The sequence below is a fragment of the Kryptolebias marmoratus genome, linkage group LG15 (genome assembly GCF_001649575.2).
Source record: "Kryptolebias marmoratus isolate JLee-2015 linkage group LG15, ASM164957v2, whole genome shotgun sequence".
NCBI classification, from domain to species: domain Eukaryota; kingdom Metazoa; phylum Chordata; class Actinopteri; order Cyprinodontiformes; family Rivulidae; genus Kryptolebias; species Kryptolebias marmoratus.
Window position 1 is genome coordinate 17113922 of NC_051444.1, and position 72089 is coordinate 17186010.

At 39.9% G+C, this 72089-nt stretch overlaps 3 protein-coding genes and 1 pseudogene across 4 annotated transcripts in view; 3 read left to right on the forward strand and 1 right to left on the reverse strand.

The window, feature by feature from the left end:
* Positions 1 to 6147: 6147 nt before the first annotated feature.
* On the forward strand, positions 6148 to 32401 carry pepd (peptidase D). The gene is made up of 15 exons (XM_017428694.3): positions 6148 to 6218; positions 8921 to 9104; positions 9286 to 9413; positions 22346 to 22409; positions 25603 to 25650; positions 25822 to 25883; positions 26361 to 26405; positions 26925 to 27000; positions 27108 to 27154; positions 27626 to 27694; positions 27962 to 28039; positions 28273 to 28421; positions 29859 to 30043; positions 30563 to 30754; positions 31000 to 32401. The coding sequence occupies exons 1-15, from the start codon at positions 6202 to 6204 to the stop codon at positions 31135 to 31137; spliced, it is 1482 nt and encodes a 493-aa protein (XP_017284183.1). The 5' UTR covers positions 6148 to 6201; the 3' UTR covers positions 31138 to 32401.
* Positions 32402 to 38668: 6267 nt separating this feature from the next.
* On the forward strand, positions 38669 to 51078 carry LOC108243322 (annotated as a pseudogene).
* Positions 51079 to 53682: 2604 nt separating this feature from the next.
* On the forward strand, positions 53683 to 57628 carry ddx10 (DEAD (Asp-Glu-Ala-Asp) box polypeptide 10). Its single transcript, XM_017428660.3, has 2 exons — positions 53683 to 55134; positions 56118 to 57628. Exons 1-2 carry the CDS (start codon positions 53800 to 53802, stop codon positions 57255 to 57257), a joined length of 2475 nt encoding a protein of 824 aa, XP_017284149.1. The 5' UTR covers positions 53683 to 53799; the 3' UTR covers positions 57258 to 57628.
* A 4382-nt stretch (positions 57629 to 62010) lies between these two features.
* The window catches only part of LOC108243347 (thrombospondin type-1 domain-containing protein 4), a 35460-nt gene continuing 25381 nt past the window's right edge, over positions 62011 to 72089 (reverse strand). Inside the window, exons 7-17 of one of the 2 annotated variants that reach the window (XM_037979843.1) lie at positions 70165 to 70369; positions 67428 to 67603; positions 67179 to 67275; positions 66809 to 67006; positions 66457 to 66586; positions 65614 to 65818; positions 65247 to 65420; positions 64820 to 64993; positions 64523 to 64702; positions 63804 to 63948; positions 62011 to 63620 (exon numbers count right to left, since the gene is read on the reverse strand). In XM_037979843.1, the coding sequence (XP_037835771.1) occupies positions 63478 to 63620; positions 63804 to 63948; positions 64523 to 64702; positions 64820 to 64993; positions 65247 to 65420; positions 65614 to 65818; positions 66457 to 66586; positions 66809 to 67006; positions 67179 to 67275; positions 67428 to 67603; positions 70165 to 70369 (1827 nt within the window). In that variant the 3' untranslated portion in view covers positions 62011 to 63477. The remainder of the gene's footprint in view (positions 63621 to 63803; positions 63949 to 64522; positions 64703 to 64819; positions 64994 to 65246; positions 65421 to 65613; positions 65819 to 66456; positions 66587 to 66808; positions 67007 to 67178; positions 67276 to 67427; positions 67604 to 70164; positions 70370 to 72089) is intronic. The other variant, XM_017428714.3, reaches the window with a different exon arrangement.

Below are 72089 nucleotides of genomic sequence, written 5' to 3' on the forward strand. Positions count from 1 at the left end.
CTCTCATAGGAGTTTTGTCATTTTGAATGATTTTTAGTTTAATCTGAGTTGTTATTCCCTGAAAATCTGGTAGCTGTTGGCAGTGTAGGAGTGTTTATACTCCTTCGACTCAGGATCAAATTTGTTTTGGTGCAGCTTACCTCCGAGTTCCTCTGTGTTGATTTTGATTGACTGTGGGCCCAGGACGAGCACTGGTGTCATTTAGAGATGAAAACAGATGGCCTTCATACTCTCCTCCCTGCACTGTTAAACCTGAAGGACATCCGAGGATAATAATGACTGATCTGCCGAAAGCCTGGCGTGCTGGTCAAAATGACCTCCACCGGACAGAAGTTGCATAATAATTGAAATTATTTAGCAGCTAAAGTGAGCGGCTTTAGAGCAATCCAGTTTTACAGTTTGACTGGTACAAATCCTGATGAAATATGTGTGCTGTCCCTAATCTTCTTCTGTCAGAAGCAGCTGTGCCAGGTTACGGATGTGACTGTTGCTTAACCTGCCGAGAGAGCGGCCTTTGATCTGGATTTGGCTCTGCTTACCCTAACCTGATCCCCTTTTCCCACCATCTGTCATACTTTTATTACTCATATTTCTAAAGTACATTTCAAAACCTAAATAGCATCACCAGCCTCAATTCCTTTTTCAGACTTTCATATTCATGTTAACCATGGGTTTATAAACTCTTCACTAGTCACGTGGATTTAGCTGTAGGAAAAGACATTGATGAGGGCAGATTGGTTTAATGTCTTTTAATGAATTAATCCTGCAGGAATATAGCTTTGCTCTTTGAGCTAATTATTTTGTTCTGACAAGCTGTTTACGTGTATCAAGGTCAAAACTAAAATTTACCCTACAGTGTGAATTTACCAATCAAGGATAATATTGTCCTGCTGTATTTATTCCTCACTTCTGCAGCAACAAAATGCCTTATAATACAGCCTGCATTCGGGTTTGGGTGTTTTGTATTCAGCTCAAATAGTCCTAAAATTAAACTAAAAAGCTCTCACTGGGATTGCAGCCTGTAATTTCTCACTCTGTAAGAACTGCCTTTTAGATTCTCACGTTGTTTACATGTTGACAGCTCTCATCAATGCAAGACTCTGTAATTGGGTGAAGGGATCGGTTCCCTGATATATTAAGAAGAAAAATTCAAGCTGTAAACAATCAGCATCTGCTTTAGTAGTAGTAAAATAAAAGGTTGCAGCCATTGTTTTACCTCAGGTGTCTAACTGTAACTGTAGAGAGGCCTCAAATGTTAGACTATGATGTTGAAATGTGTGGAATAAACTGTGACAAACTGAGAAGGATCTACACAATTCCCATCTATGACTAAAAAACAATCAGACTAAAATACTTCTGCAAATCCATGCAGTTCAATCAATGAGAGTGATGTTTATTTTTGAAAGTTTAAATGTGAAAGCTGCAGCCAGTCTGTGGTAAATATGTGACATTCAATTCAATTCATAAAAAAAAAAAAAGAAGTTGTCTCCAGACACTGTACAAAAACATTCACATGGATTATAAAAGCCAATTAGCAAAAGTTGTCCATCTAAGGAAGCCAGCAGATTGCTTTGAATCTTGACTTTGCTGCAGTCTGAGCAGCACATTGGCAACAATGGAATGAAAAAAACTCCCTTTTAACAGGCAGAAACTTCCAGCAGAAGTAGAACCAGCCTCAGGACGAATGGCCATCTGCTTCGACCGGCTGGGGTTAGATGACAGGAAAGAGACAGACACAAAATGACTGGTCCAGGTGTAGTTAATAGTTAATAGAAATAATTACAAGTACAAGTATGAAGACTAAAGCAAGACAAAACAGCAGCAGAGTGAGGAAATGTGGTCAATTTGTCCCCCAGCTCAGAGGCATATTAACAGGATGGAAACAAGTGGAGCTAATTCTGCTGGACCATTCATCTCTCTGTCTGGCATCTCAGCAGATGGAAACATATCAGCTCATAATACTTGTGCCACCAACAGTGCACCCATGGGTGTACAAATGAAGTAGAAGTCAAACTCTCAAGGACAGAAAATTCATAGTTAAGATTAAACTATCCAAGTGTCATTATTTTTGCCTGCTTGCTGCCAGTCTTTACTGTAACTATATTATGAATCATCATTAATGTTTATAAAGCTTACACAGGTTTGTAAATTTTTGGAAAAAAAGGTCTCAAACACATGAAATCACATTTTCTTTCTTTTATTTATCCACGCAAAAGTTTCAGTGAGATTAAAAATCTCTTTCTGAAGAGAGACCTGAACGTGTGATAATGAGAAATAAAAAAGACACAATGGAAATAGGATTGTTTGTGTTGGAGCTTTAACATGAAAATACACTGGACTTAGAGTAGTCTTTTTATAGCTTCAGTGGATCAATTCCTCCTGCCAAAACAGGATTAACCCAGAATGTCAAACAAGCAACCACAGATGTTTTGTCACATCAAGCACGCAGCTTTTATTCAGGTGAAAAAAGCACTTTGAGGGGACAGCTCAGATCTTTTGAAGCTGGGTTTTGTGGAGAGGTTATGAGCAGTCAGTGTCTTACAGTTTGAAGAAACAGAGAAACGGGGAGTAGTTCTAAGCTGACCATCAACCTAATGACCGTTTCCAGTGGAGCCAATGCCAAAGTGAATTTCTGCCATCTTAAAACAACTCCAGAAATTTCATAGGATATCATGCAAACGTTTCTTTAATCTTCACATCATGTCATTTCTGCATTAGATAGTATTAGATTTATATTTAGATGGAAATCAACATTCAAAATGGAACGCATTAAGAAAGAAATTGTCAAATAAATTATCCCAGTGTTTCCTAAAGTTAGGTTTTGGTCCCCACTGTGAGTTGTGAAACAGCAACAGAGAGGACTGTAGATGATCTTGAAATTAGATTAAATATAAAAATGACTGCTAACAGCATATGTTTATCATGACTGTCATAAGACATGGAAGCAGAGGTCATCAGTTGATTAAAACAAAACAATAAAATAGTTGTTTTGATTGTTTATATCTTAGATTTCATTGGCTTTTTAGGGATGTGTGTATCCTTCAATCAGCAAAATGTGAAGTCAGAAGTCTTTGTTGCTGTTATTTTGTGGGTTGGATGCTAAAACAAAGTCTGGGAATCACTGAACTATCTGATGCAGAAGCAATGCAGTGTAAAATGGAAAGGTTTCATTGTGTTTTTAGCAAATCTTATTTCATTAATTTATATGCCTCCTTACTTCTTCTTCAGATCTCTGTCTGGTTCCATTGTACAACAATTTGTTTAACATTTATTTTTATTAGTAACAGACCACAGACTGACTCCGTTTTCAACAAAAATACTTACAAACATCTATGTAAATAATCACTAAATGCAAAAGTGATGCAGTGTAAAAGTTTATAAAACAGTTTTTTGCTGTTGTTCAGAAAAAAAAGATAAAATATTAACAGCTCAAAAAGCTTCCACAGAATCTCACTTCTAAAGGTTTGAACTGTACCTTTAGGATTCTGCATGTTTTGCAAAACATCACATTACCCTTTGCACCTTTTCAAATTGAAATAAAAGCTATTTTCATTTATCAGTAAATCATTACTTCTAAAATGCTGAGATTCGTTACCCAAAAATATCAAGAAAAGACTTTTTCTGCTCTGTAGATGTTGCCTGTCTACAGCCAACCTGACCTTGAATGCAGTTTACCTGGGTACTCAGAGAAAAAAATAACTTTGTAAAAATCTGTCTTTACAGTTGGCATCTGAGGGGTCCCTTTTATAGTAAAGTTTCCTTTTTTAACAGAGGTCCATACAAAATTATAGTTGGAGTCTTCCCTTTTTCCGAATACTGAATAATGCCACAAATTCAAATTAAAGCTTCTGTTCTTTTGTTCTGTTTTTTCTTCTTCTTCCCTTCCTCTGCATAAAATGAATGTATGTCCCAAAATTATTTTCTTGTAGTGCTATACATGTATGTCATTAACTATGCAGCGATCTGCGAAGTTTTAAATTAAGCCCACCTCACCCTTCAGCTGCTTGCCCTCACACATCACTTCTGCTTGTAATTAGAAGTTCAGCCACAGTCACTCCGTCGTTCTTGTCTTAAAGCAATCAGGAGGAGGATACAAACATAATCAACAGAGGCTGTATTTTATAAAGCAGGAGAAGAAAACTCCAAAGTTGGGTGAAAGGACAAAGTAAACAATGCATGTAAAAAAGATGAAGCAGTCTCCTGAAAATTAACATTTGTAGCAATTTTAAATTTCAGGAAACCACTATTTTATCTCATATGTCCTTTTTTCACCAACACTGAAAAAAGGACCATTGTGACTTAATGCTAATTTGTTTTTCTGCAGGTTTTCTAACTGCTTTTATCTTTTTTTTTCCTTTAGCAGGTTTTCCACCTTTTAGAGCAATTAAAGCTTTGTATATTTATCAAAAGACAGATCCAGACAGGGAAAAAATGTTTGATTTAATCCAAAGTAAAACAGGTAAATCTATGGTAACAAAATTCTTTTGGTTTTCTGTCATTTTGATTTATCATATATGTCCATGTAAAGCCCAATTATCAAATCCACAGAGCAGATTATTGTTCTGAAATCAGAAAACAGTGCAGTACAAGCAGGTATGTCTGAATAATTTTTCCAAATAAACAGGCTTGATCTAAATTTTGGTATGCTCTTTGCTTTAAACCCACATTCATATCTTTAATCACTGGTGGACATGCACTTTTAATGGTTGCTAAAATAAAATACCTTTCTTCAAACAGCGTTATATAAAGGCTTTTGTCCAAAACTCTTGGACCTAAACGGAGACATTCTAACATTATAACACAGAGACTCAAAAGTGGTATGCAAATGGACGGTGCACCCCACTTTCATGTACATGTTGTAGAAGAGATATGCTAATTTTGAAAGGTCAAAGAAGCAGAGGTGTTTGATGTGGCTGGTTGTGAGATGATCAGAGAATACAACATATTAAAGCTGCTGCAGGAAATGAGGGCTGAGGAAGGCAGACAGTGCTTCATATGATGTGAAGGTTAAAAAAAGAGTTTTGCGGTGATTAGCATTTTCTCAAGTCTAATTTATTCTATCATAAATAGAAAGGTTAACTGAGGTAGGGACTGCTTCTTTTACCTGTACCATAATTCACTGGACAAATGGTTCACCTTGAATAAGTTTAAATAAATATATAAATAATGTAATGTTCATTTAAACTGCAATTTAATTATTAAACAACTTCAGCTTGTGTATTTAGCAGTTGGAAACAGTATTTTTTATCAGTAATATTATTACTGAGAACATTTAAATTGATTTATGTAAGGCTTTATGTGTAAAAAATGTCATTGTGTTTTGTTAAAGACACAGTTTAAGGAAATAATAAATATATATTTTAAAAGACAAACAGGCATGCTGATACAACCTGTTATAAGAGATCCGACTTCATCACAGAGAAGCTATTTATGTTTCATGGTGGGTGCTCCGACCTTCTTGACGTTCTGTCATTTAGGGCTGGATGTTTCTTTCATACTAGTCAGAGCTCTCTGCATCGTATATCTGCAGTCACCGGTAAAAAAATAATTATTTGTCAACTCCTCCAGCATTGTTTCAAAAGGGAGTTGGATCTCCCCCTACTGTTTTTGACCTGTAAAATAAATTCACCGTGGCAGAGTTAAATAAAAACTGAGTGCACTGTTGAGTGTACAGTCCCAGGAATTTCTGTGCTTCTAAATATCTCATTATGTTTTAAAATTAGGATTTTAAGATGTAATGTGATGTAATGTTGTTACATTTATTTTCCTCTTTCTTTATTTGTGTTTGGAACCAAAAGTAATTACACTAATTATGCTACCAAATAATTATACCAGTGGAAATTGAAATGTTTCCGTTTCCAAGCACATTTGTGAATAAAGATGGAGGTCACTGAAGGTAACACTGGAAGCATAGGGTATGTGAAAAACCAAGAAATCGTTTTTTTTACGTATGAATGTAGTTGCGCTCACCTTTTTGTTGTTTGTTAGATTGTTTTTAGTGATCAAAATGTAGATCACTGAACTAAACGCAGTGCCCGAAAAAGAGAATCTACTGTAGTAACTGCAGTTTCCCAGCGGAAGCTAGAATGTCCTGAAGACTTGAATGCAGCACAACGCCACGTCAGCTGATTCGTTGCCATAGAGCGCTCACGTGACACACGTCAACACGTGACAGTCTGGACCCAGTTTGTTTCCACCGCCATGGCTGCAGCAGCTCAGTGAGTTAATTTCTCTCTTTTTTTGTAACACAGACTAATGGAATATGCATAATCACTTAAAGTCGTATAATAAGTAGAACTGTTTGTGTTTCGACTGTCTGTTTTATCGCCATTTTCCATGTTAGTTAGCCGAGCGCGCGAGCTGTTGCTAAAACATAACTTAACTACGGTGTGAGAATTTAATGTCCTAAACACCTGTTATCTTTACAAATAATGGTTACAATCTTATTCCCAGGGATCAAATTTCAAACGCTTTAATTTTTTATGCCACTCTTATCAATTAAAACAAAAAACAAGTGAGCTGGGTCAGTTAGTAGATTTGTTTGTTTTAATTTTCTTATTAATTAAAGTTGTTTCTTAAAGGCAGCCAGAGGTTTGCTTTAACATTTCGCAAGATGCTCAACCCAGTGGACTAAAGTGCAGTTTATGGACTTGGAGGACTTTGACTTCCTGCTGCTGTGTCTTGCATTCTTGATACCACTGCAGGCTTTATTTGTACTTATTGTAATGACACGAGTAGCTGTTGTTTTCATGGGTTTAAAGTGTACAAAAGTGCGCACTATCCAGTTTTTCAGAGATCTAGAGGTAAATTAAATGTTTCAGTCTGTAACAAGAAGTGCAGAAACAATCAGACAGCGCCCAGCCTTTATCACATGATGGCACAAGAGACACTCAGTCAGCATAAAAATAAAAGAGGCGAGATTATCTTCAAAGTTGTACCTATGAGGTGCTGAGTTCACATTTTTAAAATGTCCCCCCTTTTCTTTAGTACCTGAAACTTTATTATATTTGTTTATTTAAAAAGTTCAACAGCTTGAGAAATCAGAAATAAGATTGTGTTTTGTCATGAGCATGAAATAAACTTATATTGTTTTAATTCTGTCATAAAGTTGTGTGAGTTCATGAATCAAACTTTGTCACTCTCCAGGTGAAGCTCAATGTTGTTTTGTTATCTTATCAGCTGAGCCCTGGCAGAGACAAAGATTTAGATCTGAACCTATCATTTAGAAAGTTAGTTGCTTGTCAGTATCTTATGTCTTAACTGTTTGTGTGAATATGGGCTGTGGTTCATCTGCTTCTAAAAAAAGTTAGCAATTTTTTTTTAGAATATATATTTTTTAAATGAAAAGAGTGTCAAAATTGTCATATTTAAAGCTGTATTTCTTATGATTGCTAGGAGAATCTGAAACAAAGTTTTGAAATGCTGCTTTTTGAAGCATAATACTCTTCTTCCATGAACTGATTTGGAGTAAATTAATTCTGCTGAAAAGTCCAATCAGCAAGTGCCGTAGAAGCTCCAGCAATGACAACGATCCTCAGTTCAACTTCAAAAAGTACATCTAATTGAGTTGATGGAAACATGGCTGTCGAAGCAGAAATTTTAAAGAAAGAGTATGTCACTGTCAAATTCATACCTTTTTGTTTCAGTCTAGTTGAGAAGGGAATTTAAAGCAAACTTTCATCTTGGAAAAATGTATATGGGACTCTTTTAAATGAACTGGTTTGGGACAGATTAATGTTGGCTGAAATGTCCAATCATGTTGACCTGTCAACTTATGGAGGTGTTTGTCACACATGGTTTACATTAACCTGTTTTGCAATTTGAAACTTTAAAATGAATTTTAAAAACTGTAGTTGAAAACAACACGTTTCAAAGCAAATGGCATCATGTACATGCATATCTGTTATGTTGTTGCTGTTCTTTTTTGCAATATAACATAAACCTATTATGAAATAAAAGACAGCTTATTTTATCTATCTCACTGTACAGATGTTCTACAGATGTTTTTTTCTTCTTGAGTTGTTTTCACTAGAAAACCTTTTTCTTGTCTACACCAGCCAACATTTTTACAGCATTTAGACGCCCTGTGGATCGATGAAGTTCAAGTACTTCTCAGCCTTAGTTAGCAAAAAGAAGCGTGGAATAAAATCTGTGCAGAATGCAAAGAAAAGATCAATTTCTTGGGATGAGGGTGAATCGGTTATTCTGTGGCCTTTTATTTTAACAGGAGTCCACTGTGATTTGTTACATTGAAGGAAAGCGTTGATTGTATTTCTGGTAGAAAATGTCCCAAGTCTTTTGAAGTGCGGCTGAAAATAAAAGGAAGAATCTCTCAGTATGATAAAACAGGCACAGGCACATGCTGACGTTTATACCACGGTGTCTGTCGTTCCTTGAGCTAAGCATAACTCAGAATATGTGAACATGCAAACTGACTATAGAAATGTTTCATGCTCGGCTGTCTTTGAATTTAGATAGAACCTTGTAGCATAAATTAATTGGCAAAAAAGAACCCAGTAAAAACAAACTGACAGCCTCTTTGCTCACTAATTAGAGCTATGATAATTGCCAGAGGGGGTCTGACTAATGAATGCATTGTCATTTCTTAGTAATACAACCTTTTGTGCACAGGCTTTTCCCATTTTTACTCATTTTAAAAGTGTAACAGAAAATGAAAAGCAAATTAAACCTAAAAAGTTAAAGAAATGTTTGATTAATAACTTTATGCTGTGTGGGCTGTTTCAGTCTACTTACAGTTACAGAAAGTTGTTGTTGTTGTTGCATATCAGGATAAAAGAGAATAGCTGATGTCAGTAATCAAAGTCAATCAACTCTCAATTATAACTTAACCAAAATCCTCCAGATTACTGGCCAGGCTCTCCACCCTGACCTCAGGTATTCTGTCCCTCTGTGCTTTCAGACCTGTGTTCTGGCTCGGTAATGAAACCCTGAGGGTGTCGGCTGCCCTTTTCGCTGAGAACCGTCGGAGGTTGTGTCAGGGGCTGAAAGCCAAAGACGGTTTGGTGCCGAAGTCTGTGGTGGTGCTGCAGGGAGGGGAGCAGAAGCAGAGGTACTGCACAGACACAGACGTCGTCTTCAGGCAGGTGGGTTGGCCGTAGTTCAGGATTTATTTTTTCCACCTATAATTTCAAAACAAGCAGTGAGCTGGTGTCACCTTTGAAAGTTTTGTCCCAGTCATTTGTCAGTTTCGTCGTCTGAACACTTCAGAAAAGTGGACAAAGGGCATTTCCTCTCTGCCAGTGTCTGATCCTTTCACCTGTGCAGGAGTCCTTCTTTCACTGGGCCTTTGGAGTGACCGAGCCCGACTGTTATGGAGCCATTGATGTGGACTCTGGGAAATCCATCCTTTTTGTTCCTAAACTGCCCGAAAGCTATGCAACTTGGATGGGAGAGTAAGTAACACTAATCCTCACAGAGCTGTGTACGCTGCCAACAATCGTCAGCTGCCAGAACAAGGAGGGGAGCTGTGATTTAAGCCAACACACTGTCTACCTTTAGACTGTGTATTGATAGAAAGTCTGTTTCTGTCTCGTCATTCAAATAATCAAAGGAGGAAAAATCTCAAAAAAGTTGCATTAATTACACAAAATATAGAAATGACAAGTTGATGTCTAACTTAATTGGTGATTAACAGTAAAAAGTCACTTATTTTCACTTTCTTAGTCAATTTAAAAGCCAGTTTGTGAGAAACAGATGTCAATCACAGTATATTGTGCATAAATACTAATATTGTGTCAAAATAAAATTGATAAAAAGTACCCTGCATGTGAAAACACTGATAATGTCAAATTTTTCTTTCCCCTCATCTATACGATTCAAACCATCTCCTATCATCCTGACATTATTCAGAATTTTATTTATTTATAACCTTTATCCTGCTTCTGGCATACTTTATGTGAGAATCGGAATCTGTCTGTCTTTGGTTCAAGTTTCAGGAAGTGTCTGCCAGAGTCTGTGTTAGAAATACAACACATAATTGTCCAGGGAGTATGTTGCATTAAAACAAAAACATTAAGACTGTTAGGCAGTTGGCAGAGGCTTTGTGCTTGTGCGTTGAACCTGCTTTTGTGCAGAAGCCAGCTAAAGATTTGGGTGGTATTAAGCTGGCTCTTGTATCCTAATTGCTGATGGTGGCCAAGAAGAAAATGATATTAAAATGTATATGCGTTTTTCTTTTAATTCATTGTTTTTAAGCTCACTCTGGAGCATGAGTTAAATGTATCTTTTGGTTCAAACACAGTTTGATTTTTTTAGATTGTGCAACTGCAGATGTGAGGAGCAGATTCCTGTTCCTTTCCAAATGTCAGTAAAGGAAGAACAAAACCCACTGAGGACATTAGTCATTATTGTCTTGCAGACAGCATCCAGTTTCTGTACGTGACAGACAAGAACCAGCAGAACCAAGGCTTGGTTTACATCTCCACCTACAGTACATTGCATATAAATTTAGCAGAAACTGTTCTTTGTTAGAAAACTCATGTCAGATTCTGTGCACTCAGTATTACTTCTCTCTCTTGCAGGAATTAAGTCTTTTGAATCTTATCTCTTTTTTTTTTTGGGAGTCTTTTATTGAAATAATTTTTCTAACAGACACTAATTCTACCTGGGTGGTCATTTATCCATTTAATGATGCCACCCACCAAGTCATCCTCTGTCGATCTGGATATTAAGAGCTTCTTCATGATCGTCTTATTATTATTCTCTACAGTAGTGAGAAGATTGCAGTATCTTTTTACACATGCATATTATACATGTAACTGTAATGTAATACAGTTTTTCCCCAGACTTTTTCCCCTAGGACTGTTACGGTCCGCATAGGACCCACAACATAAGGAGTCCAGACCAAGTTACAAATAACAAAAATGTTTTATTTTACCCAAGTCTGGACACAGTGGTACAGGGAATCGTGGCAAAATAAACAAAAGTGTGGGAGCGCTCACGAACCAGCCAGCAGTTGACCGTCGGATTCGGGCCGCTCCCCTCACCCTGCCTCACAGGATCACAAGCCCTACAAACAAAAACCGGAAACCCCCGCTTAGCCTACGATTCCCCAACCAAACAACACAAGCAGGTCATCAACCAACAAAAGGTGGCATCAATCAGGAGGAGCGGGAGCGAGGCTCAGAGTTGCACAAACACAGGGCACTCATCTGAACCTCCTCCCCCTGGTGGGTGGGGCTTGAGCCTTTTAAACCCTTTCCAGCCAATCAACTGCAAGAAAACACAACCATTAAACAGGCACTCATTCACATCAAATGACAGGGCACGTCACACCTCCACCCTTAAATGCTGCATTGTGATTTCAATACACCATGCAGCATCAATAGTAGGAACGGGACAATGTGTCAGCTAAGATGTTATCCTTACCTTTTATGTGTTTCACCTCCAAATAGAAGGACTGAAGGTAAAGGGCCCATCGCATCAGCCGTCGGTTGGAATTACGCATTTGCTGAATAAAGACGAGCGGGTTATGGTCAGTATACACCACAATTGGGCTACTAGAGGAGCCCACATAAACCTCGAAGTGTTTTAACGCCATAACCAGCGCCAGTGCCTCTTTCTCTATCGTAGAGTACACCTTCTGGTGTCTATTAAATTTCTTTGAGAAATAGCACACAGGATGTTCGATCCCATCTCGACCGTCCTGCAAGAGAACCGCGCCAGCTCCTGTGTCACTGGCATCCACTGCCAGTTTAAAGGGCACAGTATACGCAGGTGCGGCAAGAACAGGGGCATTACTCAAGAGCGCTTTAACACACTCAAACGCATGTTGACACTCCAATGACCAAATGAATGGAACTTTTGGACTTATCAAGTCGGTGAGAGGAGAAGCAACAGCGGAAAAATTCTTACAGAAACTCCTGTAATAGCCTGCCATTCCAAGAAAGCGCTGCAACTCACGTCGTGAGGAGGGAATGGGAAACGATGAAATGGCCTCTATTTTCGAACCAACTGGCCTAACATGTCCATTGCCCACCATTTTACCCAAATAAACCACAGTAGCACGACCAAACTCACATTTTGCGAGATTAACCGTCAGGTGAGCTTCAGTTAATTTCTGGAACACCATTTTTACTTGTTCTAGATGTTCCCCCCAAAAGTCTGAATAAATGACAATGTCATCTAAATAGGCTTCACACCCCTTCACCCCAGACAAAACTTTGTTTACTAGCCGCTGAAAAGTTGCCGGCGCATTACGCACTCCAAATGGCATCACTGTATACTGCAAAAAAGCATCTGGAGTCACAAATGCAGTTATTTCCTTGGCCCGCTCTGTCAGTGGGACCTGCCAATAACCTTTGAGCAGATCTAACTTTGTCACAAAAGCTGCGGAACCCACACGATCTACACAGTCCTTCATCCAAGGAAGCGGATGGCAGTCCGGTTTTGTGACTCTGTTAACCTTTCTAAAATCAGTAAAAAAGCAATCAGACCCATCCGACTTAACGGCCAGCAAGCACGGTGAACTCCATGCACTGCAACTTGGTTCAGCAATGCCATTTAGCAACATATATTCAACCTGATTTTGTAGGCGTTTTCTTTTTTCGTGATTGACCCTAGATGCGTGTTGTTTAATAGGGGGAGAATCACAGACATTTATATCATGTTCCAACACATGAGTTTGAGAAGGCACATCTAAGAACAAACCACGGTATGAATCAACAAGATCCATCATGTCCTGTCGTTGATCATCAGACAAATGCGATAAACAAGCGTTCAGATCATCCAGCATCTCAGAATTTTTTAATCAGCCCCGCTGCATAGCCTCACACGGGCTTCCAATGTCAAGTTCAGGACTGGACAGCTCCTCTGAGGAACTCACTTCAGCAGAAGAAATGTCAAGTTCAGGACTGGACAGCTTCTCTGAGGAACTCACTTCAGCAGAAGAAATGTCAAGTTCAGGACTGGGCAGCTCCTCCATGGAACTCACCTCAGCAGAAGACTATGCCACAGGGGGAACGGAGGGCAAAGATGTGGCACCAGAAGACAAGCTCATGGCAACAGAATGATTTTCATCCCATTCATGATATTCTTTCAGCATATTTATGTGACACAAGCGGCTGCAGCGCACACGGTCAGGAGTGGAGATTATATAGTCTGTATCACTCACTTTATGTTTAACCACGTATGGTCCGCTGTAGCGCGCCTGCAAACTAGCTCCTTCAACGGGCAAGAAAACTAAGACCTTATCTCCAGATTGAAATTGCCTGTTACTAGCCTTCCTATCAAACCAGCCCTTCATTTTGCTTTGAGCGGCCTGAAGATTGTCTCTAGCCAATTCACACGCCCGATGAAGACGAAAGCGAAACGCGCTGACGTAATCCAGAAGGTTCTGTGAATCACTGCCCATCCATTTCTCTTTTAACAATTTCAGTGGGCCACGAACAGAATGGGCAAAAACGAGATCCGCTGGGCTGAAGCCAAGCGATTCCTGCACCACCTCACGTGTTGCAAAAAGCAACAAGTGGACTCCTTCATCCCAGTCTTTATCAAACTCCAGGCAGTATGCCCGAAGCATACTTTTTAAAGTCTGATGGAATCGTTCCAGTGCGCCCTGGCTCTCCGGGTGATAAGCGCTGGACCAGCAATGGGTGATATCAAGCTGCTTCAAAACTTGCTTAAAGATGCGTGACATAAAGTTGGATCCCTGATCAGTCTGAATTATTCTTGGCAAACCAAATAGAGAGAAAAATTTCACCAATGCATTCACAACTGACGGCGCAGTTATTTTGCGCAAGGGAATAGCCTCCGGAAACCGAGTTGATGTGCACATCACGGTTAACAGAAACCTATGACCAGATTTAGTTCGTGGAAGAGGACCAACACAGTCCACCAACACACGGTCAAATGGTGCATCCACAGCGGGAATAGGATGTAAAGGATGAGGTGCAATAGTTTGATTAGGTTTCCCTGAAACTTGGCACACCCCGCAAGTTTTACAATATTTCCTCACATCCTTCTTTAATCCCAGCCAAAAAAATTGTCGCAAAATGCGGTCATATGTTTTGGTCACCCCCATGTGACCAGCCATGGGATTGTCATGAGCAAGACTTAAAATGGCAAGACGAAATTTCTGTGGTACCACAATTTGAGTCACTGCCCGCCAGTCATCATCTTCAGAGGCCTGTGAGGGCGTCCATTTACGCAGTAGTAGTCCATCTACACAAAAATATCCCTCAGGCATCTTTTCAACTTCCTCATTTGGAACAATACGACTGAATAAAGGGAGAAGAGAGGAATCACGACTTTGTTCCAAGATAAGATTTTCTCTTGACATTTTGTCGTCTAGAGCCTCCTCCTGATCTACACATGGAGGTGGAAAAAACACAGACGTATCTACAGCGTCCGAATTACTCCTCAGATTGAAATGATCATCTGATAACACGCTGTTCTCCAGGTCAACCACATCATCAGTGTCCGATTCAACATTTCTCCGGACCATAGAGCGAGTAATCGCGCACACAGGGAACACCTTAGGATATTTTTTCTGCAACTCATCTGGGATACCAGACATAACTGGAACTGTTGTGACTTCCGGGTTAATCAAGATTCTACCACCGGCCAAATCGTTTCCCAGAAGAAAATCAACCCCTTTTATTGGGAAAACTGGACTTGCAGCCACCACCACATCACCAGACACCAACTCTGAATTTAAACAGATGCGATGGAGAGGAATGCTCAAAAAATTCATTCCCAGACCTTGCACCAATTCATTTGAATTTAAAAAGGTCTCATCATTTAACGGCAGTACACTATCCAGGATAATGGATCTAGAAGCCGCCGTGTCCCTCAAAATCGTCACAGGTACTCGTGCTCCACCCGCTATGGAGACACTCCCTGTCATAAGAAACGGCGCATAGATGTCCAGGTCCACTTTCCCTGCCTCGCAGGAAACCAACACTGGGGGCGGCTTAATCGGCATGGCCGGCTTAGATGACAATGTCTTTCTGTTAAGCAAAAAACAGTTGGCCACAATGTGACCACGCTTATTGCAATGAGCACAAACCGGCCGTCTACCGACCCCACTCTCAAAACGATGTTCCACCTCCACATCAGACTTTGCAGGAAGCGGAGCACTGCGCTGTGGCACATACGGCTGCTTGTCAAAGACATCCTTATGAGTCAAAACATACTCATCTGCCAATACAGCCGCTTTAGAAATCTCAAATACTTTCTGTTCATTTATATATGTTGCGATCTGTTTTGTTAAACAATTTTTAAATTCTTCCATAAGAACCAACTCACGTAACTGATTAAAGTTTTTCACACCTTGTGCCAGACACCAACGATCAAAAAGAACCTCCTTATCATGAGCAAATTCCACATGACTCTGACCCTCAGCTCTAGTAAGACGGCGAAACTTCTGCCGGTATGCTTCCGGCACAAGCTCATATGCTTTAAGAACAGCTGATTTCACAGTGTCATAACTCAAACTGACGTCAGTCGGAAGTGAAGCGTAGGTCTCCTGAGCTTTACCCGTAAACACGCACTGCAGTAATAATGGCCAAAATTGTTTTGGCCATTGTAATGATGTAGCCACTCTTTCGAAAAGAACAAAATATTTGTCCACATCCTTTTCTGAAAAGGGTGGTATCAAACGGACGCATTTACTCATATCAAAGGTAGGCGAACCCCAAGGAGCAGTAGAACCGCTCAACTCAAGCTCTTTCAAACGAACTTCTTTTTTTGCTTCAGTCTCCAATTTACGCAGTTCAAACTCATGATCCAATTCCCGTTCCCTGAGAGCCAAACGACGGAGTTCAACTCCAACTCACGAAGATCGGAAGAAGCCTTTTCAGTCCCAGCACTCCGACTCTGTTCGGGACTAATCTGGACATCAGGGCTCAGATCAGCGTCAGAGTTGATTTGAGGAGCAACATTAGAACTGGTTTGAGAAAGAACACCAGCATCAATTAAAGCAGAGACAATCTCAGATTTAATCTCTGCCTTTTTCAACTGCCTAGACACAGAGATAGAAAACTCAGCAGCAATTAACAACAGCTGTTCCTTTGTGCAGCAATCAATTTGCTCAAAAGTCGGATTTTCCGAAAACTCTGTCACATTAAACTCCATTTTATTTTTCCAGAAATTACAACGAAACTAAAACAAAACGCTCCAAGATGCCAACTCACAAAATACCATTAAATACAGGGAAAATCTGCTCTAACGTTTAAATTACGACGTCCCAAAACGTCTCAACAAACAAAACAGGCTTTCAAGTCGGACGAGCCCCCAATATGTTACGGTCCGCATAGGATCCACAACATAAGGAGTCCAGACCAAGTTACAAATAACAAAAATGTTTTATTTTACCCAAGTCTGGACACAGTGGTACAGGGAATCATGGCAAAATAAACAAAAGTGTGGGAGCGCTCACGAACCAGCCAGCAGTTGACCGTCGGATTCGGGCCGCTCCCCTCACCCTGCCTCACAGGATCACAAGCCCTACAAACAAAAACCGGAAACCCCCGCTTAGCCTACGATTCCCCAACCAAACAACACAAGCAGGTCATCAACCAACAAAAGGTGGCATCAATCAGGAGGAGCGGGAGCGAGGCTCAGAGTTGCACAAACACAGGGCACTCATCTGAACCTCCTCCCCCTGGTGGGTGGGGCTTGAGCCTTTTAAACCCTTTCCAGCCAATCAACTGCAAGAAAACACAACCATTAAACAGGCACTCATTCACATCAAATGACAGGGCACGTCACACCTCCACCCTTAAATGCTGCATTGTGATTTCAATACACCATGCAGCATCAATAGTAGGAACGGGACAATGTGTCAGCTAAGATGTTATCCTTACCTTTTATGTGTTTCACCTCCAAATAGAAGGACTGAAGGTAAAGGGCCCATCGCATCAGCCGTCGGTTGGAATTACGCATTTGCTGAATAAAGACGAGCGGGTTATGGTCAGTATACACCACAATTGGGCTACTAGAGGAGCCCACATAAACCTCGAAGTGTTTTAACGCCATAACCAGCGCCAGTGCCTCTTTCTCTATCGTAGAGTACACCTTCTGGTGTCTATTAAATTTCTTTGAGAAATAGCACACAGGATGTTCGATCCCATCTCGACCGTCCTGCAAGAGAACCGCGCCAGCTCCTGTGTCACTGGCATCCACTGCCAGTTTAAAGGGCACAGTATACGCAGGTGCGGCAAGAACAGGGGCATTACTCAAGAGCGCTTTAACACACTCAAACGCATGTTGACACTCCAATGACCAAATGAATGGAACTTTTGGACTTATCAAGTCGGTGAGAGGAGAAGCAACAGCGGAAAAATTCTTACAGAAACTCCTGTAATAGCCTGCCATTCCAAGAAAGCGCTGCAACTCACGTCGTGAGGAGGGAATGGGAAACGATGAAATGGCCTCTATTTTCGAACCAACTGGCCTAACATGTCCATTGCCCACCATTTTACCCAAATAAACCACAGTAGCACGACCAAACTCACATTTTGCGAGATTAACCGTCAGGTGAGCTTCAGTTAATTTCTGGAACACCATTTTTACTTGTTCTAGATGTTCCCCCCAAAAGTCTGAATAAATGACAATGTCATCTAAATAGGCTTCACACCCCTTCACCCCAGACAAAACTTTGTTTACTAGCCGCTGAAAAGTTGCCGGCGCATTACGCACTCCAAATGGCATCACTGTATACTGCAAAAAAGCATCTGGAGTCACAAATGCAGTTATTTCCTTGGCCCGCTCTGTCAGTGGGACCTGCCAATAACCTTTGAGCAGATCTAACTTTGTCACAAAAGCTGCGGAACCCACACGATCTACACAGTCCTTCATCCAAGGAAGCGGATGGCAGTCCGGTTTTGTGACTCTGTTAACCTTTCTAAAATCAGTAAAAAAGCAATCAGACCCATCCGACTTAACGGCCAGCAAGCACGGTGAACTCCATGCACTGCAACTTGGTTCAGCAATGCCATTTAGCAACATATATTCAACCTGATTTTGTAGGCGTTTTCTTTTTTCGTGATTGACCCTAGATGCGTGTTGTTTAATAGGGGGAGAATCACAGACATTTATATCATGTTCCAACACATGAGTTTGAGAAGGCACATCTAAGAACAAACCACGGTATGAATCAACAAGATCCATCATGTCCTGTCGTTGATCATCAGACAAATGCGATAAACAAGCGTTCAGATCATCCAGCATCTCAGAATTTTTTAATCAGCCCCGCTGCATAGCCTCACACGGGCTTCCAATGTCAAGTTCAGGACTGGACAGCTCCTCTGAGGAACTCACTTCAGCAGAAGAAATGTCAAGTTCAGGACTGGACAGCTTCTCTGAGGAACTCACTTCAGCAGAAGAAATGTCAAGTTCAGGACTGGGCAGCTCCTCCATGGAACTCACCTCAGCAGAAGACTATGCCACAGGGGGAACGGAGGGCAAAGATGTGGCACCAGAAGACAAGCTCATGGCAACAGAATGATTTTCATCCCATTCATGATATTCTTTCAGCATATTTATGTGACACAAGCGGCTGCAGCGCACACGGTCAGGAGTGGAGATTATATAGTCTGTATCACTCACTTTATGTTTAACCACGTATGGTCCGCTGTAGCGCGCCTGCAAACTAGCTCCTTCAACGGGCAAGAAAACTAAGACCTTATCTCCAGATTGAAATTGCCTGTTACTAGCCTTCCTATCAAACCAGCCCTTCATTTTGCTTTGAGCGGCCTGAAGATTGTCTCTAGCCAATTCACACGCCCGATGAAGACGAAAGCGAAACGCGCTGACGTAATCCAGAAGGTTCTGTGAATCACTGCCCATCCATTTCTCTTTTAACAATTTCAGTGGGCCACGAACAGAATGGGCAAAAACGAGATCCGCTGGGCTGAAGCCAAGCGATTCCTGCACCACCTCACGTGTTGCAAAAAGCAACAAGTGGACTCCTTCATCCCAGTCTTTATCAAACTCCAGGCAGTATGCCCGAAGCATACTTTTTAAAGTCTGATGGAATCGTTCCAGTGCGCCCTGGCTCTCCGGGTGATAAGCGCTGGACCAGCAATGGGTGATATCAAGCTGCTTCAAAACTTGCTTAAAGATGCGTGACATAAAGTTGGATCCCTGATCAGTCTGAATTATTCTTGGCAAACCAAATAGAGAGAAAAATTTCACCAATGCATTCACAACTGACGGCGCAGTTATTTTGCGCAAGGGAATAGCCTCCGGAAACCGAGTTGATGTGCACATCACGGTTAACAGAAACCTATGACCAGATTTAGTTCGTGGAAGAGGACCAACACAGTCCACCAACACACGGTCAAATGGTGCATCCACAGCGGGAATAGGATGTAAAGGATGAGGTGCAATAGTTTGATTAGGTTTCCCTGAAACTTGGCACACCCCGCAAGTTTTACAATATTTCCTCACATCCTTCTTTAATCCCAGCCAAAAAAATTGTCGCAAAATGCGGTCATATGTTTTGGTCACCCCCATGTGACCAGCCATGGGATTGTCATGAGCAAGACTTAAAATGGCAAGACGAAATTTCTGTGGTACCACAATTTGAGTCACTGCCCGCCAGTCATCATCTTCAGAGGCCTGTGAGGGCGTCCATTTACGCAGTAGTAGTCCATCTACACAAAAATATCCCTCAGGCATCTTTTCAACTTCCTCATTTGGAACAATACGACTGAATAAAGGGAGAAGAGAGGAATCACGACTTTGTTCCAAGATAAGATTTTCTCTTGACATTTTGTCGTCTAGAGCCTCCTCCTGATCTACACATGGAGGTGGAAAAAACACAGACGTATCTACAGCGTCCGAATTACTCCTCAGATTGAAATGATCATCTGATAACACGCTGTTCTCCAGGTCAACCACATCATCAGTGTCCGATTCAACATTTCTCCGGACCATAGAGCGAGTAATCGCGCACACAGGGAACACCTTAGGATATTTTTTCTGCAACTCATCTGGGATACCAGACATAACTGGAACTGTTGTGACTTCCGGGTTAATCAAGATTCTACCACCGGCCAAATCGTTTCCCAGAAGAAAATCAACCCCTTTTATTGGGAAAACTGGACTTGCAGCCACCACCACATCACCAGACACCAACTCTGAATTTAAACAGATGCGATGGAGAGGAATGCTCAAAAAATTCATTCCCAGACCTTGCACCAATTCATTTGAATTTAAAAAGGTCTCATCATTTAACGGCAGTACACTATCCAGGATAATGGATCTAGAAGCCGCCGTGTCCCTCAAAATCGTCACAGGTACTCGTGCTCCACCCGCTATGGAGACACTCCCTGTCATAAGAAACGGCGCATAGATGTCCAGGTCCACTTTCCCTGCCTCGCAGGAAACCAACACTGGGGGCGGCTTAATCGGCATGGCCGGCTTAGATGACAATGTCTTTCTGTTAAGCAAAAAACAGTTGGCCACAATGTGACCACGCTTATTGCAATGAGCACAAACCGGCCGTCTACCGACCCCACTCTCAAAACGATGTTCCACCTCCACATCAGACTTTGCAGGAAGCGGAGCACTGCGCTGTGGCACATACGGCTGCTTGTCAAAGACATCCTTATGAGTCAAAACATACTCATCTGCCAATACAGCCGCTTTAGAAATCTCAAATACTTTCTGTTCATTTATATATGTTGCGATCTGTTTTGTTAAACAATTTTTAAATTCTTCCATAAGAACCAACTCACGTAACTGATTAAAGTTTTTCACACCTTGTGCCAGACACCAACGATCAAAAAGAACCTCCTTATCATGAGCAAATTCCACATGACTCTGACCCTCAGCTCTAGTAAGACGGCGAAACTTCTGCCGGTATGCTTCCGGCACAAGCTCATATGCTTTAAGAACAGCTGATTTCACAGTGTCATAACTCAAACTGACGTCAGTCGGAAGTGAAGCGTAGGTCTCCTGAGCTTTACCCGTAAACACGCACTGCAGTAATAATGGCCAAAATTGTTTTGGCCATTGTAATGATGTAGCCACTCTTTCGAAAAGAACAAAATATTTGTCCACATCCTTTTCTGAAAAGGGTGGTATCAAACGGACGCATTTACTCATATCAAAGGTAGGCGAACCCCAAGGAGCAGTAGAACCGCTCAACTCAAGCTCTTTCAAACGAACTTCTTTTTTTGCTTCAGTCTCCAATTTACGCAGTTCAAACTCATGATCCAATTCCCGTTCCCTGAGAGCCAAACGACGGAGTTCAACTCCAACTCACGAAGATCGGAAGAAGCCTTTTCAGTCCCAGCACTCCGACTCTGTTCGGGACTAATCTGGACATCAGGGCTCAGATCAGCGTCAGAGTTGATTTGAGGAGCAACATTAGAACTGGTTTGAGAAAGAACACCAGCATCAATTAAAGCAGAGACAATCTCAGATTTAATCTCTGCCTTTTTCAACTGCCTAGACACAGAGATAGAAAACTCAGCAGCAATTAACAACAGCTGTTCCTTTGTGCAGCAATCAATTTGCTCAAAAGTCGGATTTTCCGAAAACTCTGTCACATTAAACTCCATTTTATTTTTCCAGAAATTACAACGAAACTAAAACAAAACGCTCCAAGATGCCAACTCACAAAATACCATTAAATACAGGGAAAATCTGCTCTAACGTTTAAATTACGACGTCCCAAAACGTCTCAACAAACAAAACAGGCTTTCAAGTCGGACGAGCCCCCAATATGTTACGGTCCGCATAGGATCCACAACATAAGGAGTCCAGACCAAGTTACAAATAACAAAAATGTTTTATTTTACCCAAGTCTGGACACAGTGGTACAGGGAATCATGGCAAAATAAACAAAAGTGTGGGAGCGCTCACGAACCAGCCAGCAGTTGACCGTCGGATTCGGGCCGCTCCCCTCACCCTGCCTCACAGGATCACAAGCCCTACAAACAAAAACCGGAAACCCCCGCTTAGCCTACGATTCCCCAACCAAACAACACAAGCAGGTCATCAACCAACAAAAGGTGGCATCAATCAGGAGGAGCGGGAGCGAGGCCCAGAGTTGCACAAACACAGGGCACTCATCTGAACCTCCTCCCCCTGGTGGGTGGGGCTTGAGCCTTTTAAACCCTTTCCAGCCAATCAACTGCAAGAAAACACAACCATTAAACAGGCACTCATTCACATCAAATGACAGGGCACGTCACAAGGACGATTGCATTTCTTATGGGAAAAAAAATCTTCTGTTGTAAAATAAAGGACATCAGCAATTTCTGCACCTGAATCTATAGACCTGATCTGAAGTTATTTTAGGAGGGGGGGAATAAAACGTGTTTATTGCATTTAGCTTTTTCAGTGGTATTTATTTTACATATGTTGACAGGATCTTCCCTAAAGAGCACTTCAAGGAGAAATATGCTGTTGACGAGGTGCACTACACCTGTGATGTAAGTATGTCGATGCTTTCCTGTACAGCTGCTGTCACAGAACCTTTTTGTGCACTAATTGAACCTACAGGTTAAGTCCCACAACCATGAGTTGTATTAAAGGTCATAAGTGCTTCCGTATAATGTTTTAATTATGAGCATTATTGGGGTTTTTTTGTACTTTTTGCCAAAAACTAATATTTGTCTCATCCAAAATTGTATGATTAATGTTAAATTTGCAGCATAAACCAGTAATGAAGTTGTTTGCAGTCATTGTTATTACATGCAATAAGTCATGTTACCATTTCAAATTGCATTAATTCACAATGAACTGAAAGTATATGAGCACATTAAAGATCAGATCTTATTTTTGTGTCTTCACATGATTGGACATTTGGGCTGTTTGAGAGTATGTAAACTCATTGTGGGTGAAGTCACTGACAATCTTTATTACCTGTGAAAATGTGGAGAGTATTCGACCTTAACTAACAGCTGTTTGCCATCATGGTGACAAGCCTAATAGGCTTCCGACACACAAAAAAGTCTTGGCCGACTTTCTTTTACTTTGCAACCTGCAGCTTCATTTTTACAGCCCGTTTTTGAAAAGATCACTCATCTGTAAGCTGCTCTTAACTGCCTGTTCTGGGAGTTTGAGTAAATGTTTATCAGTGTTGTCAGCAGATTCCCAGGAGAACAATAATGTTGGGTTAACAGCTCCAGAGCTCATTTTGGAGATGCATGAAATGCATGTTAATACATTAAAAATTGTATACTGGGCTACAATAAAGGAGCCTTTTGCCAAACAGTAAATCTCTGGGAGTTTAAAGCAGTCCAAAGCTTCTACACTTTTTTTTTTTAATATTTACACTTTATCCTTATGACTCATCCTTCTGGCACTCTCCGTTTTTTTACATCCCAGCATCACATGAGGTGTTAGATTTCCTAATTAGCCACGTTTTACTTTTATCAAGCAACAGCATCTTAACACTGCAGGATTAAATTAGAAATTAGAAAAGTCTGATGGTTTTACTGCTAAAAACATTTGAAGCTTTACTCACATTCAGTAACACAAAGAGTGAGTGTAAACCATAGATGGTTTATGTTAATAGGCCAAGGGTCCCCACTTTCTCTGAAGCCAGCAGGACTCGGTTTGTGGGAGCTGCCATGTTGCATTTTTGGAACCAGAGTCTGTGCACCTTAGATGTCCCACCTACTCCCCAGCACACAATCATGGTGTCACATAATCTTTCTTTTAAGCATGAAATGACTAATTAGAGATAAATGTGTTAGAAAAATGAATGTTTGAACATACAGCAACATGGTAAGAACCACAAGAATTAAATCCTGAAAAATATATCTGAGGTCGTTTTATGTTATTATTTTACCAAGGGCAATGTTCTATTCATTTACATGGAGGGGGCAGGACTTAAAACCAGTCCACAGAGAAGCTAGTTCCATTTTGACTACAGCTTTTGGGTTTCATCTGGAGGTTTATGATGTATTTAAAGTCTACGGTGTAAATCATTTGGGTATCAGACACTTCTACCTGCAGAAGACCCAACAAGAACAATATTTCCTTCTTATAAGAGTCAGATCATATTCTGAGCTCACACAGTTTGTGTGTTTTACAGTGTTTTTTTAAACCAACATGTTTCATACAGACTTATTAATTGGCTCCAATAATCTTTTGAAGCTAACATGACACCAAATCAGGGCATCAAAAATGCAGCAAATTAATCTTGATGTCCAGCATTCTGAAAACACTAACTGCATACAGTATGTATAGCATTTATCTCAGCGTCCTCACACTGTTCCTTTCTGCTTGCATGCACAGAGAAGAGCTCGCTCTGTTGTATTACTGTAAGAGTAGAAATATGAGTGTGCTGCAGATTTGGGGACAATCAATTTTCTAAAGTACATGTTGCAGCGGATTTCCCCACAGCCTTTTCAGTGAGGGGTAAAGAGAACAAGGAGCAGTCGAGCAGCTGATGGGGACATGAATGTGAGTGAGACAGAAAACACGAAGGCGTTCTGTCGCTTCTTCTGAAAGAGATTTTTTCCTATCAAGATGAGGAAACTTATTTGAGATTCACACTATAATCAACACTGGAACAATAATGGTGCATCTGTGTTAACTCTTCACAGTATTAGTATACAGTAAAATCTTAGAGCTATTTTTTTTTTTCAATCATATTATCAGGATGTTTGGGTGTTCTGATTTTGGATATTTTTGTTGGAAAGATAATGTCTTTATTGTAACATAAAGAACATATATCTGGAGTAGGTTTGGAAAATGTGGCTCATTTTAAGCTTCAGCTCATCTGATCAGTTTGCTTCTTGCTCAGGTGCAAAGACCAACTAAATTACTTGATTTAACCTGTTTTGTATGTATGTATGTATATATATAGTTTTATTCTGCTTCTATAGCTTGAACATCAGATGGACTCGCTCAATTTGGCTCAAAGACTGAAAACAAATATTTTGCACATTCGTCCTTTGTGTCTTTCTTTTGCTGACATGGTTTTTACTACTTTACATGACTAACTACTTAATACTTGCACATGTAACAGTTTTAATATGTTAAAATATTTATTATTTATTCTAAACAATAATTATAATTATTGCAAGCATTATTTTTCACGTGCTAGATGTAAATAATGACAATCACTAGTAACTTATGAACAGTGTTACAGTTGTAAATTGTAGTAATATACATAAACAAGTAGGCGTTGTTTTCAAAATAAATGTGTATTTTATAATTACTGCTGTTGCAAGGCGCTGTCTAAAAAGAACATTTTCACAATGGCTGCACACTCCTGAAGGTCAGATCTTAGATTTAACATTGTCCAGTTTATAAAAAAAAAATAACAAGCTTCAAATTTGATTTTTATATTAGACCATGAGAATGAAAGGGTTCTTCTTTTCATCTTTTTTAGCAATATCTTAGAAAACAGTTCTTTTTACAATAAGAAGTAATTGATTTATTTATAGTAAAATTGACAATTAAACTAATTTTACATTGTTGGTAAGAAAACAGTTAATTTGTTATGGAGCGTGAAGGTTGCAGACAAAGGTAAGAAAAACTGAGTTTGGTCCTTGTTGGATAGTGGCCTTTATTATGAGGACTGAAATGAGCAGAAAACAGATTTCTGTCATTGCTGAAGCTCTGCAGCAGATCATGCTCTGCTCAAGATCTCCTGTCTCATTCCTGCAGATTGCTGATGTCCTGGCCAGCCAGAATCCAGCCGTTCTCCTCACACTGGTAACCATCACGCAGTCAGACATGATTCACAATGTTTACTTTTATCAATTAATGACTCTCTAAATATAGGGACATTTACAGTGCAATTTTACTGCATATTGTACTATTCAAATGTTACTGTTTTAATATAATGCATGCACCTGAGTTTTTATTTTTAATTTTTTTCTGCAGAAAGGACAGAACACTGATAGTGGGAGCATCAGCCGTGAAGCCTCCTTTGAAGGAATTAGTCGGTATGTTATTTAACAATAATTCGCAATAACAATATAATTTATAAGAGTTATATGTTTTAGTTCTGGGAGTTCAGTCATTGAATGAACTTAGTGATGAGTTAAAAACTAAGAAATCAGTATTTGGGTTAAAAAAAGCTTTAAAATTTAAGTGTGATATTGTTACATGATGTATTTTGTGAATTAATGATCAATTATTACTTTAAAATAATAAAATAGTATAAAGGAGATGGAATCATATAAGCTGTTTCTTTGAATATGTTTAGTATTCACTGTTCTTGTTTAAACATGTTCGTATAAAGCCTTTATCTTTAACATGACCTTATTTTTTAGCATACATTAATTTAGCAAGAAATGTGTACTCTGCTTGTAAGCTGCCTTGTTCCTTTCCTAACTGCATATTTTTCTCAGTCATGCTCATATAATTTGCATAAACTATTAGTACCACCCAGGTAATGGTGCACTTTGTTGTTTTATCAGCTTTCAAGTGAACAACACCATTTTGTACCCAGTCATCGTGGATTGGTGAGTAGAATGCTTTTATCTGATCAAGGAAGACCACTTTAGGCTTAAAAGTTTTTTTTTTCCAATCAAATAGTTTAAAGTCTTTACAAGTAAGTCATCTTAATGGTAAAAAATGGGTCTTCTCTGTTTTTCCTCTTCCTTCCGCTCCCTTGTCAGAAATTACTCTGCATGATTATAATGAGCTTCGTGCTCACTTGGTTGTCTCTGGTATTAAAGTTTGAAGCCTTTAGATGATTAAACTTTTTTCCTGAAATGAGAAGGAATGTTTTTCAAGCGTACGACAGCTGAATGTGGACGTCCTTGTTGGATTATTAATTATTTGTTAATCTCAACAAGCTGTTTTAAATGTGGTATTGTAGCATCAAATATTTAAAAAGTATGTTTATATTCAGACATGATACAGTTATTGTATTTCTTTTTTGCTTAATGTAAACTTTGTATGGTGTTTGTTTTGTAAAATAGACGTACAGTCAGTTATATCTTGTTTTAAAGAGCTTCGTTCTGTGTGTGTGTTTGCAGTCGTGTTGTTAAGACTGACATGGAGCTGGAGGTCCTGCGCTACACCAACAGGATTTCCAGTGATGCCCATAAGATGGTAAGATTCTCCTTGATAAGATCAACTATACTGGTGACAAGTGGGCAGATTTATCTTTTTTAAAATGTGCTAAATTTGTTATTAATATAAAATTGTATTTGTTGTAGCTCATGAAGCATGTGAAACCTGGACAGCAGGAGTATGAGATGGAGAGGTAAGTTGTTTTATTAAGTGTTTATATGAGTCGAAATTTACTGACAGGACATGCGGACACAAAGTCTCATATTTACTTGATGTTTAGATTGAGTCATGAATGTGGAAATAAAACTTTTTTTTTAATATATATATTTATTTATTTGATTCATGACTGTTGTGTGTTTCACATGTAATGCTAATCAAGGAACTTATCTGTTTTAAGGCAATGATGAAAAACAAAGACAATTTTCTGTATCAAACTTGATCTAGATCTGTTTTTTATGTTAAACGAAAAAACATAATCACCTTTTACGATCCTTACAATTAGTTTGAGCACTTGATCATATAAGGATTTCTTCTAAAGCACATAGTTGGGCAAAAAGTATTTTAGCTTAAAATGTGTTTTTAGTGAATCTTATTGCATAATTCACTTCATCTTACTGTTTTTATTATTTTAATTGAAAGACTGTTTTTGTTTTCCTTTTTTCAGTCTGTTCCAGCACTATTGCTACACGAAAGGAGGGATGCGCCACACTTCTTACACCTGTATCTGTGGAACGTAAGGCTTCATTAATTAATTATTACTATTGTTATTATTATTTGACTTTGTCACATGCAATACAAGGTTACATGACTAAATAAGGCTAGCAGCATCAATATGTCTCAGCAAACATGTTGGGTTTTTTTACGCAAAAGTCTGGAATTGGTTTTGCCATTCAGTAAAGTTTCCTCCTGATAGTTCAGTAAGCTAACGAGCTAAAATGGAAAGTACAACTGAACTATAAAACGTGTCTTTGGTTTTGGTTTCAATCATTTTTCTCACCAGAGGCAACAATTCCTCTGTGCTCCACTACGGTCATGCTGGGGCACCAAATGACAAAACGATTCAAGATGGAGACATGTGGTGAGTATCCTTCAGTTGTTTTCAAAATTTCTGTGTACCATGCAGTTGGTTTTGGATTTGTTTTAGAAATAATCACAAGAAAATGCAGTCAAGTTGCATTTTTTTGTTGTTGTTTGTTTAAATTGTTTTTGTACATAATTGCTTTCTGTTTGCTAAACTAGATTATCTAAATCACTTGAAACGCAAAACAAAACAAAGATAAATCAGCCGTTCTGATCTTTTCTGCCCTGCAGTCTCTTTGACATGGGCGGAGAGTACTACTGCTACTCTTCAGACATAACCTGCTCCTATCCAGCCAACGGCAAGTTCACTGCAGACCAGAGGGCCATCTACGAGGCGGTTCTGAAATCCTCCCGGGCTGTGTTGGCTGCCATCAAACCAGGTTAACACTCTAAGAACACTGTTTTATTTTGTTTTTTCCAGACAGAAAGCACGGTGAAGAAAGGTCATTGAATTTAACACCACATAATTAATCTATTCTAACACATACTCATGTATAATTTTTTTTTATTTTACTTTCACAATTTTCTTCATTGTAGAAAAACTTTGAAGTTATCCAAAGGGAAAAACAAATTACTTGAAATAATTTAGTAAATAAAAATGTGCAAACAAATAATATAATATCAAAGCAAAGCAAAGCACCCCACACTAACACACTCCCTCCTCTTTGTCCGGTGATGAAGCATCTTAAAGCTTAAAGCTTTCTGTATCGGCGAACTGTTATGTCTCAGGTCGAAGAAGAGCTATTTTTCACAGAGCTAAATCGTTGATGTGATATGACTCACCGCTGTTGTTGAATAGGTTTATTTACTGTAACCTAAGACCACCTTTTCAATAATGAATGACCTTAAACACATTAGGAAGACATGGATTACAGGCAAGATAGACTTTCCTGCAGCCTCCTCTCATTTAGATGTGGCCAAAATACAGCACTATACAAAAATTTTAACTGCCCCAAATTTTTGTATACTTTGCTTCCAGTGAAAAAAACAATGACTCAAAGCTTCTGCAGTACTGTATTTCTCTTGGCAGATGTCTAGAATGTATCCTCACTGGATGTCCACACAGATATAGGAGTGTTTTTTGTTGTTTTTCCCCCCAATAGAGAGGAGCAGCAACACTACTCAGAGCCCCACTCAAACATCTGAGTACTTCACCCTTTGAATCTCAGCTTACTCGTTGGGTTATAAACCACTGCAGTGCCAGCAGAAGATCTCAAATCGTGATCTGAAATCAACGGGGCTGCATGATCTGCTTAAAGCAAAAATGATAGCTGTAATCATTTTAAACAAAGCCCTCCATCCCCTGGCTATGCCTAGAAATTCTGATTAGAAAGGTTATGATCAAAAATTAAAGACAAAAGACCTTCTTAAAAAGTCCCGTGCCCACCAGAACTGAGAATGACTTATTACTGGCAAAGAAAACCAAGCTTTTACTCCGGTTATAAAAGACACAAATAGCCTGTAGCACAAGGCTCAGGACAATGCCCCAAAGAGCTGAAGCATTCCTCGCAAGACCACACAGGAGACATATTCATAAGCCTCCTCCAAGTCAGCAAAACACATGAAGACTGGTTGTATAAACTCCTGTGCACTATTAGAACTGGGCCAGGGCTCCCTATTTCCATGAGTGTTATCTCAGAGTTTGGATGTTTTCAATGTTCTTTTAAAATCTATGCAAGTGTAAACCTTCTACTGACATCATTAAAAGATCTGTTATGTTACTGTTACAAACCAAAATAACTCGACCAAAGATATTTAAATACAAGTCTTTCATAGTTTGAAAGCTCAAACTACCAAACTACCTTTTTTTTTTTTAGGTGTGAAGTGGGCTGACATGCACCGCTTGGCTGACAAAGTTCACCTGGAGGAACTGGTGAAGATCGGCATCCTGCGTGGTAATGTCGAGGACATGTTGAAGGTCCACATGGGCGCCGTCTTCATGCCCCACGGCCTGGGACACCTGCTGGGCATCGACGTGCATGATGTGGGGGGTTACCCCGAGGTGAGAAGAAACACTTTAGAAATCTGAGAACGTCCTCATCAAATCCAACAGTCAGCAGAAGAAACCTGCTCCTTTTCTTTGAGTACTGATATCTCAATAACAAGAGAAAAAGTACAGAACTGAGAGATGAACGAGCTGAGGATGAGGTCAGGAGAGTCAGGGCTCTCATGGTTTTATATTGTGGTGAATCAAAACATTGTACTGTTCTACAATTTTGTCAGTATTATTGTGAGTTTATTAAGTACCAGTGTGAAGTCCTAATAAACCTTTTGACATGCTTTGGTTAATATCACAGTAGAAGTAAACCTAAAGAAATGAAATTATTTGCATCCATAACTGTGCTTGAATTCTCTCCTTAGTCTGGATGGAAATACTTCAATATATGGAGCAGATGTTTCAGATTAAACATTCAGATTATTTGTTAAATAGACAGATTTTACCCATGAAGAGCCTGTTCTCAAGAAGATGACGCTAATCAATACCTCCAATCAAACAATAAAAAAATATTATGTGTTCAAGGGAGTGGAGCGCATTAACGAGCCCGGACTGAGGAGTCTTCGTATGGGCCGCTTGGTGAGGGAGAGAATGGTCCTCACTGTGGAGCCCGGCATTTACTTCATCAACCACCTGCTGGACCAGGCCCTGGCTGATCCCGCCCAGAGCTGCTTCATCGACAATCAAGTGCTGCCTCGATTCCGAGGCTTCGGAGGGGTCGGTGCACCTAAACACTTTTATTTGACTGTCTGTTGCTTTGAATTCAGTGGGGCAGGAGAGGGTCGCTGATGACAGAGGGGTTTAGACCATAACAAACACAAACTTAAAACCTTATTTATTGATAAACCTGTGTTTTTCATAGAGTGATTCAGCTCGGATTTAAAATGCACTGTTTGGAGATGAAACGTGTTTGGGTTTTTATTCTCGTGCTGCACTAACCGTGGTGTAATCACTGTGTGCAGGTTCGGATTGAAGACGACATTGCAGTGACAGCTGATGGCGTAGAGCTGCTGACCTGTGTCCCTCGCACGGTGGAGGAGATCGAAGCTTTCATGGCCGACTCTGCCAAAGCTTTCAGCCCAGTTGTCAGCGCTGAGTAAATAAGAGATACCAGAGAAGCCTGAGAGCCGTATGCTGGGAATGTTTTATTACAAAGATCCCTCAGATAAACTGAGGTTAATCAAGACGAAAATGATCACACAGAACATTTCTTAGCTTCTTTTTTTCTTCTTCAGTTTTAATATTGATTTAAAAGTTTTAATACAAGCAGTGCTAGCTTTCGCAAAGCTTTAGCTTTTTTGATTGCCTAATCACAATTTTGAAAACGGAGCCCTTTTTAAAGAAAACCCTTTACACATTTACACATCCAGTTAGAAGAACACCTCAGCTCTTATGCATAATGTAAAAAATATACACAAATTCATAAAAACTTTAGGTTTAAAACATCAGACATGTTTAATATGGTGAAAAAAAAACAATAAATGCTGGTAGGACTTTTATTTTCCCTATGATATACTGTAAGTACATACATTGGAAGTACTAAAATCAATTTATCAGACATTACACAAAACTGGTGCTGCAGACTAATGAAAAGATTTATTTCTTACCAGAAACTAAAGTCAGTCAGCATAAAGTAGGAACAAAATATGTTCCACTTACTGTAAGCTCAGCAAACATTTGTATAGACAAATACTGTAGTAAAAAAAAACGAATAGAACTGCTACTCTCAAGACGGTTACAGTAACTGCTGGGGGAGAAAATCACAAACTCTAGCCTGGGCGTCATCTCTTTGCCCAGCTAGATTGACCATAAGGTTTCATCCATATGGCAGAATATCTGCTCGTCTCCTAGGCAACATTGGTAGAACCTCCTTGTGTGCAGAATCAATTCTTGCACAGATGCTGCATCAATAGAGTTCTTATACCTGATTGGTGTGTTTTCAATTAAGCACGTACAGTATGTGTTTTCACACCTGGTGGATGTGTTTAACCCACTGATTCGGCGGGGGGGGGGTCACGTGACAAGTCAGTGCTTTGAAATAGCAAAGAAGTGACATATTTTGATGTGCCTAAGATAGATAAATGGGTTTAGTGTTTTGCAACAAATGTGAGGCTGACATTGTGCTTATAGCTGTGCAGAGTCAGGGGGGGCTGTTTTGCTTCTGGAGTATTAGGGTTTGTGAACTGTGAATTGATTTTTGTTTTAATCAGTAGGCAGTCATAAAACAACCAAAGTGACTCAGTCTCAAATGTCTGCTTAGAAAATTTTGTAATTTTATAAGAGAAAATAAATGCTTTTTTCCTATGTTTTTTCTAAACATTCACTGAGGTGAAAAAAAAATGAATAAAGATTATACTTCGCAAACACGTGCAGCTGATTTGTTGATTTCTTTTGAATGAAAGTCAGTTCAGTCATAGAAATTGTATAAATATGTGCGCTCTTCCACAATATGTAAGTATAAAAGACGGTAACCTTTTTAGGGAAATCTCTAGGCATTTCACAGCCATCACTGGGATATGAACAGTTCTGTTAATTCTAAATCTGCTCCGAAGACTCCTTCAGGTGTGGCGTGTCCAAAACCCATTCCTTGCAAGATGTCTGGAAATCATATTTATCAGCTGCCTCCTTTGCTGTCCGGAGCGCGCTCTTTCTATAAATAAATAAACGTTTCCCACACGTCAAGCCCTTAAATTTGTTGCTGTTGTCAAAAGGAAAATGCATGCGACAATCAAACACTTGAATAAGGATAAATAGCCATTGTGTGATGTTTTCACTGCTGACCCTTTTTTTTTGCATATTCAGGTAATCTCCATTTTTATTCCAGGTGGACATACATTTATGTATGACTGGACACAAATGGAAAATCAAGACTTTTGAGTTTTCAGCAAAGGCTTTATTTTATTATTGTTGTTGTGTTGGAGACAGTGACTTTCACCAGTCCTCTTAAAGTGCTCTAATCAAAATAAAAGCCCATTATGTCCACACTCCTCACATAGGATTGCTTTGTGAGGTTTCTGGGCATATTGTGAAATTTGCAGACAGTATAGGAGGGGAGATGGAGCTTTCTGATTGGTGTAAAGCAAATGAAGTGAGTAACTGAGCTCTGAGGCTGACAAAAAGATGCTCCAATGAGTAAAAAAAAAAAGACTGATAGCCTCGCTTCACTAGAGGACATTTACACCAGCAGATGCAGAACCAGAGCAAAGAACATCATGACGGACCCCACCCATCCAGCTTATGAACTATTTACCTTCCTTCTCTCAGCCAGATTGTCCAGCCTCGAAGCCCACACAGTGATAATGAAGAACAGCTTCTTCTTGGANCTCAGGCAGAAGGCTGCTCAGCCTCACAGCCCAGACAACAAGATGTGAAGGCTGCCCCAGCTGTCCTAGCTGCCCTTTGGACTTTATATTTTTGAATCTCATAAGATTTAGATGTTTATTAAAGACTTCAGGCTACTTGTTTATTTATTTCAGGCCGGCCTGAGAAATGATTTGAGTTCTCCCGTGTCTCTGACATGCTGTCGATTGACAATAACAAATTATTCTGAATCTGAATCCGGTGTACTTGTTTTGTGTTGACAGGATATTTCCTAAAGAGCGCTTGAAGGAGAAAGGTGTGGTTTGATGAGGTGAACTACAGCTGTGATCTGAGTACACATCCTTTACAGCTGCTACCAGGTAACCTTTTCTGAGCTGTAATAAAACCTTTGTGTTAGTAACAAAACTGTTTTCTCCTTACATTTTTTAAAGAATGCTGTTTTAATCAGACTTCCTAAATTATATTGATGTAAAAACCTTGTTAAAATGTGTAAATAACTTGCTTCAGACAGTCTGTTGGGACTCCTTGTTTCTGCGTAAACCAACTTCAGTCAGAATCAGTTTCTGGAAACATAAACTCACACTGACCAAGACAAAAATAATCTTTGACTCCTGCAGATTGTTGACTCCTCCTGACATTGAAAATCATTATTTATTCACACATTGTTATAGTTCATGATGTTTAGTTTCTTTGATTGGTGAATAACTAACATCAAATGGGAACTAACACTAACAGTGGGAGCATCTGCTGCGAAGCGTCGTTTAAAGGAATTAGTCTGTAAATTTATTTGGCATCAATTTGCATAAAAATAATCATATTTTGTACAAGAATGTTGGCTGCTTTCCATTTATAACCAAAGATGCGGCAATTGTTCTTTCTACATACTGATTTTTTAAGAGATCTATTTCTGAATCTAAAATAATTTTACCAGAATAAGTTCTAGTTTTTGCTTGTTAGCTGCCAATTAAAAGCATTGTTCTTTGTTCTTTTCCTAACTGCATATTTTTACAGTTTGGATCTCCTCATTTCGACCCAAGTGCTTTTGAAAAGTCCCAATAATTTACACAAACCATCATTATCGCACAGGTAATGTTTCACCCTTTTTTTTTTGTTTGTTTGTTTTGATTAGATTCTGTGTGAAGACGACTATTTTACATCTTGTCGGTGTTCATTTCGAAGGATTGGGCTTTTTTTTTTTTAATCCTCAAAGATTCAGACAAATAAACACTCAAGTAAGATACTTGTGTGTTTGTGATCAAAAATCAGATCTTCAGTTTTTTTTGTTTTTTTTTTTATTTTTATTTTGTTTTACCCCTCTCAGTGTCAGAAACGTCTCTGCACAGATATAATGAACTTCGTGCTCGCTTGGTTGCTTCTGGTATTAGGGTTTGGAGCCGTCGGATGATTAAACTTTTCCTGAAATAAGGAGGAATGCTCCTCAGCCACAGCTCTCGGGGAGCAGAGCTTTATTAAACCTCTCTCCTCCTCTTCTTGTTGGAGCTGACAAAGTTCACTTTTTAAGGGCTTTTCCCCCCCTTTAAACATTTGGACTTGTGTTTCCTCTCGTTACCAATACCTCATGTTTATGACATTCCAATTATTTAGAAATTTCTAAATCCGGTTCCAAGTCGTGTAACAAATAAATGGGAAGGGTATTAATCAGATGCATGTCTGAAAACAGTCAATTTAAACAATTGTTTCTGAAAATATTTAATGCTGGAGTGTAAATAATTAGTTTCATTTATTCTGGCAAAGAATTGCCAACAAGCTGTTTTGCATTTGGCCTTGTGGCACCAAACAATGAGAGGAGTTGAGAAAAATATCAGTATTTTCAACATGAAACAGATATTAGGTTTCTTTTTGCCTAATGTGAAAGGTGAATTTTGTGCAGCATAACCTGAAATCTAAATCATTAGAGGAAAACTACAGTAAAAATTGAAGGCAAGCTATATTTAAGTGATTTACTTTAATAATTTTTAGTGGTCTGAAACACTCAAAGAAACTCTGGTTACTCACACGCATTTTTAAACAGAAAAAACACAACTTGCACAGAAATTCTTGCCACTTTTTTACATTGAGGTAAAGAGAACAAATCTCTAAAGATCATTTCTGTTATAAATGCATTTTTTTTTTCTTTACTGGGCTTTGATGAGCATGATGTGAGAGGTCACCCAGAGGTGAAAACATCACGCTTCAAATCTGAGCTTGTCCTCATTAAAACCACGAGACCATAGATGAGACTGCAAAACTGAAGGTCTTGAGCCTGTAGAAAAGGGGAACTCGCCGGACTGTGAACCACATTGTTCTGCGTTTCGCTTCCTTAAATATTTACAGTGTGTCTCATCAGCAGCGAGAAGGCTGTGCAGAAGTGAGAGAATCAGAACCAGGTCAAACAGGAACAATTTCAGGATGAGTGCAGGAGAGTCGGATCGGTTCATCCTGCGGCGAATGATTTTGCGCACTCAGGCAAGTCTGTCCAGTGAATAGGGGAACAGTGGACGTGAAGCAGCTGCCAGAGAAGGACATTAAGGAAAAGATTATTTAAAACAGACCAAGGTTGAGTTCAGTCAGGGTGAACAGATCACAAGTGTTTTGTATTAGCTGTCTTTCTTCATATTTGGATTTGAATTTTCTTTTTGCTTGAACGGAAACACTTGAATTATTTGGAACACATATCATTCAGAAGAAACACTCAGAAAGAGAAAATCCCATTTTGAAATGTTAGAAAACTAACCGCGAAGAACTGGTTTCCTAAACAGTTACATAAAAATCACGTTCTGTTTCCAAAGCGGGCCGTGTGTACGTGCTGCAGGAAACGTGGTCTGTGACATCTCTCCCAGAAGGCGGGGTGCATTCAGGAGCCTGGGCTGAGGAGTTTTTCGTATGTTCTGCCCGGTGCTGGAACCTGACCGTCCTGACCGTGAAGCCCGGCACCATCTGCTGGACCTGACCTCATCTGACCCCGCAGAGCTGCTTCATTAACAACCAAGTGCTGACTCCATTCAGAGGCTTCGGAGGGGGTCCATACACTTGAAAAGTGTTATTTGGTTGCCTCTTGGTTCTGATTATTATTATTATTATTATTATTATTATTATTATTATTATTATTATTAACATAAACTGAGGTTGGGGTATTTTGATGTTATGTGTTGAAAGTGTATCCCTGTTTGGATTGTGCGTGGCAAACCCAGAACGCAGACTCATGATGGGCTGAAATAAAACTAATTTATTAACAAAAGAAACCAAAGAGCTGACGAGGCAGCAACAAAATGAAATAAGAAAAACTGAGCAGAAAATGAGTTACAGCTGGGAGATGATGAAGAACAGATGAGGTGAGCGTGGCAGGCAGACCGGTGAAGTACTGAGCAGAGGACAAGAGAGTAGTGACAAAGAACACATGAGAAAAACGGACACTTAATAGAACAGGATCACGAAGACAAGAAAAACAGAAATGACAACAACAAATACAGAAAAACAACACAGACACACTCAAACGGTGACAATCCTTCTATTTTACACATAAAGTTTTATCCCAAGCAGTAGACGTCATTGTTTGACACTGACTGCTTTGGTGGGGGTGTTTGGGTTCTGTTTTTTATTCTAGTGTTTCACTTACAGCGGTGTCACTTCTGTGAGCAGGATCATATTGAAGAAAACCCTGACGGTGTCAGCCATTGGTGTCGAGCTGCTGACCTGTGTCCCTCACACAGTGGAGGAAATTGAAGCTTTCAGCCCAGCTGTCAGCGCTGAGCAGCTCTGAGGAAGAAAAATCAAAGTCAGAGCTGTGTACTGAAAGTCTTTATTACACCCAACGCTGGTATTCTGGATACTTCATCAAAGACAAAACTATTATTTCACGGCAGTTTTCGAATGGTTTCCTGCTGCAGCCTTAATAGCAGTTTAAAGACTTAAAGATAAAAGCAGAACTCTCTTTAACAGAAATTTTAACATGATACAATGAGGTTTTTATGCCGATTTTTTAAAATGTTATTTACATATATGTTTTATGTTTGAGAAGACTGAATGCTTAAAAACAATCATTCACATAAAAAAATACATTTTGAATCATACTTTGTTTACATAAATATAAATACATTTGGAGTTTAGAGCTCTGAACTTTTTTTTTTTTTGAGACTTGGTGGTAAGTTTTTTGGTTCAATAACAATGTATCAATACATAATTTTCGACCAATAATTAGGTGTTTGAGGTTTAACGTTTAACCTAAATGCTAACAAATTATCAGTTGTATCAGCAGCTGTAAATATCAATAACTGAATAATAAACTGATCTCTGTTCAGATGTCCTGCAACCTTTTTTTTTGTTTTTATTGCAAATGTGTCTGCAGACATCTGTATATTGTTTTTTTTGGGGGGGGGTTTGTCTACAATCATAAATGTTCTGAAGGGGAGCTGTTGTTTTACTGCAAACACACCATGACAGAGGCAAACAAAAAGGGACTGAGACTTGTGTGTTTTTGAATATCTTGGTACAACTTTTACATTAGTGTCATGTAATAAGGCTTATTTTGACTTCAATTAACCAAAAGTAATCATATTGAAATAAAATATTGTGCTGTAGACAGAAAAATGTGAAAGGTTTGCAGCTATTTTACAATAAACTAAAAATATTGTGTATATAAAGGTTATTGGAAAAAGGATGTTTTATATAAATGGCTTCTGACAGCGTAGTTGTTTTCTGTTTTTAGAGGACTTTTTTTTTCTCTGTTGTTGTTTTTTTTTTACTGTGGGAGCATGTCAGCAGCTTTAATAGCACAACAACCAACCATCCATCCATCCATCCATCCATCCATCCATCCATCCATCCATCCATCCATCCATCCATCCATCCATCCATCTATCTTCTTTAGCCGCCTGTCCTTTTCGGGTCTCGGGGAGCTGGTGTCTGTCTCCAGCAGTCCCTGTGCAGGAAACAGGGGACACCCTGGACATGTCTCAAGTCTATCACAGAACCACACAGAGCACAACATCAAAAGACAATTTTTTCCCATTCATTTTTAGAAGTAGTTCATTTATATTCACTCGTTTGATAACCATAGCTTTCTATAAAAATCATAAAGTCTGTCATGATATTTTCTTCTATTGAATGTAGCACTTTGTAAACTTTAATCATGACGTTAACTATTACAGTTTAGTTTTAGTCTAATCTGACCACAGCACCTTCTTTCACATGTTGAGAGGGAGTCTTAAATATGTCTGGGAAATTGAAAAATTCCCAATGGTATGCATTATTCTTTTTAAAGCAATGACTTTTTCCTGGCCACTCTCGTGTAAACACGCTGGCAAGAGGGCAATGAGCTTCACTAAAAGAGGGGCCCTGAACGACATCCTGCTTGGGGCCCCATACAACCTTGGAGCAGTATTCTCAGAGGAGCTCATAACCACTGCAGTTAGGAGTTGAAACTAAAATGTCCTGGAGCTGTGAATGCAGCACAGAGTCACATGGGATCGTTTACATCTGCAGACAGCGCACGTGACTCCTTGACAGTGAACTTTGTTGTCAGGAAGGCTGCAGCTGCACACTGAGTTCACTGGTTTTCTTTTAGGACTGTATCGACCAACATAAAATTCATATTTGGGTTAGGTCATAAAATAAATACTTTTTCTGTCTTCTAACCACCATAAACTGCTGTCAGATAACCGAAGGGTGTATTTAGAGGCGTTGCATAAAATCCTCCATCCACTGAACTAAACTACCCCCCCCCCCCTTCAAAAGACTTCATAATTAGTTATTGGAAGAGACATTCAGGCAGCCTATCTGATCTCCTGTGGCAAAGACATCCTAAAATATGCATCCATTCCAAACATTTATTTTTTTTATCTGTTTATATTTCAGAGCACTTTTTTTTTAGTTGTCAGTTTAATACAAACTATGCTGAGCATTATATTTGAAAGCCCCCACGCTTTACCTGTTGTGCACACATTTTTTTTTACACTCATAATCATAAAAAAAGCCTATAAAACCTAAAACATCGAGCTGTGACAGTGTGGAAAGTCAGAATAATAAAGATTGTAACAGTAGCTTGTTCAATAGAAGCTTGTCAGTTATATAGAGTAGGATACTGTAAATACACAAGTCTCAATAGAATGATAACAATTTTCTTGAAATCATTTAAATGTTCTGTTTTAAAAATGATAAAAGTGATACATTATTTTTAAATTCATCATCCTTTCGCTTTTGGTTAAATTTGTAAATAGCGTTGATTAGAAACACTTTAGTCTGTTGTCACCATGTTAAATGTCGTGATTCCATCTGTTTTGGGGGTGGTTTTTGTATCACAGAAAACCACAGAGCTCTACAAAATACTGCACCACTATCAGTTTGTAGTATTTTCTTTTATGACCAAACATTTTCTGAGCTTTTTGTCTTTGATGCATGTAGATCATGCCTAAAATGATAAGGAAAAGTGTAGTCTTTGTGCAGTTCAAGTTATCTTTACAATAACAGAAACATTTATTTTGGAGGATGCCTAAAGTTTATTATATCATTGGTTATGGATTTCAGGTTACAAGAGAATAATTTATCTTTATCTCAATTTTATTTCATTCATAACCCTCCAAATTACTGCTCAGGCTCTCCACCCTGACCTGAGGTATTCTGTCTTCCTGCGCTTTCAGATCTGTCTGCTGGCTGAAACCCTGAGGGTGTCGGCTGCCCTTTTCGCAGAGATTGTGTCAAAAGACGGTTTGGTGCCGGAGTCTGTGGTGGTGCTGCAGGGAGGGGGAGCAGGAGCAGAGGTACTGCACAGACACAGGCTGGTGGGTTGACCGTAGTTCAGGATTTATTTCCCCAAATGAGCAGTGCGCTGGTGTCACTTAAAAATCAGACTTTTCTGTTGGCATGACGACTTCAGAGAGGTGGACAGTGGGCATTTGATCAAACTAGACAAAAAACTTCACTCATCAGCAAGCTTCCATGATCTCATCACTCAAATTCAACCCTTTAGTTTTGATACTGATTTCATTATTCTCCTATATTTTTAACATGTCCTCTCTGCCAGTGTCTGATCCTTTCACCTGTCCAGGAGTCCTTCTTTCACTGGGCCTGTGGAGTGACCGAGCCCGACTGTTATGGAGCCATTGATGTGAATCCTTTTTGTTCATAAACTGCCTGAAAGCTACACCACTCGGATGGAGAGTAAGTATCACTAATCCTCACAGAGTTGTGTACGCTGCCAACACTCATCAGCTGCCAGAACAAGGAGGGGAGCTGTGAATTTAGCCGTCATGCTTTCAACCAGTCATATTTACTTTTCTGGAAAAAAAAATTATCTCAGACTTCATTTTTTTTCTCTTCACCCAAATGTCTTAGTTACATATTTGATTGCACTATTTAAAAATCTGCTCCTGTCACATCATCTCCACACTTTAGAGAAGAAAACCGTCAAATAAACTGCATTCATCACATAAAACATAAATGTTGCAACCTGACATGCAGTAGAATTTTTGATTAACCTTAACGACTTGTGCAGTTGGCTACTTTTTTGAAAGCTAATTTAAATGCTAATTTATGGGAACAAGGTGTAAATTAGAAGCCATTATGCAGAAACTGTTCCTAAATTTCTATTGTAGCTGGATTTTATTAGTTGGAGATATTGCATGTAAAACATAATAGATAGAATTATCAAAAAAAAGTAATTATGCCACATTTCTCTTTCCCTCAAAGTGAATTTTTTTTACAAATATTAGAAATTTTGGTATAAACTCATCATTTAACCTAGGCAGTAACCATGATTCTAATGCTGCCACCTATTGATCATTAATTGTCTTGATGTGGATTCAGCATGTCTCTCAGCATTAACGCCTAAACTTGCATTCTGATTCTGATAACTAACCAAGTTATCCCCTTTTCTGGTTAGTTTACACCAAAACTAACTAGAATAGGTGCTGGCTTTCTTTTAACGTGGAATTGGAGCTTACTGTAGTCTGGCTGCTTGATGAACTTTACAACTGATTGCTTTGAGATCTCTAGTAATTGATATATAAGGGAGCTCCTAATTAAAAATATATAAGATCATTTAAAACATAATTTCTATTTAGTTAGTGTTTAAGTTTTACATAAAGCCAAAAACACAACAGTAGTCTTTTTAAGCAAATGCACACCAAACTTAGTGTAGTAGTCGCTGGGAGTCATCCACAACACATTTTCTGAGCACTAGCTCAAGTTCTAACTTTATTCTAATGATTCATCCTTCCAATACTCTCAGTATTTTTTTACATCTCAACACCTGCATGAGGTGTTAAATTACTTAATTAGTCACGTTTTACTTTTATCAGGCAACAGCATCTTAACACTGTCGGATTAAATTAGAAAAGCGTGATATGCGTCACTTTCTTTAATACAGCGAGAGCAGTAGACAGAGTATATTATTAGGGTGTCAGTGCTGCCTGCGGGAAAAGGGAAAGATGTCCTCTCACCGTGAGCTACAGGTCCTAACAGATGAGGTAACGCATTCACTCCCCAAAACTGTAAGAACGGCATCTATCAAGGAGGAATCACATTCAGAACGACATTTCTGAATCAATAAGTGTCGTCAGTGTTTTTAATGAACAAATACTGAGTTTAAGGGCTGGTGGCATGAGTCATGTTTTTGTTATAAACACTTTAATCCATCCATTTTCTTTACCCGCTTCTCCGTTTTGGGTTGCGGGGAGCCTAAACACTTTCATTTGAAGATAAAAATTAACCTACTTTTTAAAGTAAAAATGCGTCACATTGTACAATTCCATCTCAATTGTACAATGGATCACACAGTATGTACTGATTAACTTATTCACTTAGTCTGTTTTTAATGAGTGTTCACTGCACATTATTTCTTCAGGTTTTTCGAGCGCACTGTCTCTGTTCTGCACTGAAGACATGTAGTTGTAATAGTTATGGAGTTACTTACTCCTCTAGATGTGAAGCATCACCTTTTTGAAAGTCCAAAATAAAAAGTCCAATATCCTATATTCTGAACATTAAACATTAACAGTGTAATATTTTTGACAGTTTACTTGTTGATTAAAAAAGAAATCTGCAACAGCGTCACTGGAAGAGGAACAGTATTAAATGGCACCTTTCCCTGCTGTGCCTGCTTTTTTCTGCAAACGTAGCAGAGCAAGTTGCTCCTACTGCTCTTTCTTTTCTCCTGGGTCACAATTACCACCAACTCCCAGGAGATGGTAAATATTTTGCATTTAATATACGTGACAAATGATGCTGCTGTTTGGGAATTTGACAGTTCACGACTCTTACAGTCTTCTACCTGAGCTTCAGTCTGAGTGTAGTGTGCAGGTGTGGCCATTCTTGGAGGGTGAATTCGTAATAGCAGGGGTTTTAAAGGGATAAGAGGTTTTTATTGTCATTGCATGACTGTTGCCAGCTCCACAACAACATTGCATTTTCCATTTTACTAAAGATCCAAGATGATTAACAGCTGTGGGAAACAAATTATTATATTATATTATTTATAGATGCTAATCTTTGCTTTCCTCTACTAGATTTGCCAGTGTAGGCTACGTACTTTAGTAAATTCAACATAACACAGGTTTTAAAATCCGATGAAAGTAACTTACCAGTGTAATCATTCTTCATAGTTTACATTTAAGTCAACTGTAACACTGTGAAACTATATTGTTCCACTGACCTTGAAAAACTTTAATTAACCCTGGTAAATGTCAGTTTCTAAATCTCCCATAAGTAAGAAATTCTGTTGCTTCAATTTAGCATTATTAGAGCTGGGCGTACCTCTTTTTTAGACTGTCGTGACCTGAACATTTCATTACGAAGTCATTCCAGTAAAACAAGATTCAATTTAGATTCAACTCTTAGGTCTTGAAGTTGGAATGAGTTTCTGTTTTTTTTATTAGTCAAAAATGTTTGCGAAATGTCACAAAAGAGTTCAAGAGTTTTCAGCAGTTTTATTCGTAACACAATCTGAAATGCTCCACGGTGTTAGTCAGCGTGAAGTCAAGGATCTGTTTGAGATATTTAGGCTGCTCAGAGGACGACTTCCTACACAGACCACAGAATGACCTTTATTATAAAATCTGAAAGTAGATGGAAACTAATACTTGACATTTCAGTGGGTCCAACTTTTTAATTATTTCCCGCCTGCAATCCTGCAGATTGCTAATATCCTTGCCAACCTGAATCCAGCAGTTCTCCTGACATCAATAACTACCATGTTATCATACATATTAATATGTATGATATTTGCAATTTATAATGTTTAGTTTCATTGATTACCGAGTTGTGCATGTTGTTTCATGTTACCTGCTAATTCATGTATCATGTCAAAAGTGGGAAAAAAAAATACCTTAAGGCATCTATTGAAGTGATTGGACAGCATTCCGATCTACTGGAAAAAATGTGTAATGAGAGAATTTTATGCTGATTTTCTTGTGCTGATTTTACTGTATGCTCCACAATTCAATCTAATATACAGTAATAACATTTGAAGTCACCTGGTGGTGACGTAATCAGATTTTTTTCCTGCAGCGAGGACAAAACACTGATAGTGGGAGCATCGGCCATGAAGCCCCCTTTGAAGGAATTAGCATAAATCTCTCTGGCATAAATTTCCATAAATATAATCAGATATTGTTTTTAGGAAAGTTATCTCTTTTTCATTTATAATCAAAGATGCAACAGACTGTTCTACATACTGATTGTTGCTGATGATCCAGGTTTTTTATTGTGAATTGATTTAGCAAGAAATCTTTTGATTGTTCGCTGCTAATTAACAACAATGTTCTTTTGTCCTCGGCTCTGGTCCTTGATCTTTATTTCTAACTGCATATAAAATTAGCACAAAAAGTAAGGAAATTTGGGTTTAGTTGACTATTTCTTTATAGTAATAATGCTTCTTGGCAATAAACCTTTTACCACTGGAAAGCCTGTTTATTTGCCCTAAATGGAACCATATTTGTCAGGAAAATGCCTGTGTGGGCTGAGCAGCAGATTTGAGTGTGTGGATTGCATCCATAAAAAAATTGCCAAACAGCCTTTTCTGCTATTGACTCTTATTTGGTGTTGTTTATTGTATTGGATAATTAAAGTCTGAAGCAACAAGACACATTAGGAATTTAACAATTTAACAAAGGTCTCAGTAGCATGTGGAAGAACCATACACAGTCACAACAGCCTGGCACCTCCTCCTCATTCTGTTCACCAGCTTGGTCACACATTGCTGTGGGATGGTATCTTATTCTTCAACCACTTTTGTCACAAGTCAGTGTGCTTGTGTTGGTTATTGTGGAACAAACAGCACACCCAAGCTGACCCCACAGGTGGTCAGTGGGGTTGAGGTCAGGACTGTCATCCCGTCCTCTCCACTCCCAAATTCTGAAGGTAGTCTTCGATAAACCCTGCACTATGGGGTCAAGTGTTATCATCTTGGAGGGCAGAGTTTAGTCTCAGACTGTGAAGATATGGGATTACCACTGGTTGCTCACAGGTGCTGATAATCAAGCACCTGTTAACCACATTGCATTTTCTACAGTTGTTACATCCTGTTTACCCTTTCTTTCACCATCTTCCAACACTATTTTACACCCAGTTATTGTGAAGTGGTGAGTGTGTAAAATTTGTATATTGAACAATTAAGTAAGTGTTTTTTAAGAGCTGGAAAATTTCTTTAGTCATATTCTTTAAAACTCAGGAAATTACCTGTCCTAGTAAGTTAATTGGGTGTTTGAAATTAGAAATAGGTGTTTTTCCACCCTTATTTCACCACTCTGCATTGATAAAATGAACTTCGTGCTTGCTTGGTTGTCTTTGTTATTAGAATTTGGACACCTCCAGATAAATTGACATTTCCAGAAATGAGGAAGAATACTTTTCAGTCACACCTCTTGGAGAGCCGAGCTGAATGAACCCTCTGCCCACTCCTCTCGCCGGAGCTGACAAGACTCTTTTTTTTATGTTCTTTTTACAAAAAAAAAAAAAAAAAAAAAATGAATGAGTGTTTCTTCTGGTTACCTCTGGCTCATATTTAATAGATTCCATTACTGTACAAATCTATAAATCTGGTTCCAAGCCATGTGACAAATCAATGTGAAGGGTATGACTCAGCTGCCTGCCTGGAAAACAACTTTGTAAATCAAAGTCTCCGGTGTGACTCTTTGTAGGCTGAAACCAACTCAGATGCCCTGCAGAAACGAAGTGAGAAACATTCTCCATGGAAATTACCTATTTAATTCATGTACAACATTCTGGAAACTTTTTGCCAATGAGCTGATTTAGATTTGGTCGTCTTGCACCAGATATTAGAGATTAGTTCGAAACATATTTCTATCTCAGCCTTCATATTTATAATATTGTGTCCTTTTTCTGAATTGTGACTTCTGTTTACAGTTTGCCTGTACATCTGTTATCACATCATGTTTGCTGGTTACTCCTTTGTGTCTGTGCTTGCAGTCATATTTTAAAGACTGATATGGAGCTCAAGGTTCTGCGCCACGTCAACAGGATTTCCAGTGAAGCCCACAAAATGGTAAGATCTTCCTTAATTAAATTAACTTTGTATATCTTAAATTAAAATTTCATCTTATAATTACAGCATTACCTACGGTTTCATTTCCTGTTCCTGTTTGTTCACGCCCAACTGTTTGTACGAACACATTCATTTGCTGATAATTAATAAAGAGCAGATCATGTGGAAGCCTGTGGCTCAGTAAAACGGACCACTTTTAAACTATTAAAAACATTTTTTTTTTTTGCTTTGATAAGGTCCATGCCTGGTCTGTTCAATGATAAGCCAAGCTGAAATTAGGAGCTGACTCCTCAAAGCTTAAACCAGCAGTCTGTGGCATCAACTACTGCTGTGACTGGGCTTCAGCATGTTCTGCTGCTGGCAAAAACACCCTGAAGCCAGTAATTGATTGGAACAGCTTAAGATTGCTGTCTTTGGCAGCATTTACTGTTGCAGTTTCGCTGTCAGATCTACATAATAAAATTCAGGTCTTGGTGGTTTGTTGTCACCATTTTACTCAGTAAAATCTTAAAGTTTGCTAATCATACAGTTGTTTGTAGGTCTTTAAGCTTGTAAAACCTGGACAGAAAGAATATGAAATGGAGAGGTAAGTTATACCTTTAGCTGGTAGATTTATAAGTCTTTACATGGAAAAACAACATATTTTAGTTTTATTGCATGTACAGCATCTTGTTGGTTACATCTACAGCTAATGCGGGAATTAGAATATTTCTAATTTTTGATTTGACATTATTTATATGGATTTCATTTCAAACATTTTAATTAACCTTTAGGATGGATGAACACTTCACTTTGATATGTGTAGACACTATGTAGATAACTTGACTGTAATGAATTTTGCATAAATCCTGACAGGATTAGTTAAATTTTTCCGTTTGACATGAAAAAGCAAAACCTGCTGCTAGTTTAAATATAATCAGCAGAAATGTAAAATCAGAATATATTAACACATTTCCTGAGATAATGTTCTTGTGTAAAAATGATAGCTGATTTTTTTAATATCTTCCTGTGGTTCCTTAACTAAGTTTTTCTCTTTCAGTCTGTTGGAACACTTTTATTACTCTAAGGGAGGGATGAGCCACACTTCATACACCTGCATCTGTGGATCATAAGACACGATTAGTTCATTATTAACCGCTTTAATAGCTTACATGACTACTTTCTAACTAAAGTTAGTAGCATCACTGTTGATTATCATCTTTGCTGAATATCCCTCTGGCCTTTTGTGTAAATGCCGTGTCAACTGAGTCACTGTAATGTGTGAATGTAATCATTTTTAAATTATGAACTTAAAATAAACTGGACCAAAATTTGTGTTGACATTTAGTAGAGTTTCCATCTTGTAGTGTAGTACTTACTTTGTGGCTAAAGATCACACTACAGCAGTAACATGTTTTTGTTGTTTTGGTTTTTAAATTGCTCCATCGGGGCAATAAATGCTCTGCCGTCTACTGTGGTCACCCTGTGACTCTAAATGACAAGACGATTGAAGACGTAGACGTGTGGTGAGAAGCTTACAGTAGTTTTCTCACTTTGCCAGGTGCTGGCTAATGACTGACAAATTGTTTTTGATTTGCTTTTTTTCTTTTTAGAGAATTTCTCAAGAAAATGCCATCAAGTTGCATAGTTATTGTTCTGTGTGAATTGTTCTCTAAACTCCAGTGAGTTTGCCGCCTAATTTGCATTGAAGATGTTTTTTTTTCCCTACAGTCTGTTTGACATGAGTGCAGAGTATTTCTGCTACACTTCAGACATAACCTGCTCCTTTCCAGCCGCACCATCATGGCTGCCGTCGAACCAGGTTCTCATCTTCAGGGACTAACAACACTTACTTGCATACAGGAAAGGCAAAATAATATCATAGAAATTTCATATCTACACTTAGAAATAATACAGAACAATATAACTGACTATGGATCGTTTAGAATTAGCAGTATGGTATTTGTCAAAATTCTGAGAACATATAATCATGCATATATATTTTTTATTTTAATTAATTTATTTATTTTCTTCAAGACATCCAAACTATGAACACGTGGAAACATTTAGTAAACAATGTGGGAAAAAAGTGGTGTTCATGCCTGTACTGTATACTTACAGTTTTGCATTAAAGCTCAGTACCCCCACACAATCACACCTCCTCCTCCATGCTTCACAGTACAGACTACACATGCAGATACCATCTGTTCTGCTGTCCTGTATCTTATATGTGCTTTGGCCAGAAACTCATTGGTCTAATGTCCATTCCTTATGATTATTGTTTCATTCACATTTTTGTTTCCTTACTGGTTTCCCTTAATAATGGTTTGTTTGCAGCAACAGAACCATGGCAGTCCAATTCACAGTCTACTTACCAGAAATGAATGCTACTTAAACCATATGAGGCATTTTTGTAGCTGTTATGGAATAAATTTTTACTCTACAGTGGAAATAAATACTTGTTTTGTACACAGTCCTTCTCAAGAGAGCCAATTTCATTATTGCTGCCAAAACTTTTGCAAACACAGTTTAATGGCACTCTCAAATGTTTATGTATCAGCTGTCTTGTTCTGATTGAATGATAAAGTGTGTTTTCTCCCTTAATCACTGTGTTATGTACCTGTCTGCTGTAGTCCTAAACAAAGAGAAGCATTACAAATGTTTAAAAAGAATTTCAAATTGGGTAGAAGCAAACATTCACAAACTTAGTTGTCGTGTCCTTGTGGAATGGAAGGAAAGTGTCAGAATGTGGTGTGAGCGTGGCGAACCCAATCCGCAGACTCATCTTTGGAAACAAAAACTGATTTATTTATATAAAAAGAAGAAAACAAAAAGCTGACGTGGCAGCAAAACTAACTATAACAAAAATCCAGATAATAACAAAGGCGGGACAAGGCAAGGCAAAAACAAAGAGGGACCAGACTGGAACCAAACATGAACAAACAACAATGAATCGGCAGAGAGGTGGAGAGGAAGACCAAGTTTTAAAGCAGAGGGTGATGAGGAGAAGTGGGAACAGGTGTGTGATTAGGAGTGAAGACAGCTGGAGATGGGTGTGACAAGAAACCAGAAAACTGCTGAGCGGAGGACAGGTGAATGATGACAACAAACATGAACAGGAAAAACTAAACTGAAACAATAACTCAAACCGAAACAAGACAATAATCAAAACAACAAACTGAAAATACCAAACTATGACAGAAAGAGAAGCTCCTACGAGTTTCTAACACTGAAACTGTATCTACAGAACAAAGCTGATGGGCTCAAACATTTTAACACAAAAGTTTCAACTATTTTATTTTTGGCGGGACACGTGTTAAAGGAAAAGCCTTCCAGCTAGCATTACGATCCTGAATCAGATGTAAAAGATAATGAGTCAAAGCTGTTATCAAAGCAATAGGTGAGTACACTGAGGAAAGTATGGCACTTGTTTTCTTTACCATACAACGTCACATGTGCCATGTCAGAGTTTTGGCGTTTTCATGCAAAGGTTTTCTTTGTAGGAGCTGATGTGTGCAGACTTTTGACTGATACTATACAAAGGTCTGTTTTTTTGTTGCTGTAAAGCAAAAACCAAAACAACCAGAGAGATGTTTGACTGTCTTTCATTATTTCTAACTTTTTGTTTTGTTTTATTTAGAAAGATGTTTGTTCTGAAGGTATGAATTGGGCTGACAGGCACCACCAGGCTGACAAGCTTCACCTGGAGGAACTAGTTAAACTTGGCATCCTGCATGGCAACGCCGAGGACATGTTGAAGGTCCATCTGGGCTCCGTCTGCATGCCCCACGGCCTGGGTCACCTGCTGGGACTTGATGTGCATGCTGTGGGGGGTTACCCTGAGGTAAGAGGAGAGTGCTTAAAATTCTGAGATTGTTCTTGCCACAACCTTTAGTCTGCAGTTAAGAATGTAACAAGAAAAGCTTGTAGTCAGTCAGAGAAGGAAACGCATTCCTGTTAGTTAAATATTGATGTACCATCTATAATTAAAAAGAAGTGCAGAAGTGAGGAGGTAAAAAGTTCAGGCTGAGGGCAGGAGAGTCTGAACTCTGAGCACAGATGGTTTCATGCTGCGGCGAATAAATTTCTTCTGTTTTGACAAGTAAAAGTAAGAGCATTTCAAACAATACTGCTGTCAGACAGTGATGTTATGAAAATGCTGTTTAAAATTGACCAAAGACGAAGGCTGAGTTCAGTCTGTGCGGATACATGACAAGCAATAACTTTAGCATCTCTTAAATAGAAGGAGAATTTATACAAGAGGGCTTATTTATTTCTTTTTGTGTGGATGAAAACACTGACAACTGAAACAGCCTTGTTAATCATCAGGTTTAGGTATTTATGAAAGTGCTATAAAAGCACATTTCATCAAACATATTTTAAAAATGTTCCTTTTTTTTGGGGTGGAGCTCATTAATGAACCCAGACTGATGAATCTTATGGATCAACTGGTGCAGGAGCGGATGGTCCTCACTGTGGAGCCCGGCGTTCATCACCTCTCTGCTGGACCAGGTCCTGTCTGATCCTGCTAAGAGCTGCTTCATCTCTAACGTGTGCTGGTTCGATTCCGAGGCTTCGGAGGGGTCGGTACACACGGACAGTCTTTGGTTCTCATTCAACTGGGACACAAGGAAATTCATTATTGCATAAATTCTAAACAAATATTATTATAAATTGGTGTTAGGATTGTTTAATATTGTTTAAGTGTCAACAAATGTGCAGTTTTGTGAGTAACTGAAATTCATTGTAATGTTTTAAAAACAGCAAATTCAACTTTTTAATATTTATTCTACATAGAATGACTGAGCTCATTTTTAAGATTTAAATCTGCAGTTTGTTTGCATTTTTGCATTTACTAAGCTTGCTGAAGAAATGTCTCCCGATATTGATTCTATTGAGTTCCACTAATCATAATGCCACTGCTGTGAGCAGGTTTCGGGTTGAAGAAAACATTGTCGTGACAGCTGATGGCGTAGAGCTGCTGACCTGTGTCCCTCGCACGGCGGAGGAGATTGAAGCTTTCCTGGCCGACTCTGCCAAAGCTTTCAGCCCAGTTGTCAGCGCTGAATAACTCTGACAACAAATATCAAGAGAAGCCAGAGCTGTGTGCTGCAGCGTCACGGGTATTTTTCAAGAGTATTGTATCCACAGGCAGTTTTCAAAGTAATGTGAATATTCTTACAAATATAGGAAGCATCTTCTTCCAGGAACAAACTTTCATCTTCTTCTTCTTTATTCATGAAAAATTCAGTGGAAAAAATAAAATGGAAGTTTCCAACCATGTGCATAGTTAATAGTCCGGTTATTTTAAATTCATTCATACATTTAGACATGCTGACTCATCTGCTGATGTCTCCTGCCTGAGTGCTGCAGTTTCCTCTCTTGCTGGCTTGTCTTCATCACCTCAACTTCATCCATTTATGAACTATGTTCTCATCTCCCGATGACTACCACTGATGCATGAGCTCCTCTTAATCTGCAAACATTTGTCTGAGGCTGACAGTCTCAAACAAATCTGAAAAAATTACAATTAAATAATTTGTTTATTGACAGAACATAAAGCATCACATTGTTGATAATGCTGGATCCTGCTCCTACAGAAGAAAGTTAGATGTATTTTTAATTTCACTGACTGTGCACTTCTACAATTCCACTGCGACTGTAAACGGAAAATAAAACACCTTTGTGGCATAAAAAGAAGACCTGAAATAGTAAAGTTTGAATTATAAACTTTTAATACTACATGGAAAACTAATGTTTAACCATGCTGAAATGACAGAAAATCAACACAGTCCTCATCAGTGGTGAAGCTTAAAGGAATGTTGCAGAGACCTAAAAGTTTAGGAAGAAAAAAACCTGGATTCACATGGAATACTTAAACACTTACTTTTCTTTTTGACATCCTGACTTTTGATGTTGTCGTTATATTATCACATACAGATTAGGCTTTTTTTATGAGTCATTAGACAAACATGACAAACCTTTTTTTTCTGTTTTTTGAGTAATGAGAAATGGTCCACAGTTATATAGCTCCTTTATATCTCTACAGGTTAGGCAAAGGGCTTTGCAATGTTTTTCATTGACCCATCCACACTCATACTCATACAGTGCTTTCTATCATGTATTTTACACTTTATACACAGGACTTTTTATATGTCTCATCCATACAACAATAAGCATATTGGTGGGCAGTTAGGGGTTCAGTCTCTTGCTAAAAGACACTTCAGCACACTGCCTGTGCTGGGGATCAAACCCCAAATCTGGGGTCTTTAAAAAGGAGCTGTATACATTTAATTTATTATTATATTATTGTGAAAACACTGAAGGTGGTTCTCAACACACAGCTGAATACAACAAATCCCCTGGAGCTGTAGCTTTCCACCTATTTCATTTTAGACCTTGAGTGAAGGTTTTGTAATAGTTTTGGCTGCAGCTGTTTAAACTCTGCTACACATTGAAAACTTGTCTTGTAGTTTAACACAGTAACCCTATTCAGGAGTACCTCCAGTTAAGACACAGAAATACATCAGTGCAATCAGGATATTATTGGAAGGATTTTCCATTCAGATTAAAACAGACTTCATAAGGAGTTTTAGTCTACCTTCCAATATAAGCAGCCTGATGTTCTGGTAACACCTTTGTGTTTCTCTGGGAATTCAGGTTAATTGATTTACGTGAATCAATCCTCGGGATATTCTGTGAGAAGAGGCATTTTCTCACCATCAACTACAAATGTGATGTTATCAGTCTTAAACCCCTTCCAGACTGAGAGACTGAGACTTGGCTGGTTTGATCACTATCCAGGCATAGGAGAGCAGTTTCTCAAGTCTTTACGGAGCCTAAAAAATGCATGCAGCGCCTGGAGAGAAGCAGTGACATCATCCATATAGCTTCATAAGGCTGGGAGTAACTGCCCTGAATGGGACCTGATTCCACAGACCATCTGCCTGCTGCTAATCAGGATAATCTCACACACTGCGGTAAACAGGATCGGGGGAATAGAGTAGCCCATTGCTATCACCTTTTCCAGCCAGTGACAGCTGGTAGAGATTTCTTGGGTTGGGCAGATAACAATAACATTGCCTTAAAACGAGCAGCGCAAAACTCCCCTTTATTATTATTACACCAAATAATCTAAGGCCAAAAAGGTTTTTTTCACTTTACTGAACTGTAGACAATGCTAAAAATCAAATGTTGCAGAAAAGACCCTACAACATGCACCGAGAGTACATTTAAAAAACGTGGGAAATGGGAAGAGTTTTAAAAGTCCAACACTTGTGTAAAAAGAAATTAGCTTTAACCATTGTGAGGAAAACCCTTCCCTCCAGTCATCCCTCATTAGATACTGGGCCTGAAAAGTGTTCATTTTGTCTACAACCATTAAAAAAGCTCCTGAACATTTATCAAAGAACATTTGCTGTACGTTTCATGCCAATCTCTAAAATTTATGTAGACATTATGGCAGTTTTTGTGACAGATGACAACGTTTCACATTGTTCAGTGGAAATTCAGGATTTTAAATTATTCCAGAATATACACTTTTAAAACAGTGTGTCATTTGAAAGTTCCTTTAAAGCTATTCAATTAAAATAATTAGTTTTAACATATATTTGTTTTTTAAAAATTTGGTTAACATACCAACTTGTAAATTGTGATTCTTGTTTACGATTAAAGATAGTCTCATTTTATGTTTCTGTGGTTCCGCCTGTCTTTTTATTATTATTATTTCTTACATTGTTAAACGTTAGCTCACATCAAATGTTGGTTTGCACTACTTATTTAGTAATTTCTTTGTATGGAGTAAATTGTCTTATTGTTGTTACCGTTAAGTGTCAATAAAGTTGAGGCTTAAAAAAAAAGCCTGGAGATGACGTCATATCGAGCGCGACGCAAAGTTTCTTCCAACACGCAGGACTTCCAGCCTGGACTTTAATTTCAAACCAGCTTGTGGTCATTATCAGAACAGATGGAGCGAAAAGGCGGTTCGAAACGTAAAGGCGCAAAGACAGAAAGCCCAGACCCCGTGAGAAACTTCGAAAGGTGGAAGAAGAGGTACGAGAAGACGAAGCAACGAGTGAAGCAGAAGAGACTCCAGAATAAGAAACCCGCATGGCGCGTGGAGCAGGAGGACATCAACAGGCTCGTGACAAAGTACGAACACATCAACACCAAGGAGGTGCTCAAGTTCTCAGACTTCCCCATCTCCAAGAAAACCCTGCTGGGTCTGCAGGAGGCTCAGTATCGACAGCCCACCGAGATCCAGAGGCAGACCATCGGCCTCGCTCTGCGGGGGAAAGACGTCCTCGGTGCGGCCAAGACCGGCTCCGGGAAGACGCTAGCCTTCCTCATCCCAGTGCTGGAGTGTCTGTACCGCCACCAGTGGACTTCCATGGACGGTCTCGGAGCCCTCATCATATCTCCCACCCGAGAACTGGCCTACCAGACCTTTGAAGTCCTTCGCAAAATAGGCAAGAACCACGAGTTCTCCGCGGGGCTCGTCATCGGTGGTAAGGACCTCCAGACCGAGTCGGAGAGGATCTCCCACACCAACATTATCATCTGCACCCCGGGCCGCATGCTCCAGCACATGGACCAGACGGCCACCTTCCACGCTAGCAGCCTGCTAATGCTCGTCCTGGATGAGGCGGACCGGATCCTGGACCTGGGCTTTGCAGAAACACTTAACGCCATCGTGGAGAACCTCCCCAAGTCACGGCAGACACTGCTGTTCTCCGCCACGCAGACCAAGTCCGTGAAAGACCTGGCCCGGCTCAGCCTGAAGGATCCGGAGTACGCCTGGGTCCATGAACAGGCTCGGTTCAGCACACCGGCCTCGTTAGAGCAGAACTACGTGGTGTGTGAGCTCCACCAGAAAGTTAACATGCTCTACTCTTTCATCAGGACTCACCTGAACAAGAAGGTCATTGTCTTTTTCGCCTGCTGTAAGGAGGTCCAGTACCTGTACCGGGTCTTCTGCCGTCTCAGGCCAGGGACCCCCATCCTGGCCCTGCACGGCAAACAGCAGCAGATGAAGCGGGTGGAGGTCTACAACATGTTCCTCAAGAAGCAGAGTGCTGTGCTCTTCGCCACCGACATCGCCGCCAGAGGCCTGGACTTTCCCGCTGTTCACTGGGTCCTGCAGGTGGACTGTCCAGAGGACGCAGACACGTACATCCACAGAGTAGGTCGGACCGCCCGCTACAAGGAGGGAGGAGAGGCCCTGCTGCTGCTGCTGCCCTCTGAGGAGGACGGCATGGTGGCCCAGCTGCAGGAGAAGAAGGTCCCCATCAATAAGATCCAGGTAAGACCCCTTATCAAAGCCAGGACAGGTCCACTCAGAGGTAGGGCGGGTCCACTCAGAGCCAGGACAGGTCCACTCAGAGCCAGGACAGGTCCACTCAGAGCCAGGACGGGTCCACTCAGATGCAGGACGGGTCCACTCAGATGCAGGACGGGTCCACTCAGAGGCAGGACGGGTCCACTCAGAGGCAGGACGGGTCCACTCAGAGGCAGGACGGGTCCACTCAGAGGCAGGACGGGTCCACTCAGAGCCAGGACAGGTCCACTCAGAGCCAGGACAGGTCCACTCAGAGCCAGGACCACCTGCTTTGTGACAGGAAGAATCTGCAGTCAAACTGTAGGAATTTACAGTGGTGTAGAAATTTTTTGCATTCTTCTTATTTTGTCTTGATTTGACATATATTAAAGTTTTATATTGAATTTATTAATTAGAGCTGCTTTTCATTAGATAATATTTAATAAAACAGGTTTAATTTTATGAATGAGTGATTTCAACATCAAAACTAAAAGTTTCAGATCTTTTTGTCCTTATTTATCTCTGTGGTACCTACTATGTCTTAGTCGAGTTTTAGGTTTTGTCAAACCAGGCTAATGGAAAACAGTCTGAGGTTTACCCCCTCTGGGCACCTTTCAGTGAGTCGACCATGAACTCTGTAGACCAAAGGATTCTAGAGTCATACGTGAGACCATCTGTCTGAAACTTGGACCAAACTGAGTCATGATGCAACAGGACAATGATCCCAAACAAAGCAGCTGATTTTCAACAGAATGGGTCAAAAAGAAAAGAATGGAGATGTTGGAATAGCTCAGGTATTTGAACTAAAAATATGCCTTTTAAGGGGTGGATATAAAGATGAATCTATAAAGATAAGACAAGGTTCTGAAATGCAGCAGGCAGCCAGGAGAACAGTGGAGCTGTGTTATTGGCCTGTTGTTTGCAAACAGTTGAACAAAGATCTTCCCTTGTTTCAATCTGTGTTTCAGGTGAACCCAGACAAAGTGCAGAGTGTCCAGCTGAAGCTGGAGGCCTTCCTGGCCCAAGAGAACGAGCAGAAAGAAAGAGCCCAGAGGTGCTTTGTCTCCTACCTGCGCTCAGTCTATCTAATGAAGAACAAAGATGTGTTTGATGTCTTTAAGCTCAACATCGAGGACTATGCTCTGTCCCTGGGTCTCGCTGTGGCTCCCAGGGTCCGCTTCCTGCACAAAGCTCAGGCGAAAAGAGCTGAGAAAGAAGAGGAGCAGTCGGACGAAGAGGAGGAGCTCAGGAGATTTAAAGCTCAGCTGAGAGGAGGACTGCCCCAGGAGGACAGCCAGAGCAGCGACGATGATGAACTTGACAGTGATGAAGATGGGGATCCGTCCATCACAGCCGTGCTCGGTGCAGACGACAGAGATGAGGACGATCTCCGAGACTTGGACTTTCTGACAGTGAAAAGGAAGGATGTCTTTAATCTGACCCAGGATCAGCAGAGTGAAGAAGAAGCTGATCAGGTCGCCAAGAAAAAGCCTGAAAAAGAAACAAAATATAAAGAGGCCAAAAAGCTCCTCAAGAGAAACTTTCAGCTCAACACTAAAGTGACGTTTAATGCTGAAGGACAGGCTGTGCAGCTGTGGCCCCAAGTACAGCGAGCAGTCACTGATAAAGGCGACGATGAAGAGGACGAGGTTTCAGGGATCGATGTGGAGAAGGCCAAAGAGAGGCTGAGACTGGAGGATCAGGAGTTCGACAAGCAAGAATACAGCCGCAAGGTGAAGGCCAAACACCGAGAGAAGAGACTGAAGGCCAAGGCAGCCAGGAGGGAGGCGAGCAAACGGAGACGGGAGCTCAACGAGGAGGAGGAGGACGAAGTCACGGCCTACCTGGCCAATCGCAGCGAAGACGAGTTCGACCCCAGCACGCTGCCCGATCCTGACCAACAGCACTCCTCTGACCAGGGCGAGGAAGAGGAGGAGGAGAGGGAGTCAGCCAAACGGCAGCACAGCAGAGATGAAGAGGAGAAGCTCCCACTGAAGAAAAAGAAGAAGACGAAGCAGCTGGAGGAAGAGCACGCATCCCTGGATACTGGACTGTCTCTGGCTGAAGATGAGGAGTTAGTTTTACATCTGCTGGGGGGACGAAGGTAGAGACAAAATGTGAAATAAAAACAAATCTCTGCAGATAAATATGGGAAAAGGACATTTACATGTTCAGACTTTACTTCTTATTCTGGTTTCAAAGACATTTTGATTTATTTTTTTAATAGTAATTTTCATCTAATATATAAAAGATGGACATACAGCTTTCGGACATATTAAAAGACTTTAAGCCTGTGAAGTTTAAATATGTACCTTATAAATGCAGACCATATGTTGCACATAAAATATAAAAGTTATCAGTCACATGATGGTCCAGCTGAGGCGCTGCTGCCATAAACTGAGCTTACATGTTGACACTTTATCTATTTGTTTCCTATTCTACACGTACAGCTCAACTAAATAAATATTATGGAAAAGTTTGTGTTTCAGTATTTCAGTTCAAAAAGTAAAAGTCATGTAGATTTATAAAGGTGATTCAAATTTTCAAAGGAACTCATTTGTAAGTTTTCCTTAGATGTAAATCATAATCGAGGCATGAACATTGGACTATTTGTTTTCTGATATTTTGTCTGGATTTGCTGAGACAGTTGTTGGATTTATTTTATTAGTACCTCTACATCAGAGAATAATTACTAACAGATTTGATTAGATTACTGAAGTAATTCACTTGTTTTGGGGCAGAGTCAGAAACAAACAGCAGCAGGTGGTTTGTTCTGTATGTATCAGTTATTGTGAAACATCAGACGTGTTCGTCTCTTGTCCTGATTGTGGCAGCAGTGTTGCCTGTTAGGATCTTTATTTCTTCACGGTCTGCTCGTGCATCCCTCTGTCTTTTAGGAATGAGTCCTCGGGACGTGAGGAGACAAAGGGAGAACATCTCCGAACCTTCGTCCTACAATCTGCTTCTCTGAGTGAAGTTTTAGGATTTGTTAAACCAGACGAGGTGACCTGCTTTGTTCAACCTAACTCTGTAAGCTGTCCCCTCAGGTTTTAAACTTCTTCATGGATTTCTGACTTATCAGGAGGAAATCAGTCTTAAATCGATCTTAAAACTCAAGTGATGTTGCAGCAACAGTTGATATAAATGACAAAGAGAATTTGTTTCACAAATTAAATTGCAGTTCTGTCAATATAATTGAAAGAAATCCCCAAATCATTTCATTTATTGCTTATTTATATAGGAACCGGTGTTAATTGTTAATACTGCTATAACATTTATAGCCGAGGCTAGTTTGCAGTTTGTGTTCACAGATAGACCTTTAGTAACTTAAGATTAAAAACAAAATAATTACAAATCAAAACAAAAAAAGGTGACATGAAATCATAACATGAAAAAGGTGACAGTATCATCCTTTATCCTGAGACTACAGGGATGATATTGCATGGTTTTCCATAAGTTTCTCAATGTCTAATTTTATTAATCAGAGGTTTTGTTATCTAACACAAAAACATGTCCGAACAATAACATCCTGTCTGAGCTCTGTGTGTCCAGCAGGGGGAGTAAATCCCTGAATCTTTCACAGAAGGAACAAGCGGATTGCTGCTGCATCAGTACTCATGTGCTAAAGAGTTTTTGTCAGTGTTAGATTCTACATCTGTCATTTAGAGAAATAAATTCTTGAGATGTAAAGAATAAAGAGATGATGTTGAATGTTAGGATCCCTGATTTCTGACTGATGTCCTCTCAGCATGAACTTCGTCTGCATCCATATCCTGCCAGATGAGTCGGGGAGGGTTCTGTCCAGGTCTCGGTTCCTTTTCGTTCTTCCTCCCAAACGTGAAATAAAGACCCAGTAAAGTTTGAAACTCTGCAGTTGTTGACTACTTTGATGTATTTTGCGTCGCTGAAAGACAAGAAACTTATCAAACTGTCAGAGTATTTCCTTTTAAAATCCTCTCAAGGGGGGTCTTAGCTTTTTGTGCTGATGTGGAACCCATGGGTCCACGGGCTGCAGAGGGGGGCAGACAGGTGCCCTCCTCACCTTAAACAGCATGTGAGCAGGCCCCCCCTATCAGCCCTGTCACTTCCTGTCATTTCTCCCCAGCTCTGCTCTCACATAAGACAGCAGTTTCACTTGGTTCAGTGTCGGAGCTTACATTTATTTTTCCAGATGCTGAAGTCTGTGGAATCCTCTTCAAACGCTGATCAAACCAAAGACAGACTGACAGATTCCTCTCACACCTCTGGAAAGAAAATAACACTGCTGACCTGTTACAGAAATAAGAAACAAAAACTACGCTTCAGAAGATAAAAATGTAGACCTGTGGTAAAAGAACCAACCTTTAGTTTTAAATAAGAAAACAGGATGATTATCACAAAATGGAAAAATCCCTTTCAGGAACAGCATCAGTGACAAATAAATCATTAGGCCACGAACTGATCAGATGAAATCAGTTCTCACAGATGAGGGACTCAGTATTTCTAACAAATACCTGCACTTTTGATTTTTGAAAGATAATTTAAAAAGAAAGGATAAATAGGCTAATTTCAGCCTTTAATACTGGGATCATATTGAGCTCCATTAAATCTCTGTAGGGTTTCTGTTCTCAGACTTAACTTTTATTAAGCTTGCAAAAGAGTGATTGTACACCAGAGGCCGATGAAGTCTGTTTTAATTCTTATAGCAAAGTGTGGTTCTTAAAAAAAAAAAAAAACTCAAAATTGCAATGTAGAAACAATATCAAAAGACCAAGTGATTTTTATTTGGCAGAAAATAAGAGCAAGTTTAAAACTATCGTGTAAATCTAAAGATACAAACAAATCTCCTGGAGCTGTGGCTTTTCCACCTATTTAATGTAGGACCTTGAGTGAAGGGCTCGTCTTCTTTAATAGTTTTGGCTGCAGCTGTTTGATAATCTGCTGCACATTAAAAACAGCCCAAGCAGAATAAGAACAACCTGTAAAATCCACTGAAGCTTGACCTTGTGTGTGTGACACAGTAGCTAATTAAAACAATTAGACTTCATAATGCTGTTTAGACTCCTTTTTATTATGAGCAGCATTATGTTCAACACTGTCCCACAGCTGGCTGATGTGGACTTGGTCATACGCAATGCAATCTTGCAAAAGGGGCTTCATCGAACTGATCAAGTTTATCTGCTGATGTATACAACAATAAAGGAAATTAAAACTCTTTAAATGTGTGGGGGTGGGAGGTGAGCAGATATCTTGTAAAACTTAATACAAAAAAAAGTAAGAAACAACAGCATGTGGTGCAAATCCAACAACTTTCATGATTTCAGTCAACTTAATGTGTTTTTTTTTAAATATTATTATTATTATTAAAGTAGCTCTCTCCTTTAGATCCACTCACACATACAGCAGTTTGTTTTCATAGGTTTTATAAAGCACCTTGACAATGACTTCCGTGTAACCACACACACTTCCTAACACTGTTTCAATTACGCAGCACTTCTTGCTCCCAGGGACACAGTTATACAGAAACAATTCAGGGCTGACTTTCACGGCCACTTGTGCATTATTTATTTTTTTAGAAAGCTGTGCTTACATCTAAATATTATCAGTAGGGTTTATGTTGCTCATTCAAGTTTCTGACATAATTTTAGGACGCCACTGATTGTTCCACAAAGTGATTTCTTGCTTTAAATGCACACATTTCCCTCTAGTGGCTGAAAGTTATATTACAGCTCTGAACAAACGTGGTCCTTCCAGCTTCAGACCTAATTACTTCCTCTGTGGTGGTTAATAGTTTTGACTTTATTATGTTTTAAAGTTTTATTGGTTTCTTATATAAGATTACAAGTGATCACTGACTTATGGTCCAACGGTCAGGATGGACCTAAAGACTGAGTTGAACTTTAATTCTGAGAAACTACAGAGATCCTGTAAACCAGACCTAAATCAGATCTTCGCCTGCTTGTCCAGCAGCCAAAGATAATTTCCTGACATTTCCTCTCATGAACAAAGCACCAGTACATCAACATGTCCAGTAGTGCTTGAAGATCTCAAAACACTAAACACTCTTCTATATTTGTGCACAAATATGACTTCAAAAAACTAAATTTAGCTACCTATGTGACTAGAAGTAGAGGTTAACATGAAGGTAAAATTAGATTTGGGTGCTTTCATGCAGCCGGGATCAGTTTTTAACGCACAGCAATCAATCAGCAAGAAAAGCAAGACATTTTTAAAAAAAATTAAGAAACAAAGCCGTGGATGCTCATCAGGCTGCAAATCATTTTTATAAAGAGTTTGGACTCCACTAATACAGTCAGTGTAAATACCAGACTGTCTTTACAAATGGGACAACAAAGATTACTTCAAGATACATAAAGACCAACGAAGACAGAGAGGATCCTCCAACCAACTACAGGCCTCTAATTTTCTCTTTGGATCATTTGGATAAGCTGAAAAGCTCCTGGAACACTGTTCTGGATGGATAAAACTTCATAACTTAAATGCAAATTGTTACAAATGAAGAAAGAAAGACATCAAATCCAGCAAACAAAACCTATCTGTAGTGTATGGTGGTGGTAGTATTATGGACTCATTTTGGACTCATTTTGGACTCATTTTGTCAAGTCAGAAGGTCATATAAATAAACCTTCCAGCTTTCATAAATCACAATTTTTCCAAGCTGCTGTTTGTTTCGTTCAGTCTACTTTTCTGAACATTATTCCAATGAGACGCTGAAGTCATATTTATGTAGGAATAATGAAAAAAGGCTTCATTTATCAGAAGCTGTAATATCACCTTGAGCCTCAAGACAAGTGACAAAAAAACAACTTCTCGGCATGTGAATAAAATTAGGGCTCACACAAGGAAAAGGCTGATGTTTAGTGCACAAGTTGAGTGTTTATTCCAGTAACACTATACAACACTCCTTAAACAATGAAAACACAGGTTTAAATTGGTCCCAGTCATGTGCTGAATGTGACCAAATATGAACTCTGAAAACTTTTGGAATTAATTTTTTTAATTCCTTTTTTTAACCTTTTGTTGTGGAGGTTTCTTCAGCTGTAAAGTCAAGTCTTTCTGAACTTCAACACAGATATACAGTACATGCAAATTGGAGGTAAGTTTGTACATCTTGGAGCAAATTACTGACAGCTATAAGAGGACAAAACACTGAGCATTCGGGAAGAAGTGAATTAAATGTTTTATGGAGCTGAAAACAAACATATTTTTGGCAGAAAAAAAACAACAGTTTTACAATGAATGTAAACCTCAGGCATACCACAACAAATCAAGAGCTGTAAAACTCTGTTAAAATAGTTAATTATTAAAATGTTATAGGGAGGTTATTGATTATCAGGGATATTTCATATCCTACAGTGTGGGTGGGGGGGTGACAGCTTCTACATTTAGTTTCAACTTTCCTAAATCCATTACAGTTTGCATCTGCTTCTGCCATCCAGTAAGCTGTGGAAAGCCCACGCTCAGTACGGAGCCTGTGATTGGCTTAGAGGCAGAACAGCCAGCGAGAAGCCACCAGTGACCGATAAAGCAGCGTCCACCCTCGGGAGCCAGATACATAAATAAAGAGACGTTTTTTCTTTTCGGTTTCTACAGAGGACAGAGGAGCATTAAAATCAAAACGACTTCTATCATTCTTTCAATCAATCATACATCATATATATACACACATGTATAAATATATTACATGAGCTGCTTCTACACCTCGGAGCTCTGCAGTAAGACAAATGGATGGTTTGCCAAAAAAAAAGGCCCTTATCTGGGCGCAGGAGTTCAAATTTATTTGAGTTTTTTCGTCATCACAGCGTAGTTAGGAGAAGATGTCAATGTGCTGCTGTTTTCAGTTTACAGAGATGTCTTTGGTCAGTAATAGATGTGAAAAAAGTGATTGTTGGTTAGACAGCATCAGGTCAGAAATCTGAGTGCTGTGATGTGAGGAACTTTAGATGTTTGCTCCACGAATGGTGGTTTCTTCTTTACAGAAAGTCCCACAAGAGTCAATCTTGGTATAAAGCAGCTGTAAGTTGCTCCCTTAAAGAGAAGCAAGGTTTTCTGGATCCCCCTCATCCAGCCACAGCGCTGTTTATCCAGCAACTAGATTCATGTCAGCCATAATTCAAAGCTGCTCCCCCCCCCTCCAAACAGCTGCCTCCAAATGAACCAACAAAAATGCTTCGTCTTCAGTTTCCAGCCTTGGCAACATCTATAGGAGTCCATTCTAGGTAAGGTCCTGCCTGTCCTGTTCCCTGGGCTGGTCCAGGGCCAAAAAAAAGGCCTCAGTGGGAGCTCAGTCCGGCCCATCACGGAGCTGAGGGACGCTGGAAGAGAGCGCTAGCTGCGGCCCCGATGGGTGGTCTGTTTGTGGGCCATGCGTGAGCACGAAGCGCAGCAGGTTGTTTTGTAGTAATCGTACACACAGAGGCGAGCCTGGACCACCACGTTGCAGTTAAAGTGCTTGTCCCTGCAGTTTTCATCTGAAACAAAAACAGAGCTCGGCCTTATATCACTTGAGTCAGAACAACAGAAACTGTTGCGATGCTGTGGAACGGGCCGGACCTTACAGCACCGCGTGTTCATACGGATGCTAAAATCATCAGCGCACACTCGGCACTGTGCTCAGTGTGGTATTCCAGACGGCCCAATAAAAGCTGACTGACCTATGTGAGGTACGCAGGGCTCAGGGTTGCAGTCCTCCCTCTCCGCTGGTCTCAGCTGCCCATCGCAGCCTTCACTGGGCTGCATGCTGTCGGACAGACAGCGGACCTCCCGCACGCGGAAACCTCTCTCGCATGTTTTCGAACACTGCAAGAGCACGAACCAGTGACAGGAGTCAGCCTCGGGTTGTAAAGGTCGGCACTGCGGCAACGGCAAACATTTGTACTGTTTTTATGCTGTGGTCGCTCTGAGGAGGTTTCACGGGTCATCTCAATCTCCATGAGTCAAGCTGAGCTTTCCCTGTGAAAATAAGACGGTTCTTTTTTTTTTTTTTGCTGGATTTCTGATTTTAGAGCTGTGATCCAACAGCTACACTGTCATGACTTTTTATGAGGCAAAAGCTAATATTTTACAATATTCTACGCTGCCAGCAGATATCTGGGTAATAAATAACATTTCTTGCCCTGTGAACTCGTCTTTTTTCAAATGCAGATTTGAAAAAACAAATAGCAAGGAACTTAACTGAAAGTGAGCATCAATAGCTTCAAGCCCACACTTCAGGTAATTCTTTATTTACCTGCATGTTAACAAAGTCTGCTCAAAAGCAGCAGTCAGCACACTTATATGCATGTGACTGTTTCAGCATGAGTTCCGGTTTTCTGTTGGGAATGTATTAAACTCCTAAAGACTAAAAGTGGAGAACGTGTCTCGTCTTACTCACAGCACTCCAGTCAGTGTGGTACCACTTGGCTCCACAGGCCTTCAGGTTGCAGCTCTGCTGACTGAGTGGTCGGTTCAAGGACGAGCATTCATACGGCGGCATGGCGGTGACTCCTTCATCGGACTTCATTAAACACACCACTGACCTCTGCTGGCTGCCGGGGCCACACTCTGCAGAGCACTGGATCCCAAAATAAAGGCAAAGAATGACAAACACAAGTCATATAAAAGTTTCTGTTACATTCTAGGTAATAAAGCTCTCCCCAAAACTGGTGGAAACCCTCTGTCATCCTCACACCTGACTCCAGGGACCCGTGAACCATTCAATGCGATTCTCGCAGGGGCCATTGTTGCAGACCTGGGAGTCGGAAGGCCGCTCGCTGCCGCATCCCTCCAGAGGAAGACTGCTGATGTGGTTGGTCAGGCAGAGAACCCCCCTGGTTCGAACGCCCATCCCACATTCCGCAGAGCACTGTGGGACAAAAAGCTGGAAGTCAAACATCCCTTTAAAATAAAAACAAAGAAAAAACTATATTAGTAGTCCACTACACTCTTGAAAATTAAAAAAAAAAAGTTTGGTTTCTGCTTCTTTTTAGCCCTCTACCATTCTTGTTTCCAATTCTAAAACTCTGATGAAGACAGACCTCCATGCCACTGTAATAATAAACAAAATAAAGTTACTGACTCCCAGCGGCTCTCTCTCTCACACACACACAAACACACACCCTGTTTCCCCAGTTTGTGTAGAACCAGCTTTTTGCGCAGGCTCCCATGTCACAGTTTTCTACGTCGACGGGCCGCAGGTTCATGTTGCACTCGTCATCGGAAACAAAGTCGCCCACATTGCTGACACAGCGGACCTCTCTGGACCTCTGACCCAGCCCACATGGCACTGAGCACTGCAAACACACACTGCATGGTTAATACTGCAGACTGTGCTGCCTTTAATCTCAGACACACTGGTGGATGTAAAGGGAAAAATAAATTCTTTTATTGGAACATCAGAGTTAAACATGCATCCCTGTCTCATCAGATTCAGGTGATGCTGAGCAGATATGGAACAGGACAGTGTGGCCGACTGCTGCCACTCACAGCGGTCCACTCGGAGCGGATCTGCCACTCACTGCAGATCTTCAGCTGGCAGGTACTGGCCGTTTCGGGTCGCTCCAGATGTCGGCAGCGGCTCGTGTGGACGTTGAGGGTGCGGTTGGCGTAAACCTGGCGGCACAGGACCTGCCGGTGCTGCATGCCCAGGCCACAGGTGTTGCTGCACTCGGACCACTCTCCAATATCCCAGCTGGTTGGAGGAAAACACGAGGTTAGAAATGTTACAATACTCTTTTTTTGTTTTGTTTTGTTTTTAGGGGGAGGAATTATTTTCTTGTGGGTGTTTTGTTCTTCTGTATGAATGAAAGTTGAAATTACATGCACAGAAATTCTGCAGTTCTACGTAAGTGAGAGCTTATGTTGAACGTAAAGAAATGTAAAATGTATAAACAATAGAAACTGATGGCAACACAATGTCAACTGCAGCCAAGTTTTAAAGCCAAGCCTTATTGAGTAAAACATTTTTTATCCTCTTGCTTCGTGGTTTATTGATTTTTTTTTTCTTTCTTGAACTACTTTTGCTTGGTCCAAACCACATAAGAGCAGAAACATCCCATAGAGGCTGCAGCTGTGGATGTGCTGTGACCCAGACACGAGGCCATCGTAATTTGGCTCGAATAAAAGTCATTAAAATCAAAAGGTTTTGCCATTTTCCTTGCTTCTAAAACACCGATTTCAAGGTCAGAATGGTCACTTATCTCAACTACTGAAAGGTGCCACTCTAGACAAGACAATCAACAGCTTGACTGATCGTTTGGCCCAGAGCTTACAGAAAGAGACGATCGAATAGTGGTCTGGATATGACGTGGTTAAAGTGTGATTTCTCACAATGCCGGGCATGACTGCAGGTTGCAGGCCTCCTCCTGCGGCGTCGGTCGGCTGCTGCTGTCACACAAACTGTCCGACACCTGAACGTGGTTCTGCCGGTGGACGCAGTGAAAGACTAAATATCTGAAACCTGAAAAGCAAATATTGGATTTTAACCACTTCCATAATGGATTCTGGCCAGTCATAAAGCAGCACAAGACGCAAACATTAGTTGTAAAACTTTTTTTTTTGTGTAAATTACACACAAGATGAATAAGAACTGTGTTCTCTTAAAAAGCAAAACTTTAATGCATCTTTGCATCAGTTATAACTGAGTTTAAAGATGATACCAGCAGATACCGCATCCTCTGACCTTTTCCACAGGTGGCGCTGCATTCTGTAGCACCAGCCTGTTTCCAGTTGTAATCTCGCTCACGTCTGGGAGGCTGGACGGCAGGCACCTGGTTGTCAGGGAGATGAGGGGGATGTCGCCCCTCTCCTGCTGAATTTGAGTTCTCCTGTTGTGTGTCGTTGTGCAGGCTGTACTCATTTTGTCCAGTCGTGGCTTTTTCTGAGACACACAGAAACGTAACCCAATAGATTGAAGACACAAATGTGTGAAGAAGCTGAGTATTCCAGAGGAATGATTCCAGGTGATTAGTTGGACATGTGTAGATGCTTTGTTTTAGTAGTGATAAATAATGACCTGATAGTTCTTTTTCCTGTCAATGGGTTTAATTTACCTTCTGATCTGTGGTCTGGCTGCTGAGGCACGACTGGTTTCTCGGAGGGGAGGATGTATTCGTAGTGAATGCCCGGGTTTGGCTGTTGGAAGATCATCTGAGGAAAAGTGGATGAGACTTCTCAAACTACCTCGTGGTTTCTTCCTTTTATTTAAACATTCTTCTCTCCAGCATGTTCCATCTGTTGTCTCAGGTCAAGTATTTTGCAGTATATTAAGAGAGATTTTGGGTTGTTTTCATTAGACTCACATAAACGTCCAGGATTTCATTGGTGGGGCCTTCTGCGAGAAAGGATTCCCCGGCTGTGGTGCTGATCTCATTGGGTCTGCGGTAGGTAAACATGGTCCCTCCACCCTCGTACTTCCCCGGTCGGTCAATGGCCCAGTTTCCATTAATAATGGATCTCCCCGAGCGGCTTCGCAAAGCTGGAAGAGACCGAGGTAATGACCACACAATCACCACCAGAGACACAGAAAATTAAAACAAAAAAAATAAAAAGAAGAACAGCTAATTGAGGGTGGAGAAAAGCTCTCAAAACAACGCCACAATGTCTTTGTGCTGGCAAATCTTTCATGCAAAACGTGCAACAAAATCCGCCAAGATGTTTTCCGCTGATTTTGTGGATTAAATGCAGGAGGCCATTAGAAAAGAATTAAGGACGTAACATTAGACAGGGTGGTAAAAGAGAGTGTTTGGACAACTAAAAGCACTATTAGATATCCACAGGAAGGAACAGAGGCCTATTCAGGAAAAAAAATAAAACATCTAGGACAAAGTGAGGATCTTGTAGGTGAGTTTAGCTCCTATCATGTTCCCATTTGTGAAATGCTGCAACAGGAAGTCTTAGTTTGCATTTTCAGAGGACTTTTGTGTATTTCAGAGCATCTTCTAATGTGAAAGTGATGATGTTCATGATTTACTGCTGGCTACTGTGTTTGAAGACGTGTATATTTTGTAAAAGTGAGGGGAGCGAATGCTGCAGATCTAAATGTGTGCCATATTTTATATTACCTGTGTAAGAAAAATGTTGGTTTAAACGAAAAAAAAAAAGCAGAAATCTTGGCCTCCGTGCAGCTGAACTTTCCAAAAGGCAGCACCTAAATTAATCTGAATCGGTCCTGCTGTTTTTACTATTTTTTAAGAGAGGTAAAATTCCTCCTCCTAATTAGAAAAGAATGATGGGGGTTTGAGGGTGAGATCCTTTAATGAAAGCATGTTTATGCACCTTCCTCATGGGAAATAGCTGTGGGGAGGGGAGATCAGGGCTGTCCCCCCACTTTGGGCTGAGTTGGGACAAGGCTCTAATTAATGTCAGGCATTCCAACAAGTCACTTCAAAACATAACCCACAACTGTGTCCCACTGTTACACCTTTGTAAAAACACCAATTATTCACGTAGACTGTTTCTCAGACACGTCAGTTAATAAAGTAGGGCACACTGCACTGGAGAAATCACGAAACATTAAAACTGCTTTTTGTAGATTTGCCTTTAAATCACACAAATGTAATCAATTTTCCAACCTGGGTGAATGCCCAGCTACTGTATTTTTTTTTTCTTGCTAAACGCTTTTTATAATGATCATTTAACAATCGCTATCATAGCTTTTCAACTAGCTTTCCTGTTACTGTTGTTATGGATTCAATCTACAACACAACAGTGAATGTGGTGAAAGGATACGTTTGTTTCCAGCTGAAAGTAAAACTTTTAGGCAGACTGTAACTACTGCGCAGTAAAATCAGAATGGAAAATAAAAACACTATTTGCAAAGAGACAGCTAAATTAGCTGTTCGAGGACAGGTTTTCCAATCCTTTCAGAGTACAAGTCAAAACTCTGAATCCAGCTGAACTAATTTTTGCAGACAACCTGCATTCCTTAAAGAAACACATAACACCCACTGCCTTGCATGTCAAAGGTTAAAATAAATATCTATTAGAACTCTAAGTGTGTAAAGACTTTCATGCACCACCATGCCAACCTTTAGCTCAGTATCTGTAAAACTGACTGGGTTATAACCATTTTTGTGTTTGCTAAGGCTGATTGGCTGTGGTGTCCATTTTGAATCAGTTTGACTCCAAAAAGTAATCTGTAGTACATGTGCATCCAGTGATTACTTTCTGAGAGTTTCATTAAAATCCCTCGAGTGGTTCAGTGGATATTATGCTAACAGACAGCCAGGGCTGACTCCACCAGGTAATGCTAAAGTTTCAAACAAACTGTCAGAGCTGAAAGTATATGTTGAGGTTGACTCTCAGATACCTCCACACCAAATTTTAGCTTAATATCTGCAGAATTGACAGAGTTCCAGTCCTTTTCGTGTTGGCCAAGGTTGATTACATCCAATGATTACTTTCTGTGTGCGTCATTAAAGCCTGTCTCGTGGTTTAGGAGCTATTTTGCTAACACAACAGACAAATGCATGCATGCACACATTTTTTCCCACATTTCATGACATTGGATGAAAATAAGGAGGAATGTCCAAGTCGCCAGGTGTTCGAGCATTACTGTACTGTTCTCAGATTTTGCCAACTTTCAAGATCTCAACTTTCAATTCGCAATTATTGTACAAACATAGCACTGGCAATACATTGGTTTAAAAATAGAACAATTATATGCAAATTATACTGAAAATCAAGACCAAAAAGTAAAGATTGCTGCAACAAAAGTGGCAACTTCTGGTATTTCTGATTTATAAGTTAAAGAACTTGAGATCAAGGACCCAACACTAAATCTCTCAAACATGGTTAAAATGACCTGCAAACACCAGAAGTTTCTCCACCTGGGACCTCAGACCTGTGTGTTTGACTTTTTGTTTTCACTTTATTACGCTCACGACCTGTTAATGGGATGAAGCACAAAAACAGTTGGGCCAAGTAGGCAGCGTGACACTCATAAAAAAAATAAAAAACATTCAACACAATCTTCAAAAAGTTTCCAAGTCCACAAATCATTCCCACACTCTCACTGCATTCACTTTCACAACCCACCCAGGTAGTTTCTGCTCTTCACCATCTCTGTCACGTTGATCTTCGTGGCTCCCTCTGGGATCTCCACTATCTTGTGGTAGCCAATCTTGGACAAACTGTGTCTGAAGACTCCTGAGACCAGCCTGCAGGTTGAGTTGTCGCCTCCACAAACGCCGCACCTGTCAATCACCTTCCCTGACCCCAGATACTCATCGCAGCCGAGACTCTGCGGAAAAGGGGAGACGAAGGTGAGACACGCTTGAGTGACGAGCAATACACGGTAAAACTGATGAGGACAAAGACACGAACTCATGATGTGTGGAAGTGCGTGAGCTGCTCTAAGGCTTGAAATATAAGATTTACAAAGTTTCACCTGGGAAATTACCACCATAAATCCACAAAAAATCAACAGAAATAAAAGAAAAAATGATTTGCTAACATTCGTGTTACCTTTCCACGAGGCATCGATTTGAAGCAACACCCTTTGAACTACTCCCAAACTTTTCTTCATATTTCTTAAGGGTGTGAGTTTCCTGTCTCACATTAGAGGTAATACATTACAGGAAACCTGGATGTGGTAAAAACAGAACATCAGCCGTCCATAAATTTACTCAGGCCAGCAGAAAAAGAAGCGAACTGTGCAAACAGGTGTCCACAGAGCCAGAACTGGTTGCAGGGAGCTACCATCCAGTGAAATACAGAAACACTGAGGCCATCGCTTATCTGAGAGACGTCCAAAACAAACACTTACTCTTACCTGGCTGCAGCTGACATATTCCTCTTGCTCTGTGTTATATCGCAAACTTCCAACAGAGTTAATTCTTATACGCCAACATTGGTAAAATAACTCATTCAACAGCACAGACTATAATGTCTAGATTTTGAGCTTTCCATGTTCACATGAGGTGGCAAACATAACTCTGAAGTCAAATGACCTAAACAAATTTGCAGGACGTCTACAATAATTCATACGTGTTCTGGTGATCTCAACGGGTTTTGCAGTTCTCAAGCAGCCATAAATCTGCAGCGGACTTACAGCGAGGCAAACGTATGGCAATAAGAGGATAAACAGGTGGAGAAATGTATAGAAAAGGGGTGAAAAGAAAGGGAAAAGATGAGGTGGAGGCAGAGAAGGCGGACTGAGCCAGGTAGGCTGCCTCTCTCCTACCCGTGGCGTTTCATTCTGATCTTCGCCAAAACAAACACGAAGTGCCTCCTTTCACACAGGAAATAGTAAATGATGGAAAAAGGAGAAGAGGGAAAACAAGAGCGATGAAAAAAAAAAAGAGACCGTTAAATAGTTCTGTGGTCAGGTTTGCAGCACAGCTTGGAGCTGGATAAAACCGGAGTCCCAGTCGATGAACATAACACTTTGACACCGATGTGTCAAAGAACTGCTGGATTTTATGATCTCACTTTACGGATCAGCAAATACGAGACAAGAAAGGCTACAGTCTGCTTGTAAAATGACTCATAAAGTAAAACACATTTCAGGTCGTTTTATGTAGCTAGTACAGTATGTCTAATGCTAGAAACAAGGAAAAAAATAAAGACCCAGCATTTTTTGAAGGAATGCATTTCGTCTGTCGCATTTCATGCCAGAGATCATCATCTTGATGAGAAATGACAGCGCTGTGGTGGCCATCTTGAATTAAATCCAAAAGCTATTCCATTGTAGAGGTACGTGTGCCGGCAATGATAACGTTCTGAAAGATTCATTAATACCCATCCAGTGGTTCATGAGATATTTTGTTAACTGACAGACACGCATGCACACACAAAACTTCAGCCACTTTCAGCTATTGTTTAAAATTAGTTTGTGAGATTACAGGAAAGAATATTTCATTTTTGTATGCATCCACAAACACTAAAAATTCCACTACTATAAAACACAGGCAGCAAAGGCCAGGAAAGCAAAAACATTGTCATCATAAAACAGATGCAGG

Excerpts from the sequence above, each read along its gene's own strand:
- pepd (XM_017428694.3), top strand. Across the intron at positions 25,884-26,360 it reads TCCTTTGAAGGAATTAGTCG|CTTTCAAGTGAACAACACCA; the intron begins GTATGTTATTTA and ends TTGTTTTATCAG. Across the intron at positions 30,755-30,999 it reads GATTCCGAGGCTTCGGAGGG|GTTCGGATTGAAGACGACAT; the intron begins GTCGGTGCACCT and ends CACTGTGTGCAG.
- ddx10 (XM_017428660.3), top strand. The coding sequence starts at position 53,800 with ATGGAGCGAAAAGGCGGTTCGAAACGTAAAGGCGCAAAGACAGAAAGC. Across the intron at positions 55,135-56,117 it reads TCCCCATCAATAAGATCCAG|GTGAACCCAGACAAAGTGCA; the intron begins GTAAGACCCCTT and ends TCTGTGTTTCAG.